Below are 72089 nucleotides of genomic sequence, written 5' to 3'. Positions count from 1 at the left end.
TGTAACAAATACGGAGGGATGTGAGTGATGCAGATGGGATCTATCCCTCCTATATGACGGGAGTGACATCGATATTCTTGATAGAGTGAGACCACGAAGTGCATGGTCATGCCCAAATGAGTCAATATAGGATATTGAGCTCATTTGATTTAGTGAGTCTACTTGGAGTTCAAGATTTAGATTGATTAGAGGATGACACGGTCTATGCCTCACATTGATCAATCTAGATGTCTAGGATAGAAGGACACTTGTCATATATTGTGAGGAGTCACAATTAGTAGTCACAAGGTGATGTTGGATCTCAACATTCTTGTAACTTGGGTAGTAATGATGTATTGCTAGATACCGCTCATTACTTATGGTCCTAAATGGGTTTAGGGGCATTGCCAACGTTACAAGAACCTATTGGGTCACACACAAAGAACAAGTGGATGGAGATTAGGTTCATATGATGAACCAAGAGAATTAGATTCATGTGATGAATCAAATTGGATTAAGAGTAATCCTAATTGGGCTAATTGAGTTGGACTCAAGTTGATTCATATGTTCAATGAGTCTAATTTAGATTATGACTCATTGAATCAATTTAATTAAATGAATTAGATTCATTATATTAAATTGGCTTGAATTAAATGGTTGGATTATATCAACCATGAGAGAAATTAAGTCAAGTTTGACTTGACTTGAGAGGAAGAGGAAGAGTCAAGTTTGACTTGACTATTTGCCACATCATTAGTGATTTGACATTAGGAGGACTAATGATGATGTGCCACATCATTAAAGTGTGCCACCTCATGGGGGTTACAAATCTATTCTCTTTAATGGCCACATTTAATGAGAATGGGGGTTACCTTTTTGGTTTTGAATGAGAATGAATTTTTCATTCACATCATCTTCTTCCTCAAGCTCTCTTTTTGCTCCTTCTCTTCTCTTGGTCGTGGGTTTCAAGCAAGGGAGAAGAAAGGAGAGTGAGTCTAATTCAAGAAGAAAGGTTAGTGAAAGTCACATAGAGATTTTAAGAGGAGTGTGTTCTCTTCTTTTCTTTTCTTCTTCTTCCAATCCCATCCAGAGCATCAAGAAGTGCTAGCACACTTGTGGTGTTCTCTTCTCCATCCTTGCGTGTTAGAGAACACATCTTGTTCGTGTGGATACTTCTAGAGGATTGTCTACGTTGACAATCTTGAGATCCGGCACTTCCTTGGACGAGCGGGATTCGAAAAGGGCACGCATCAAGGGTAATTTTTCTAAACATATAGATCTAAGAGTAGATCTAGTTAGTAAACTCGTACATGTAAAATTTTGTTCTATACTCTTCGTACGGATCCGTTGGCTAGGGAGTTTCGGGGTTTCCGCGACGCGAAAAAGTGATTTTCACGGTCCGAAAAACCCAACATGGGACACCAAGAGTCACAACTCTTGGTAACTCCCATGAGGTGACATCTCACTTAAGTAACCATGATGATGTGGAGCATCATCATTGGCCCACTCAATGCTAACTCACCAATGAGGTGACATCAAGTCAAGTCAAACTTGACTCTTCATCTTCCTCTCAAGTCAAGTCAAACTTGACCACTTCTCTCCCATGGTTGATCAAATCTAACCATTGGTTCAAGTCAATTTTAATTTAATGAATCTCTATTCATTGAATTAAATTGATTCAATGAGTCTAAGTCCAAATTAGACTCACTTAACACATGAACCAAATTGAGTCCAACTCAATTAGTATAATTTGGATTACTCTTAATCCAATTTGGTTCATCACATGAACCTAATCCTTTAGGTTCATCAAATGAACCTAATCTCCATCTAATTGTTCTTTGTGTGTGACCCTATAGGTTCTTATAACGTTGGCAATGCTCCTAAACCCTTTTAGAAGCATAAGTAATGAGCGGTATCTAGCAACACATCATTACTACCCAAGTTATAAGAATGTTGAGATCCAACATCACCTTGTGACTCCTCATAATATATGACAAGTGTCCTTCTATCCTAGACATCTAGATTAATCAATGTGAGGCATAGACCGTGTCATCCTCTGACCAATCTAAATCTTGAACTCCAAGTAGACTCACTAAATCAAATGAGCTCAATATCTCATATTGACTCATTTGGGCATGACCATGCACTTCGTGGTCTCACTCTATCAAGAATATCGATGTCTCTCTCGTCGTATAGGAGGGATAGATCCTATCTACATCACTCACATCCCTCTGCATAATTCGTTATATACCCAGTAATCACCTTTATAGTCCACCCAGTTACGGGTGACGTTTGACGAAACCAAAGTACATAACTCCTTATGTAGGGATCCATGGTGACTTCAGGTCTAAGGACTAGTAGTCATACTAATAGCCACATGAGAAAGTATATGACACTCATATAACGATCCATGATACTTTCTCATGACAGGTCATTCAGTATAAATTCTCCAATACATACTCATGTGTCAACTTGATATCTCTATATCCATGACTTGTGAGATCAAGTCATCGAGTTGACCTACATGCTAGTCTTATTGTATTAACATTGTCCCTGAATATTAATACTCGACTAGGAATGATTAAGAGTAGTGTTCCCTATATCATCTCACTATCGGTTCAACTAACCGATTGATATAGGTGAGAACCTTCTACTCAAGGACGCTATTATACTTAGTTTATTTGGTACCAATACAAGTAAGTATAATAACCAAAACAAATACCTTTATTTATATAAGAATATGATACAATAAGTCCATAATACAATTATCAAATGATTGACTCTAGGGCTCTAACTAACAATAATAGCTATCAAAATATAGTTGTTACAATTACGTAGCAGCTACGAATTCATAGGTAATATACACACATCAATTTTGATGATAAATAAATAAGAGAAAAATAATAATAAAAATAAGTGATTATTGTATAGCAATGATAATGGGATAATTATATATTGGGTGAGATGCTCTTGTCATATAAAAAATTAAAATACGATGTCATCCTGATGATTCTTTTGAGTTTTTTTTGTTTGAATTTTGTCCAAAATTATATTTACGTCAGAAATTTTAAAACAAAAAGCTATACTTTAGGTCTTTTTAAAGGTGGTTACTAGCTAGTAAATTAGGTTCAGACCTTCTATTCAACTAAAATACTAAGGGGGTATTTGGTATGAGCATGAGAATAGGAATTGGAATAGGAATCATTGTATTGTGAAATGGGAATGGGTATAAGCATGGATATCACTCTTAAAAACAATGTTTGGTTAGTTGCATACTTTATATCGGAATAAATCAATATTTCCTTTTTTACCCTTAAAGGAAAATAAGAGGAAAAAAATTAGATGTAAGAGAAAAATATGATGACAGAGAATGATGAGAGAGAAAGTATGATGAGAGAGAAAGTGTGATGAGAAAGAATGAAGAGAGAGAAAGTGTGATGAGAAAGAATGAAGAGAGAGTGTGTGTGATAGAAGAGAGCATGATGAGAGAAGATGAGAGATAAAATATGATGTGAGAGAAATTATGATGGGAGAGGATGAAGAGATAGAAAATGTAATAAAAAAAATGAGGGGAGAGAGAGTGTGTGATGAGTGAGATTGAGGAGAGAGAAAGTATGATAAGAGAGAAAGTGTGATGAGAAAAAAAGAGAATAGTGAGTGTGATGGGAGAGATTGAGAAGAGAGAAAGTATGATGAGAGAGAAAGTGTGTTGAGGGAAAAAAAGGAGGGAGTGTGACAAGAGAGATTGAGGAGAGAGAAAGTGCGATGAGAAAAAAAAAAGAGAAAAGATAGTGTGATGGGAGAGATTGAGGAGAGAGAAAATATGATGAGAGAGAAAGTATGATGAAAAAAAAGGAAGAGAGTGTGATGGAAGAGATTGAGAAGAGAGAAAGTATGATGAGAGAGAAAGTGTGATGAGAGAGAAAGTGTAATGAGAAAAAAGAGAAAAGAGAGTGTAATAGGAGAGAGAAAGTGTGTGATAAAATGATGAGAGAGAAAATATGATGAGAGAGAACAAGGAGAGAGAAGTGATATGAAGAATAAATAAATAAATAAATAAATTTTGATATTTGATATTAAGGAAGAAAATTTTAGTTTTAAGTCAAGGGTATTTTTGGAATAAGAGAATATTTTGATTGATGAAAATAGGGTAATGACTCATTGAAGGGGAGGTACATGAGAATGAGTTATTACTCAATTTCAAGGATTCATTCCCTTATTTGTATTCCTATTCCTATAATCCAAACATTAACAATGGTAAATAATGATTCTCATTCTTATTTCCTACTCCTATTCTCTTAAACCAAACGCCCCCTAAATTTTGAAGTGCATTTTAAATTATAAATCAACTGTAATAAAATTTTACAGTACCTTGACAAAATTTAAAATGACCTTGCTACGATATTTAAAATAGACTCTGAGCACTTGTGACTTTAAAATATTAGAACTTTTTAAATTAATTCCTTAAAATTTGATATTGTGTTGGCATAGAATGATTATACACTGATTTGTGTAAAATTATAAAGGCATCAACTTATAAGGGGGGAATGGAATTTTCCTAAACTTCAAAATTGTATAAAATACTATGTAAAATTATATTTGGAATAATCTTCGATATTGATGATTATATTATTATGTCAAGGATAATTCTTGTTTTTTATTTACTTTTTATTTGTACTTGTTGGTGAAGATCAGGTAAGATTCTCTAGTCCGTATTTTGCGGACAGATGATGAATCATAAAAATATATTAGTTGATTTGAATGGACCTTATATTTTTAATAGATAGGATCTATGCAAATTAATTAATTAGTATAGTGATTTATCCTCTGAATCGTATTTTATGGTCGAGAGGATCTATTCTTGGTGATGATGACATCAACTAATTAAATCAGTATTTTGCTATATGATAAAGGATTTAAAGTTATTATTTTTTTATATAATGTGTCAAACATGTAGGTAAAAAAAAACTTATAAGACATATTAGAAGAGAAATGAGAATGTTCATGAGTTGATATAAATAAAAGGGTCAAATAGATCAAAGTGAATTGAATATTTAACAGGCAGAAATAAAGTTTAAATGGGTCTAGCAGGAAAAGACATTTGGTAGGCAAATATGAAATCCAAAATGGATTATAGTGGACTAGATATTTGTCATGTAATAAACTTTCACTAGGCCCAGGATAATTGGACACTAGATATATAGGTAAAATGTCTAATAGGTTAAGGATGATTGATTACTAAACATAAGTAAAAAGTCAAAGAGAAGAGTGGCGTAGTACTAAATTCGAACCGTCCAACAACCCAAGAACTAGGTATGAAGTGGATGATGCAAAGAAAGAAACAACCTCACACATACAGAGCAACAACTTTTACATAGCAAAGTCAAATTGAAAATTATATTAATTTAAAGGTGACTAAAATACAAAACTATGGACTCCTATTATAGATTCAACTCCACATAAAACATAGAAATAAATATTCTAAGTAAAATAAAATAAAATAGACTAAACCAAAAGGGATTATAATTATTTCCTATTTATTATCAAAATAAAAATAGTAATTATCAAATACTAAAAATAAAATCTCTGATTTATTACAGATGTGACAATCATGAGTTTTTGGTATTTTAATTTTATTTATTGTAAATGCGTCAATCTTGAATATCTTCTATTATTGAAAATTTCATTTTCTTTCCTTTTATTCCGATGAGCCAATTTAAAATTTATCTTCAATTTATTGTCTTTAAAATTATTTTATTTCTTACAATATTCATTTTCTTCATTTCCAAGCATAGAGGACAATCACTTCAGTAACCCTGTTTTGCAATGTTTCTTTATACTCATGCCTTCATTGAAATCGCATGAAGGCAACAATGATGATGATTCCACAAAATCAGTAACAAAATCAGAAATGAAGACAAATGCTTGAACTTCCCTAAGCAAATTAGCATATCTTCTAATTTTAAAATTGAACTTGTGTTTAAATAAATTAGAAAGTTAAATGAAAGCATTGTAATTAATCTTTCTCATAATATAACCAAATAAAAAAGATATGCATGGTATGAATGCATCTAATGTAGATGTGATGAAAGAATTTAAATTAATAAATGCAATAGGAAAACTCACTGTACCATTAAATATTTTACAATAAATATTACATATTATAATTTTCATTATTGTATCCGTAGTTATATTTTTAATATAAAAATTAGAGTTGCTAGTTTGAGATATAGAAGACAAGAAGACATTTAATTCAATTGGTTGACAGACATCAAAGGTACAAGTAAATATGGAATGAATCATATTAAGTTATTTGTAAATTTTTAAACGATCATCTTGCATTACTAAATCATGATGCTTAGTGTGTTTAGTTTCATTTAGCTTCTCTAGATAACATGAATGTATTATGTGTCTTAAAGTCATCATTAGTATCTAGTGGATTGGATTTCAATGAAGTCAAGTTAATAAGGGATTTTTCTAATATTGCATCATTAAAAGGCTTATCCAAAATATCACTAGAGAACTCTTCAGGGATTTTTCTAATATTGCATCATTAAAAGGCTTATCCAAAATATCACTAGAGAACTCTTCTGAAATAGTTTTAGTCGATTTCTCTAAGGTTGGGTTATGGAGAAGTTTATTTGAACATATTTCTTTTATTTTAGCAACAAGACCATGGATTATAAGAAACTAAGGTCTTTGGATGATGTCTTCGAGTTCAATTCACTTGAGGAAGGTTGTTTTATTTTTACATATTTATTAGACAACCGTCTCTTAAAGTTTAGTAAGACATATCATGTTTTTATTTCATGCTAATATATCCATCTTGGTCTATAGTGCTTTGAACACATCCTCATTAAATTTTACATGCTCTACTAAGTGTGAATTTAACAAATCTTACTCGTCCAATAGTGGTAAAATTATGTCCTGGGATGACCAGCTTAGCCCTATAAAATTTTTCATAGTCATCAGAATAAATCGAGAAGTATTTGCGACAGACGACTAAGAAGCCCAATATTCTTTAATTTCTAACCAATCAAGAATTAATACATTAGGGTCTATACTACCATTAAATGCAAGGGCATTTGTCCTAACCCACCCGTGGCTCACAAAATTAATGAGGCTTCTTCTTGAGGCATGAGATGATGTGATTACGGCCATATTTAGTAGTGTGTAAAGAATAATCATTACAATCCTTAAGTTCATCATTTACCTCGGGCATATTCTTAAAATCTAAATCTTGCTAATAGTTTGTGGCAAGTATGTTGTTTTCCCTCATTAGTTAATTCTAATATGTACAAGGAATGATTATTATAAAATAAAATAATATGATTAATTAATTACTTTATATGCAGGAAAAAGGAGAATTTTTTAATATCTCCCTTATATACATGTAATAATTCTCCTCTTTCCTGCATGTAAAGTAATACTTGTTTCTAATTCTCTTCTTTCTTCTGCATACAAAGTAGTGATAATTTCTACAAACTAAACTAACACCAACGTTGGAGCTGATCTTTATAGACCAATTCCAACGTGTTGGTCTTTAAAAACCAACACCAATACATTGGTGTTGGTTTACGCTAGTCTGTACAAACCAACACAAAAGCAACACCAACGTTGGTGTTGGTTTGTACAAACCAGCACTGGTTTGTGTAAACTAGCACCACTGCAAGCCAACACTAACATGCGCAAATCAACACCATGTTGGTGCTAGTTTGCACAAATCAGTACCACGTTGGTGCTGGTCCAATGTGTGCAAACTAGCACCACACTAGTATTGGTTTGCAAACAAGCACCATGTTGGTGCTTTTTTGTGCAAACTAGCACCAATTTGCACAAATTAGTACCACGTAGGTGCTGATTTATGGTATTGATTTGTGTAAATCAAGACCAACATGCATAAATCAATTTTGATTTCTTGCACAAAGCGTAAATCAGCACTAGTGGAAACTAGCACCACGTTGGTGTTGGTTTGTGCAAACCAGGACCATGTTGGTTCTGCTTTGCAAGAATCAACACCACATTGGCGTTGATTTGAACAAAGTAGCACTAACATGATGCTACTTTGTGCATGTTGGTATTGTTTTGCGCAACCAGCACCAACTGGTGCAAAGTGGCACCAGTTTGATGTTGGTTTGCACTGGTGTTGGTTTGTGCAAACTAGCACCTTCGTGGTGCTGGTTTGCACACGTTGGTGTTAGTTTGCACAAACCAACACCAATAGGTGTTGGTTTATACAAACCAGTACCAACATGGTGTTGATTTGCACACATTGGTGCTAATTTATATAAACCAGCACCAACTCTTCTCTCTCCTACATGTATAGTGGTGCTGATTTCTACAAACCAACATAACATTGGAGTTGATCTTTAAAGACTAGCTCCAACGTGCTAGTCTTTAAAGACTAACAGAAGCACGTTAATGTTGTTCTGCGCAAACCAACACCAATGTGCACAAATCAACACTACTGCTTTGCGCAAACAAACACCAATAATTGGTGTTGCTTTGCAAAAATCAACACCAACGTGCATAAATCAGTACCACGTTAGTGTTGCTTTGCATAAACCAACACCAACATGTACAAACTAATACCACGTTGATACTAGTTTGGACAAACCAACACCAGCGCAAATTAGCACCAAACTAGTGTTGGTTTGCACTAGTTGGTGTTGGTTTGCACAAAGCAACACCAATGTGCATAAACTAGCACCACGTTGACGCTGCTTTGTACAAACTAGTGCTAATGTGGTGTGTGTGTGTGTGTGTGTATATATATATATATATATATATATATATATATATACATGTAAGTGTGTATTAACTCTTAAGCATTAGATGTCAATCTAAGCTATTTCTTCATTTTGTTGTGTTCCTAAATTTCCAACATAAAAGACATTACCTCTCACACGCAAGGCTCAACCCCTTAATGTTTTACATTTTCCACATTTTATCTCAAAGGAGCACTTGATGTCAAGGTACGCTAAGTATTTCCCCAATAACTACTTGGTCTGAAAAGTACTCAATTGTTTTTATTCATCATCAAATATATTTTCCTTTTTGCATATTTTTTTCAATCAATTTTTTTATGAGTCCCTCAACTCGAGTGTTTCTCTAGTATATAAAATATGTGGGAATTCCTAGGGGAGCTAAGGTACTATTCTAGTGTAGTGAATATACCTTTCTTAGATACTTCAACCCTCAAAGTCAAGTTTTTCATATAAAGAGATTCTTATCAAGTAGGCAAACAACAAAACTTTTTGTCACAATAACACTCATATCATACTACTACAGTAGAAGAAAATAATTTGCTAAGATATGTGAATAAATCCAAGTAATTCGATATGAAGGACTTGGGAGAATATGCGCATATTCTCGGGATCCAAGTAATAAGAGATCGCAAGAAAAGAATGTTGTGCTTATCTCAAACTTCATATATCAATACAATCCTAACTCGTTTTAGCATGCAAGACTCCAAGAAAGGTTTTCTACCCTTTAGGCATGGAGTATCTTTATCTAAGGAGATGTCTCCGAAGACATCAAAAGAGATAGAAGAGATGAAGGCAGTTCCTTATGCTTCAGCCGTAAAAAACCTAATGTATGTTATGTTATGCACGAGACCTTATATCTGTTTTACCGTGGGCATGGTTAGCAAATATCAAAGTAACCCTGGATAAGGATATTGGACTGCAGTAAAGCATATATTGAAGTACCTGAGAAGGACTACAGATTATATGCTGGTTTACCAAGCAGATGATTTGCTCCCTGTGGGTTACACGGATTCTGACTTTCAATCGGATAGGGACAATAGTAAGTCGACCTTGGGGTTTTATGTTTATTTTAGGAGGTAAAGCTATAACAATGGAGAAGTGATAAGCATAGATGTTTTTCGGACTCCACCATGGAAGCTGAGTATGTGGCAACATCTGAGGCAGCTATAGAAGTTGTATGGCTCAGAGACTTCATAATGGACTTAGATATGATTCCTAGTTTGCCCAAAATTATTACAGTGTATTGTAATAATAAGTGATGCAGTAGCAAACTCGAATGAACCATGAGTCCATAAGGCAAGTAAACACATAGAGCGCAAGTACCACCAATACGAGACATCGTATAACGAGGAGAAGTTGTTGTCGCCTAGATTGCATCAGATGATAACCGGAAGATCCTTTCACTAAGGCCCTTAAGGCAAGAGCTTTTGATGGGCATGATGAAGGAATGAGAATTAGATGTATGGCAACATTTATGGCAGTATAGTCTTTTAGTATAATTGAGAGATTGTTAAGTGTATACTAAAAGCCTAGCTTTTTGTAAATATTTATTTTGAAATAAATAATCACATTGGTCAAATGTCTACATTTATATGCTAAGTGTAGTTGTTCAATTAATTTATATTGTAGATAACATGGTGTGTCGTATCACACACAGAAGATCATGTTATCAATTCCTTATAAATTATAAACAATAGCTCACGACTAAGATGGATAGGAACAAACCATTGGAATAGTCGTAGTGTAATTTAGTATTAGTTTATCTTGACTATAAAATTACACTAGTACACTCTGAGGTATTGAGCAGGATCATTTAAGGTAAGTTCTTTTTATACTGAATGCATAAAAGAACAAGACATTTGTTATTATGAAAGTGTATGCTCTTAATCATGATATAATAACAAGCACATATACTCAATATTCATTTCTTTAATTTATCAAAGGGTGTGATTTAGTTCGATAAATCAATAGGCCCGATAAGTTGGGAAATAATATTATTTATATGGTGTGTTGTTGATTATAGAATGAAACTGTGTCCTAGTAATCTAGGTTGATAATGTCCCCAAGAGGAGCTCATAAGAATTGTCATGTAAACCCTGCAGGTGGACTTAATCCGACATGATAATAAGGTTAAGTGGTACTACTATTGGAGTTAGATATTAATTAAGTGAGTTGTCAGTAACTTATTTAATTAGTGGACATTTGATATCTTAAACACAGGGAGATTAACACACTCATGATAAGAAGGAGCTCATATAGTAATATGAGATTGGTGCGGTAGTTCAATAATAACTCTTTAGTGGTATGAGTTATTATTGATGAACTCGAGTTGGGTGTTCGGGGCGAACACGGGAAGCTCAAGTTCATCGGGAGACCAAAACTAATTCCTCCTCTCGGTCCCTGTCGTAGCCTCTTATTTATAAAGTCTTATACCCATCTATACCCATCTTCTTACCCATCCTTAGGTGGCCGGCCAAGCCAAGCTTGGAGCCTAAGCAAGGGCCGACCAAGATAAGCCTTGGATGGACCAAGTGGTGGTCGGCCCTAGCTTGGAGCCCAAGCTTAGGTGGTCGGCCGCATAAAAAAAATAAAAGGAGTTTATTTTAAAATCTTTCCTTATGTGGAAGCCATAGTTTTAAAAGAGAGTTTAAAATTTAAATCTTTCCTTTTATAGCTTTCTATAAAAGATTAAGAGAAAGGTTTGATATCTTTCCTTATTTGTAGTTAAAAGGAAGATTTTAATTTTTGATAAAATTTCTTTTTTTTAACCATTCTCATGGTTTTAAAAGAGAGTTTTAAAATTTAAATCTTTCCTTTTATAACTTTCTACAAAAGATTAAGAGAAAGATTTGATATCTTTCATTATTTGTAGTTAAAAGGAAGATTTTAATTTTGGAGAAAACTTTCCTTTTTGTAATCATCCACATGTTTTAATAGAAAAATTTTAATTTATAAAAGTTTCCTTTTATAACCAACCATGAAGGGAATTTTTAAAAGATAAATTTTTATTTTAAAAATTTTCGGAAACAAATTAGGAAGTTTTAATTTGTGTTTAAAACTTTCCTTTTTTGGAGGAGATGGTGGTGGCCGGCCATTAATAGAAGAAAAGGAATTTTTTTTATCAATTAAATTTTCCTTTCAATGACAAAGAAAATAAGGAAGTTTTTATTAAAACTTTCCTTATTTGCCAAGACCAAGGAATATAAAAGAGAGGGTAGAGGCGTCTCACCTCATAACAACAATAGATCTTCTATTATTCCTCTCTTCCTTGGTGGTGGTTGGCCCTCTCTTCCTCTTCCTCTCCTATTCTTATTCCTTGTGTGGCCGGCGACATCTTCATCTCAAGGAGCTTGGTGGTGGCCGGATCTTGTTGGAGGAAGAAGGATAGATAAGAGGCATTGTTTCTTAGCATCCCTTGGAGCTTGGTTGGTGGCCGAAAGTTCTTCATCTCTTGAAGATTGGCGGTGGCCGAAACTTTCTTGGAGAAGAAGGAAGCTTGGGTGGATTCTTGTCTCGGTAGATCGTCGCTCACACGACGTCCGAGATAAGAAGAGAAATACGGTAGAAGATTGTGAGGTCTATAAGCTACAAAAGGTATAACTAGTTATTAGTTTCCGCATCATAACTAGTTCATCTTTTTGTTTAGATCTTGAAATACCAAACACAAGAGGCTAGTGATTCTAGGGTTTTGAATTTATGATTCGATTTTGTGTTTCTTTTGTTTTTTTAATCTTGTGATTCGATTATTCTTAATGGTTAAACCTAGGGTTACTATAAGGAGATTAAATATTGAATTTCGTTAAAAGGCTTTGTCTAGGAAGTGGTGGATGCTCCCATAACCAAGAAGGCATAGTGTCTCGCCATGTTTAACCGGGAAGCCGATCTCTGAAATTAATATTTAATAAAATTTGTAACATAGGTGGATTTGGATTAATAATGTTAAACATCATTTGCGATCCAAGTCTAAACCTCTAAGAACAAATAAGTTGAATTTGGAATCAATAATGTTAAGTTCTGTTTGCGATTCCAAATTTAATTTCTAAAGAACACAATAGGTTGTTAGGAATGGTTTAGGACTTGCACAAAATTTTTGTACAGGGGAACCAGTACGATATTCCGGAATAGCAACCAACAGCAAGTTCTAGAGTTTCAATTATCATGAGTACATGTCACACAAAAGGAAGCAATGAAGTATAGGCTAAAGGTGGTCCTTTCTAGGTAATTTTTTTCAATCAAACTCAATTAATCAAAATAGAATTCACCACCACACTAATCAATATCATGTAAGTAAAGCATCCAATCATGTCCAATGACATAAAATTGATGATCAAATTTAAGAAACTTTTACCATCTTAAAAATTTTACTAGAACAATCCCATGGAGACTTTTATTCAAAATGACATGCTAAATATTAAAGAAAATGCAAAATGTGGAAGTAAAATGCAAATGTAAAATATGGAACTAAGTAAAGTTGCACAAAAAGAATTTATTAACAAAGCATGAATTAAAATGCAAAAGAAAGCGAAATTGAAACTAGCTCCCCTTTAATTCTCGATGGTTGAAGAAGATTAAGAAGAAGAATCCACGCTGGTAATGGAGTAATTGCGGTTCCAATCATAATTTTTTTATTCATCCTTTTTCCTTTCAAAGTTCTTTCCGGAGGTCGAAGGCGGTTCAGTTCAAGCATCCACTCCGGAAGCTTATATTCTCCTACAACATCAATAAAAGACAATCTCTCCCACTCACATATGGGATGAGAAAAGAATAGGAGAATATTAGTCTTAGTAGAAAATGTATCAAACAATGAATCACATCTAATAAAGTCAATAATTGATACCTTTATGAAATTTTCTGATGTATCAAAAGAAATACTGACCTTGTCAAGTTGAAAGGTACCTGGAGTGGTGATTATTACCTCCTCATCATCAGGTAATGGCTTAAGCTCTGGTTCGGGTGAATGTACAACTTCATGTAGTGATTCTTGGGTTCTTGCCTCCATAGCACAAGTCCCTACACTTACATCCTCTATTCTTGGTGCTTCTTGAGGTACTGCTTCCAGTAAGTAATCCCCTACACTTAAATCATCTTCTGTATCTGTATCTGCATCATTCACAACATCTAAAGCAACAACATTAGTAGAATCAGAAATTTGAACAACTACATCATCATCACAAATAATACTAGAAAAATCTTGTGAAGAAATGAGAGTAGGGTCAGACCTGACAGAATCTCTACTTTCCATCTCCCCACTAGAGCTTTGTGTTTGTAACTGATTGATGAATAATACAATTTGGTCTAACTGACTCTGTATATTCTGTATCCTTGAGAATTGTTGCTCTTGATGCTCCCTCATTTGTTGCATAATCTCCTTGATTTTCCATGTTGACTCTTCAATTTGAGGTTCGTTCTGTTGAAAAGAATATGACATAAAAGATGTTGAAACCTCTTGAAACCCATATGAATTCTGGTAGGTTGGATATGACTCAATAAATTGTCTTTGTGCACTTTCATACCTGAAACATGAATGATCCACCCAATTAGCATTATAAGCATTAGAAAATGACTCATACCTATTTTGTTGATCCATATTTAGGTAAAATTGATACTCAGGTTGAAAATACTGATTATCCATTCCTCCTCCAAGATTCTGAAAATATGGATCCATGCTACTGAAATCTTCTGTTCTTACACCACAACACTAAACTCAAAATTAGAAGATTCAAGAGCATAAAGTTTCAAACACATGAATTAATGAAAATTAAAGAACTTAAAATTCAGAGAATAGCTAACATAAAAACACAAAAGATAAGCAATCAAATCAAGATAGATGCTAACAAAGAAATCCAATAAAAGCACAATCCAAAGTAAACACACACTACTAGTTACATTCCCCGACAACGGCGTCAAAATTTGACAGTAGCCTTTTTCACATGTCACTAGACACTCCAAATTAATTAAAATTGAAACTCATTAAAATTAAGACAAGTGTTATAGCAACGAGTCCCAAGTCATATTTTTCTAAGGATAGCTAATTAGTGTGTGTGATAATTCTAGAATTGATTCAAATCAAATTATTACATCACCAAGATAAAGAATAGAGTCAAAGAAAGGAAGTTCTTATCTGGACATGATCTACTTCATTTCATCAAATTAACATCAGTAAAGTTTGGATTCCAAAGCATCATTAAATCCAATAATTCAATTAACACATCTTCAATTCCCAATATCAACAAGAAGTAAACTAAAAGACTCACTACACTTGCGGAAACTGAATTTTGCATTTCATTCACCTTCACAATCAAATTCAACACTTAATTCGATTACCAAATCTTCAATTCATTCCACAATCAACTAAGTTAACAAAAGTAGACTGTTATCGCAACTCAAGTAAACCATTCAATGTCTAAAACAGTCCACAATCACTAAGATCTTATATATTGATCAAGAATTCCTTAAGCATTCAAGAAGTAAACTTAACACTAGCTGGACTAAACTGAAATCAGGAAATTAAAAAAAGAAACAAACTGTGAACACATTAAGTAACTTAACAAGGGTTTTGATTACAAAAATCTAAAGGAAATTAAGAGCAAAGTTAAGAAATCAATCAAAATTGCAAAGATAGGAAATCAGATCAAAAGATCTGAGCGGATATATGTAATGTAAAGAAAAGAAAACAAATCAAATACATTCTGTTGGTGCAACCTTAGGTCAAGGTTGACCTGGGTTACCCGACTCGAGTTGACCTGACTCAAGGTATATTTTGATGTTTGACAAGAATGGAGAAGTTATATTTTGATGTTTGACAAGAATAGGAACTTGGGGTATTGTGGGTGCAACCTTTGGTCAAGGTTGACCTGGTTGACCCGACTTGAGTTGACCTGACACGGGAAAAGTCCAAGTATGGAGACTTGGCATGGAAAGGTCCAAGTATGGAGACTTGGCACGGAAAAGTCCAAGCAGGGAGCTTGGCACGGGAAAAGTCCAAGTATGGAGACTTGGCACGGAGAAGTCCAAGCAGGGAGCTTGGCACGGGAAAAGTCCAAATATGGAAGCTTGGCATGGGAGGTCAGAGAGGGCTCGGTAGCTCGTTCTCTGGACTGGATGGAGTCGGAGAGGGCTCGGTAGCTCGTTGTCCGGACTAGGTCAGAGAGGGCTCGGTAGCTCGTTCTCTGGACTGGTTGGAGTTGGAGAGGGCTCGGTAGCTCGTTCTCCGGATTAGGTCAGAGAGGGCTCGGTAGCTCATTCTCTGGACTGGACATGGAAGTCGGAGAGGGCTTGGTAGCTCGTTATCCGGGCTAGGTCAGAGAGGGCTCGGTAGCTCGTTCTCTGGACCGGACGTGGAAGTCGGAGAGGGCTCGGTAGCTCGTTCTCCGGACTAGGTCAGAGAGGGCTCGGTAGCTCGTTCTCTGGACCAGGAAGACGTTAGGGTTTAGGGCTGGGAAGCTCTAAAACCAACAGAGGCATTGGATCGGTCTGTTGACCGATCCAGTGATACTTTGTCGTTCGATCGGCCTCGGACCGATCGGTGATCTATAGTTATCTCGATCGGTCTCGTGACCGATCGGTAACTACACTAGCTCATGGGTTATCCGATGCGGTGACCGATCGATGAAGAAAGAACAATAGGGGATCAATAGGGATCGATCGTGGACCGATCCACCTGCGCTGATCGGTCCTGATCGATCAAGGCTAAGCAACCCCTGCTGGAAGAGTTGGGATCGGTCTGGGGACCGATCAGACTAGGGCCTGATCGGTCAGACCGATCAGGGATTTCCTGGACCGATCAGGCTATGGCCTGATCAGTCCAGGCCTAGCCGTTGAGACACAACGGCTAGATTTCTATCTTCTTCGCAGGTTCAAGTTATATAACGAGGTGGAGGGGCCTCTACAGATCTTCTTCTTCTTCCTCCTTGCGATCTGAGCTTTGTTGAGCTCTCTACTGCTGAAGCTTCGTGTGAGCTTCCCTCGGCTGGGTCTCCAACAACAGTTGTTGCTGTGGTTGGCATCCGTGAAGTTGCTGCTTCATCAACAGTCGACGAGAAGGCAAGCAAACTAGTGTTTTTACATTCATATTGTTCTTGGCTTCTTGCTGTATTTCTTGTACTCTGATCTTGTTGTTGCAAGAGAAATTGTGGCGAGGTTTCTCCACCCAGAAGGAGTTTTTATTAGCTGGTTTTCTGGGGTCTCATCCACCGACGGATTGATAGGATTCGTCCACCTTACGGACACGCCGTGGAGTAGGAGTATCATCTCCGAACCTCGTTATATCGTCGCGTTTGAGGTTTGATATTCTCCCGTTTCGTTTCTATCTTTTATTTCCGCTGCGCTAACTCAAATTGTAGGAAGAAACGAGAATTTGGGGTCGGCTATTCACACCCCCCCTCTCTAGCCGCATCCGAAGATCCTAACAAGTGATATCAGAGCAAGGTCGCTCTTCGTCGGATTAACACCCGGGGGAGCACGAGCTAGAGAATGGATCAACTTGGAGAAGACGTCACGATTCCACCCTTCTACGATCGCGATGACTTCGCGTATTGGAAGGTAAGAATGAAGTATTTTCTTATGACTAACCTAGTAAATTGGAATTGTGTACAAGTAAGTTTTATTCCTCCGGTGGATAAAGAAGAAGAACCTCTTGAGAAGAAGAAGTGGACGAAGGAACAAATCCACCAATCTATAATCAACGACGAAGTAACGAAAATCTTTGAATTTTCATTACCTAATGATATCTTGTGTAAGATAGGTAGATACAACAATGCCAAGGAGTTGTGGAACAACTTGGCTAAGTTCCATGAGGAGAGCTCCAATTCAAGTCATGAAGAGGAGTCAAGTGAGCCAAGTAGCTCACATCATGGAGGTATGGAATTAGAAGTTGAGGGCTACTCAACATCTAAGGAAGAAGAGGAGGAGAGTTCTTCTTCAAGACTGGAGCAAGAAGAAGAAGCCTCTACCTCCGGAAGGGATGAAGGAGAGAGCTTATATCCATCCTCAACCCTAGGTAACTCAAGCAACTTAATTTCAAGTAAATTACATATAATGTGCTTTGAGTGTAGGGAATATGGGCATTACAAAAGTAAATGTCCAAAGAGGATTAGGAAGACTCCACCGGCACCAAAAGTCAAGGAAGCCGGAGTCCCGATACGCAAGGGCAAGGAGCACGTGGTATGCTTCCAATGCAAGCAAAGGAGACATTATAGAAGTCAATGTCCCAGGGGGAGGCAACCTCACAAGGACAAGAGACCAAGCACATCTATAGGGGGAGCTAAGGCAAACCCTAAGGTATCCTTTAAGGCACATTCTTGCAATTCTAATAAGACACATGCTAGTAGTTTTATTGCAATTGTCAATAATGATAAGCATGATAACTATAGAAACCGATACATGTCCTTAGGTGCCAAACATGTTAGCCTAGATAAGGACAATGCCAAAAATGCCAACCTTAGAGTTAACTCATCTAAGGTTAAGGAAAACCTAGATAGGAATCCCAAAACAACTAGACATATGCCTAGGAATACCTCAAAGAAAAATGGAAAATTAAAGCTTGAGGTATTAAAGAAGAAAAATCAAGTCTTAAGGTCAAGACTTGACACTTTAGAAAAGGCTCTTAAGAATTTGGAGAAGTCAACTCTAGGGTCTAAGGGTCAAAAATCAAAGCCTAAGGACATGAGAGGTTTGGGTCACAAACCTAAGTCTCAAGTGGTCAAGCCCACTTATCATAATGTTCCATTCGATTATGGAACAAGACCTAGGGCTAAGAAGACCATCACCAAGGTCACAAGGGGAGTCACCCCTAGAGTTGATCTTGATGAGTCCCAAATGACCAAGGCTTTAAAGCCTAGGAGGGTTGCTAGGGAAGTCATCCCTAGTGAATATTTAGTGAACCCAATGAGCTCAAATAGGTATTGGGTTCCTAGGAGCGTGATCCCTTCACGCTAGATGGTTTAGGGTGTACCAACCTTAATTGGATAGGTAGTTAACCTACTCATGGCAAAAGGTGGCATTTTAGGAATTTTCAAGGTGTAATCAAGCCTTGAAAATGAAATTAAAAATTATTCCTAAGGTGATTAGGATGTGCCAACCACATTTGAGGAGTTTTCTAGGGTCAATCTAATTGGCACATAGTGATATAAAAATCTTTAGTATATGATTTTAGGTCTATTACATTTAGAAATATAGAATTTATGGTAAAATGATCAAAATTATCAAAAATGACAACTAAGGCTAGAATTAGGTATTTTCTATACCTTTATATGTTATTTGCCATACATTGTTTGTCATATGCCATGTCATGACATCATCTTTATTTTATTATCATTTGAAATGTCATGATAATGCTTAGGTTAGTTATATGTCATGCCTTATTTAAGTTTCATACTTTATGCCATGACATCATGACATTGGCACATATTTCCACTTATGATATTATTTTATGCCATGTCATCATCTCTTGCATTTATGATCAATTAATGTGATTTAAGGATAGAAACACAATTTGATATGGAGATCAAATTGTTGTTTAGAAAATGCATGAGAACTTAGCTTAAGATGACCTAAACCCATATCTCACATCAAAATTGACTTGGATGTGTTTGATACACCTTAGATGTGTGTGAGATATTAGGATTATGAGTTAGGATCAAGGTGCATAGTTCTTGTACCTAGATGAGCCTAATTCGAATTTGAGGATCATAGGGAAAACTTGTGTACAAGTCATGTACATTTAGCCCTAAGATTGTGGTCCTAAATTGAATGGTTTAAGATCATTTCAAAATTGATTTGAAAAACCTTGATGAAGCTTTTCTAGTGATAGCATTCATCATTGAGCAAGTTGATACAAAAATGGATTAACCTTGAGCTATTTCAAAGTATTTCGAACTTTGTATCAAGATTAAAAAATGGGAGTTATTTTCATATAAAACTATTTTTCCATGATAATATATGTTATGAGGAATGTATCCTCAAAATTTTACAATTTTTGGAGTTTTTGTAATTTTTTAGGGGTTTCTGAATTTCGGGAGAAAAATCAGAAATCCTTATCAGAGAGTTGTGGACCGATTAGAGAAGATCCTGATCGGTCCAGGGAAGTCTGGATCGGTCACTGGACCGATCCAGGGCAGTGTGGATCGGTCTGGTGACCGATCCAGTGAAGTCCTGATCGGTCTGGTGACCGATCAGAGCGTGCTAAAATGCTGATTTTCGACTGTTGTCTAAAATTTCAGCTGTGGAAGTTGGTGTTTTAGATTTCCAAAGGGTTGAAACTCTCCAAGACATTGTTGGTGCAATGGTCAAGGAGGAGTTGACCTTTAGGGGGAGTTTTACCTATTGGTCAAGGGGGAGTTTTTACTCGTCAAGATTTCTGAGGATGAGTGATATGGGATTATCACTAAGTTGATTGTTGACTTTAGTATCAAGGGGGAAATTGAGGGTTTCAATGAAAGGTATGAGACTTTCATTAGGAAGAAACTCTTGACCTTGATTCACTCCTTTTTGATGTGTGCCAAAAAGGGGGAGAATGTCCAGAGAATGTTCAAGGAAGAACATTGGAGTTTGGGGAGAATGTTCAGAGAATGTTCAAGGAAGAACATTGGAGAACTATTGGAAAACCTAAGTTAGGTTATCGGGTTAACCTAACTTGATTATGGTTTTTGTCAAACATCAAAAAGGGGGAGATTGTTGGTGCAACCTTAGGTCAAGGTTGACCTGGGTGACCCGACTCGAGTTGACCTGACTTGAGGTGTATTTTGATGTTTGACAATAATGGAGAAGTTATATTTTGATGTTTGACAAGAATAGGAACTTGGGGTATTGTGGGTGCAACCTTTGGTCAAGGTTGACTTGGTTGACCCGACTTGAGTTGACCTGACACGGGAAAAGTCCAAGTATGGAGACTTGGCATGGAAAGGTCCAAGTATGGAGACTTGGCACGGAAAAGTCCAAGCAGGGAGCTTGGCACGGGAAAAGTCCAAGTATGGAGACTTGGCACGGAGAAGTCCAAGCAGGGAGCTTGGCACGGGAAAAGTCCAAGTATGGAAGCTTGGTATGGGAGGTCAGAGAGGGCTCGGTAGCTCGTTCTCTGGACTGGATGGAGTCGGAGAGGGCTCGGTAGCTCGTTGTCCGGACTAGGTCAGAGAGGGCTCGGTAGCTTGTTCTCTGGACTGGTTGGAGTTGGAGAGGGCTCGGTAGCTCGTTCTCTGGACTGGTTGGAGTTGGAGAGGGCTCGGTAGCTCGTTCTCCGGATTAGGTCAGAGAGGGCTCGGTAGCTCATTCTCTGGATCGGACGTGGAAGTCGGAGAGGGCTCGGTAGCTCGTTCTCCGGACTAGGTCAGAGAGGGCTCGGTAGCTCGTTCTCTGGACCGGACGTGGAAGTCGGAGAGGGCTCGGTAGCTCGTTCTCCGGACTAGGTCAGAGAGGGCTCGGTAGCTCGTTCTCTGGACCAGGAAGAAGGCGTTTAGGGTTTTGTAAACTCTACAAGAGAGATAATTGGATCTAAATTTTCTTTCATAGATTGTTTCTGTCGACCGATCCAGTGATACCTTAGTTATCTGATCGGTCTCGTGACCGATCAGTAACCACACAGTAGCTCTCTGTGGGTTATCTGATCGGTCTGGTGACCGATCAGTAAGAAGAGAACAATAGGGGATCAATAGGGGGATCGGTCTGTGGACCGATCCACCTATGGCCTGATCGGTCCACAGACCGATCAGGGCTCGGCAACCCCTCACTGTGAAGAGTTGGGATCGGTCTGGGGACCGATCAGACTAGGGACTGATCGGTCCACAGACCGATCAGAGATTTCCTGGACCGATCAGGCCATAGCCTGATCGGTCCAGGCCTAGCCGTTGAGACACAACGGCTAGATTTCTGTCTTCTTCGCAGGTTCAAGTTATATAACGAGGTGGAGGGCTTCTACAGAAAAAAAAATCTTCTGCTTCTTGCTCCTGCGATCTGAGCTTTGCTGAGCTCTCCATTGCTGAAGCTTCGTGTGAGCTTCCCTCGGCTGGGTCACCAACTAAACAGTTGCTGTTGTGGTTGGCATCCGTAAAGTTGCTGCTTCATCAACAGTCGACGAGAAGGCAAGCAAACTAGTGTTTTTACATTCATATTGTTCTTGGCTTCTTGCTGTATTTCTTGTACTCTGATCTTGCTGTTGCAAGAGAAATTGTGGCGAGGTTTCTCCACCCAGAAGGAGTTTTTATTAGCCGGTTTTCCGGGGTCTCATCCACCGACGGATTGATAGGATTCGTCCACCTTACGGACACGCCGAGGAGTAGGAGTATCATCTCCGAACCTCGTTATATCGTCGCGTTTGAGGTTTGATATTCTCCCGTTTCGTTTCTATCTTTTATTTCCGCTGCGCTAACTCAAATTGTAGGAAGAAACGAGAATTTGGGGTCGGTTATTCACACCCCCCCTCTCTAGCCACATCCGAAGATCCTAACACATTCCACAACCCAAATCCCGGAACAAAACCCCTTCCTCTTTGCTGAAACAAAATTTGCCTCTGGGAACGCCCTTCGGGCAATCAACAATGAAAATCTGAACTATTAGCTCATCCAGGATGAAGTCCAAGCCTCTGGGAATGCCCTTCGGGCTTGGAATTACCTGAATTCGCCAGCCACTGGAAACAGAGGAGATCTTGGAATCGTGAGGTGAAAACGATGATGGAGTGAAATCGGAAATGCTGGGGAACGCCCTCTGACACCTTCGTTGGATGATGACAGCACAAGATCGGGGAACACCCTCAAATTGTGGTCGGGATGCACTCACTGGAATCCAGAGCACGAACGGGGAACACTCTCAATTTGCGCTCTACTCTTGGATTGCTGGTCGCTGGATCAATGTAAGCTCGCTGATGAAGAGATCTCGTTCTCAGATCTGAAAGTGGAATGGGAGGCTTCGGCGTCGCTGAAGAAGGAGAATGAGCAGTGTTGAAATCGCGAAAACGCCGAGCTCCAGGAACACTATAGCTTCTCACGCGATTTAAATCAACCTCACATCTGATCGGACGATCCAGATTGCTTCGAGTCATGATCAACGGTGAGAGCTTCTCAGATTTGGATCAAAAGCTTCTGGGTCTTCATCTACGGCTAAGATCTGCTCTTCATTAGGTTGGATGGGCCAGATCTTCAACTGATGGCTCAGATCTCTCCGATCTTCAATGGACAGTCCAAATTGCTCCAAGACTTGATCGACTTGATTAGCCTTATATTTGAGCCCAAATGTGGTCTGATCTGATCGGGTCCATGACCCTTTTGATGTCTACAAAATAATAATAAAATATTAGCTACAAATACCATGATAATAAACTAATTTACAATTAAGTCCAAAATTAAATGTAATTAATGAAACATGATGAAAAATATAAGTTCAATCTATGAGAAGATCATTAAAAATATGCATTATAAATCAAGATAATGTAGTAAAATCATGATTATCACTCGTCGTGGACCGACCTGTTCGGGTCACGGGCCTAGATAGATTGGCCCACGACGGGCTTAGGTTAATAAAATCCCAACCCAACCTACTTAATTAACTTGACAGGACGAGCAAACTCATCGAGTCCAATCCAATTGACGACTCTAATTATTTTCCTTCCATAGTCATTTCTTTCACCTCTTTCCTTTTCCCTTTCTTGTTTTTTTTTTTAAGTTTCCTTTCCTTTTCCTGTTAATGGATTAATTTCCCCTTTCATATTGATTTTCTTTCCTACTAATTATATTCCTTTTCTACTAATTTTTTCCTTTTTTTTCTTTCATTAATTTTTCTCTCTTTTTTTCTTCATTTCCTCTTTCGTGTATTATTTTTTTATTTACTTATGTTCCCTTTTATTTCCAATAATTTACAAGAATCTTTTCTTTTCTTTTTTTTAAACTAATTTTTTTCCATAGAGATAAAATAATAAATAAATTTAATATAGTTAATTTTATAAAATATATTATTATTTTGATTCAATTTTTCACCAAATTTTTCTTAATCTTATAATATAATATAATATTTAATCTTATACTATATTCTATATTTTAATAGTATTAAAATTGTATCGACATGACATGACATGACATGACATGACATGATATGATAAAATATTAAAATATTATCATTCGGATCATAAATTGAAATTTCGATATGACTCAAAATTTAAATCTTGATCAGTTAACTAAATGAATATCAACCAACTAGTTGACTGAATCCAGGGGCGGATCCACCTAGAGTCGTCAATTTGGGTTGGGCCCGTCGGGTTGGCCCATCCCGCTAAATAATTTAAGCAGGTTGGGTTGAAATTTTATCAACCTAAGTCCACCGTGGGCCGACCCGCCTAGGCCCGCGACCCGCGCGGATCGGCCCGCTCGGGCTTGGGTTGGCCCGCGAGTTGAAAAACACATGTAAGCTAAGTTTTAGGCTAATTTATTGTCTTTCTTTGTTATAATTTTGAAATAAAAATAGTACTTTTCATCCAACATAAGTACTCATTTTTGTTCATTTATATTTAAAATACATGTTTATGTATACATTTAATTGTAGAAAACTTTTTCGAAGTAAAATGTTGAATATATGAAATATTTTTTTATTTTTTTAAAAAAAATTTATGGGCCCACGGGTTGGCCCGCCAAACCCGCAACCCGCCTTAGAATGGATTGTGTTGAAAATTTCCCAACCCGCCCCGCCAAATAATTAGCTCGTCATGGGCCGACTCACCTCACCATGGTTTGACCAGTCTGACAGTGCGGTGGAACCGGGTTCCAGGCGAATTGTGAGTGAGGTAATTCCAACGGCGAATGGAAATTTGAGCAACGACAAAAGAGGAGAAAGGACAGCGAAGGTCAAAGACTTGTCGGAGGTCGATTCCCTGTCGGCACGCTTTAACCCAACGAAGGAATACGAGGAAGCCCACCTACCGCCATATCACCCTAAAATGGGGAAAATTTTAAAATAAAAAAAAATGAAAAGCAATTACTAAATTGGTATGAATTTGATTGAGTCAATAATAATTTTCTTAGGTAAAAAATAAATAACTAAAAGATGTCTTATTTTTTAATTATCAATAGTAAAATGGTACTCTATTATTATTCATCCAAAAAATCTTATTCTAGTATTATTATAGCTTTTTCATTAAAATTAATTTATTTGTAATTAAGTTATATTAAATAGTTTGAATTAATGTGAGACTAATTTGACTAATGTTAAAGTAATTTCAATGCCGGAGACCCTCTCACCAGGCCTAATTTTATTAGAGACGTTAATTTTTATATTTTAATATTATTTATATTTATTTTTTAAAAAAAATATTCTATTTTAAAACAAATAAAATATTAAAAAACAAGGTGGATCCGACCCAAAAAGTGGATTCTACAACCACCATTGGGAAAGTCATCACATACGCTTGCGCCGCCGCAACAGGTCAATGGCTTATCGTCGGAGTGAATAATCTCGGTGGTGCTGAGGTGCACTTGGATAATGACTTGTACTTGAGCAACGAGCTCATTACTTTACTTGTCGGTACTGGAAATATCAAGATATCTATATTTTTACTAATCGTGAGAATTTAATTCAAGGTGCTGTTAAGTAATTGAACGAAGTAAATCCATGGCAGTAGGTTGTATGCAAAGTTATTTAAAAAATATTTTTTTAATTACATATAATTAATTGACCGTTTAAAAAAAAATTAATTGTGGTCAGCTCAGATTATGATCACCCTCCCTACTTGAACTTCTGGATCTACCACTGAACCTCAAACAAAAATATTATGATTCTATTTGAGTTAAGGCCAACTTAAGATATAGACCACTAAGATCTATGCCAGGACTCCTATTATATTGGGGTCACCCCTATATATATATATATATATATATATATATATATATATATATATATATATATATATATATATATATATCAAAGTATGCTTTAAATAAATTTTAATCAAATTTATTTTCATGTAATTTTAATTTTTAAATAATCAAATTATATTCAGTCAATAATTTTTTACTTTTCTTAGAGTTCATTAATTTTTTATAAATTAAAGTTAAATGTGGTAGTTTTAAATTTTTTACTCATTAAATTTAGATTTGATTGATCATTTAATTTTTTTTATTTTAAGTTAGATTTTATTGTTAATTTATTTTTATTAAATTTTTATTAATAAAAATTTAATATTAAGTTCAATTAATAAATTAAAAATATGTATTGCTTATACTTGACATACTTTTATAAAAATATTTTGAAAGTCAGAATCATATTTAACATGACACTATTATTCCTCTGTAAATTTTAGTTTTTTCCATTATCATTTTTATATCCTATATGTTTACTAGCTAAATTTTTCGGCTAAATAAATTTAATTGATAATTTATCGAAGTTAGAATTGATAAAAAAAATAACTCTGTACATAAAACTCTCGATAATATAAAATCCTGGGAAAGTATCTATTATACTCTATATTTACTGTGCAAATATATTACCTCTAGATTACACAATAATAATTTTATTATTATGTCAAAATTTTCCTTGATCGAATTAAAAGTGATCATAAAAAAATTAAATAACAATTAAATTGTATATTAATACTATTATTATAATTTATTACTCACTAAATTAATTAGTATTTTTAACATGTTATTAATTAAATTTAACTTTATTTATTTAATAAAAATATTTATTAGATAAATATATTATTTTTAAATAAATTATGTATGAAAGTTTAGTATAAAAGATTTTTTTTTTAAAAAATAATAATAATAAAAATTGAGCTTTGTTAGAGTATAAAGTTATGGATAAGTGCTAGTTGGTCATGGTTATTAATTGCGAATTATCCTTTTAAATTTAATTAATAAAATTAAATGTCTCTAAAAATAATTTATAAAAAAATCTATTTTTTAAATATTATTTATTTTAAAAAAAATATTAAGGGCTTAAAATAAATGTCTGCCTGATTGAGTCAACTGAAAGACTCTTCTAGTATAGCATATTCTAACTCACTACTTTTAAAGTCAGAGTCCTTTCCTATCTAGTTCACTTGTACCCATATGCATGTACACTCGAGTCTCGACTCATCCTCACCAGGATTATTTGCATGCCAAGAATCTCCTCTTTCAAGATTTCATTGTGCGACAAATCTCACTTCTATGTGTTACATGCAAAGAGATCTTGGACTTCGTAATCATCTTTTTTTAGGATTTGATTGTACTTGATTTGCTAGAACTTCAATTCATCAGGCATTGGCTCCTGGACCAACTTAGATTTCCAATTGATAATATTTTGGTCCCAACCTACTTGGATTTTAATTTGTCAAATATTTAATTTTCAACCTATCTGGATTTCCATTATTACACTAATAATATATGTTCAACTATCTCACACTTGCATACTTCATATATATATATATATATATATATATATATATATATATATCAAAGAAATTAAAATATATCTTTCTAATTTCTTTATGCTTACCGGCATAATTGCACCAACACTTGGTATTATTCTTCTCTCCCTTGTTTTAATATATATTTGTATCAATAGAAAATATAGGAAGTTTTCTACAACTCTAACGAATGAGTTTTTTGGATTTCATGAGTAATTCACCTAATGAATAGATAGTTCATAGAGGAGCAAAGTTTTATGCTGGGGCATGGTGTGATGGTACAAAAGTAAGATGAGCTCTCATGCAACAAGAGTTTGAATCTCTTGCGGGACATATCATACGTATGAGATGTTTGAACCATTTATGATATTGGATCGTCTGCTATGATCCATCTATTCTTCCTAAATTCACAATGATGATTAATGAAAATTTTTTATTAGGGTCCAACCAGTCATTTTTAGAATTATCAATTTAAAAGTTTGGATTCTTGGATCATTAAAAAAAAGCGAAGAAAAGCTCTAAACCACTTAAAATGGGAGTGTATTAGCTCCATTGCATTTACAGATAACACAAACTACCACATATATATATATATATATATATATATATATATATATATATATATATATATATATATATATATATATATATATATATAATCTAAGTACTATCCGACTAATTTAGAGAAGTAACTGGATCCTATAAAAATTGATTTGATTGAGGGCACTATCAATCACCCCATGTCTGCTAAAAAAGCACTCCATGTCTACTAAAAAAAGTTGTTTAGTCCTTGCTTTCAAGAGAGAAAAATTTATTCGCAAATTGTCGTTTATTCACCCCTTCAATGATTCTACCAGAAAAAGGGCAACGGTGAGGGAGTTGTAAGACGTTATTTGTCATGTTCAAGGAAAATTATTATTTAATAAATTCCTGTAGATCTCACCAATTTCATTACCATTTATCTCTGATAATTTTTCATTCTTCCTTTTTTCCCCATTCATGTTGATATTATTTTAATACTTCTTATTTTATTACCTTTATTTACCAATATTTTTCCTACTTTCTGCATAATGGGTTCCCATAATATGAAAACTAAAGTCACAAAATAAATACACTATAATAAACAAACGTTCCCATAATATGATCTTACAACTCCACCTTTAAATAGGAGTCAAACCTCACGTCTCAACGCTTTGGTGTTCAATTGAAGCTTTTCAGCACTCAGAAATTTCTTGTACCATTTAGCAGACAGTTTTGCAGTTCTTCTTTGTGTTTGGAAGTCAACATGATAAAGCCCAAAGTTTAGCGTATAACCAAATACCCACTCAAAGTTATCAAGAAGAGTCCAACAGAAGTAGCCTCTTACATCAGCTCCTTGTCTGCATAATGAGGCACATGATTAGCCAAAATTTCCCTTGATGTGAGTAGGCCACGTATATAATTTGTGAATGGATAAATCTTGTTTACATATATGCCATGAAGACATGATAAAACCGAAAACTTATGGCCTAAAATTGATTTACTTGTGGCGATCATTTGAAGTAGCAGCATTTTCTCCAATTGTTTTAGATAATACTTGTTTCCCACTTTGCTGATAGTTATAACTTGAACTCAATGGTTACCTTATGGCAGAGGATAAATAGTCAAGGTAAGAGCTGATATATTTGACCCTCTCTGTGTCATTTAGCAATTCCTCCTTAGATAAACCTTGGCTCTGTTGCGCATAACCTGGCAAGAGCAAAAGCACATATAAATCCATTGTGATCATATGCTGATGCAATAGTAGTAGTTCTAAATTTATTACCATTCTCAGTGATGTATGTAGGTACGTTTTTATATCTTTCCATGATATACAGCACCATTTTTTCAATTCCATAAGGTACTGAATTAAATGTTGCCAAGCCAGTCTGCAAGATCAAATGAAGTAGGGCATGCCCATTTTGGAAGTTTTATTTAGTAATTTCCACAAGCGGGAAAAAAAGATTGTCATTGAACACCCAAAGTTTCCGCATATAACTTTTATTAGATTTATTCTGTTCGTATTTGATTGAGAAATCCAAGCTGAATCGATATAAGTTCATACCTCATCACCGATTAGCTTACCATCTTTACTCTCAGTTGTAATTACCAATGCATCCCTGCCATACCCATCCAAGTTGCATGAAGAGAGCATGCAATCCTTGACATAGTTGCTTGCATAGTGGTTGATCCCAATAAAGTCCAGTTTGTTCTGCAATAGAAATTTCTTTTCTTCCAAGGTGAAAGGGGGTAATCTTGAACCAAGGATTTCAAGCATTTGCTGGGGATAAGCACCGCGCAATATTGGGTCTAGAATCCTGCAAACACAATTAACAGTGACAGAACTATCACTACTAAAATGGCAATGTAGTTTTTAAATCGTGACAGAGTTTTCTATACATGTTAGGTGCATACGATCTGTAAAAGAGAAAGATTAGTTAATTTTACCACAAACTTTGTCACAGATTCAAGTTCCAACTTTTTTTCAAGTTTCAAAGTTATTGATTATGCCAAGGCTCTCCTTGATAGAGCGTGAAAACTCATTTATTCATTCTAAATGCAATGCCTACGTGTTTTGAAGAAGAAACAAATACCATGGAGCTTCAAATGCTAATGCCCGTTCAGCTGCTAAACAATCAGCTGTTGAATTTGTCAATGGCTCAAACCACTTTGAAGTGACAACAATTCCAATAGAACCACCTTGTTTAACCTTCAAAAGATTTCAAAAAAAAAAAATCGTGAAAAAGAAAAAAACATCTCAGAACATGAAGATAGCAATACTAACTCCTGATTGTTTAAGAAATGTTGATGATTAAATTTGTCACCTGATATTTTTTCCTATAAATATCAACTGCAATTGCGTGAGATAAGATTACATTGCGGGCTGCTATATATGGTTCTCTTTCAGAATCTCCGCTTTGGCAATTTCCATATGGCTCTGAACAACGACTTGGGGGATACCTTCCAATTTGGTAAGCGAATTTCAAAAAAAGGTTTGGTTCATTGAATGTGATCCAAAACTTCACTCTATCTCCAAATTCCCTGAAACATACTTCTGCAAAATATCTAAAATCTTCCCTGAAAAAATGTCAAGAGTAAAACAAGTGAAGGACAAGGCTAATCCAAGATGAGTTTGCAGCATGCGAGGGTGTTGTAAGATAAAACATACTGTATATGTGAACTCAACCATGAGCCATATCGATCTTCAAGTTCTTGAGGTATATCAAAATGGTTGAGTGTCACAAATGGTTGTATTCCTGTTCATTGATCAGATAGGCATTCAGTCTTTGTTTGATAATCAAAGGTATTCAGTTTCTAATTTAAAAGAATCATGCAATATTTAGTCATGTGAGAACACATAAGTTTACCTTTCAGCAAAACAGCATCAATAAGCCTATTGTAGAATTCTATTCCAACAGGATTGACATCCCCAAATTGACCTCCTATCAGAAAGGGAAAAATTCATAAATCATATTTAAGTCTTCAATAGAAGCACCGAATTTCTAAGCTCACTTGGAAGAACTCTTGACCATGATATTGAGAATCTATATGAGTTAATCCCGAGTTCGTGCATTAATTCGATATCTTCCTGCTCAATAAAATCAAACATTTGGAAGTGAAGAACAAGTCTTAGTTAAAGAGTAATTATGTCCCACTAATGATACCATACAAGGTGCAATGGATTACCATGTAGCGATGATAGTGGTCATCAGCAATATCACCATTTCTCCCATCTTTAATTTTTCCTGTTAAAGAAGTCGATAATTTTCAGTAGAAGTTTATGATAACAACCATATACTTAACAAACTAACAGGTTTTGGAAAGTTCATACACATGAAGAGCAAGGATTTTTGAGCTGAAATCTAGCTGACATTGTATGGTTACCTGGTATGTGACTTAAGACATCCCAATTGTTCAGACTTTTATTACCTTCTAAATATGCACCTTCAATCTGAAAACACTATGAAAGAACAGTTAAGTAACTGAGAATCATAATTTGATCGCCTTTAGAATAAATCTTAAGAGGTTTAGAATCTCATGTGGAATTGGAGTTTCAAATTTCAACCAAAACTATAGCATTTTGGTATCATGTTGTGTTGACACTTGACACTCGAGGGAACTCTCCCAAGAGTGTGTCAAGATAAATACAAATAAGTCTTATTTTTATAATCATTATCCACTTTAGCTAAATTTGCTTCTAAATATATGTCTATAGCAATTTAAAAATATTTAAATTTCCATAGCAATAAGTTACAAAAAATTATAAATATTTCAACTACTAATTCCACCTTGCTAATTCTAAAATGAGAGTCGTGCATAGGAGCAAGGTTTAAAATATCATTCATGTTGGAGTTTTGGTCTTCGTCAAAAACAATATAGTTTTGACACTATATTGAATATACCAAGCATGCTGAGAAGAACTTAAATAGATTCTACTCCTTTAATATCTTGCACTTAGTTTATTTATTTTTTAAATAAACTATAGCAATTAGATTAGCAATTGAATTAAAATTGTATTCATTGTAACCTTGGCACACCTCAACATGAGTTAAAGTGTATAGAGATGAAGAAGTTAAATGGGTTTTACACATAATTTTGTGCTTTTAACAACACTATATCAATTAGGTAAGGGCAACTTAGTGCACGAAGCTCTCGCCAATACGTGGTCTCAAGGAAAGGTCTATTGTATACAACTTAGAGGCTATTTCCGTGACTCGAACCCGTAACCTCCAAGGTCACACACTGTTCCAAGACTCCCCTCCTTCACTATATCAATTAAATAGTTGAATTAAAAATACTTTGTACTCACTTTTACTTCATTGCATGTCAGAACCAATTTATATAAAATTTAGTCCAATGTTCTTCCACTTAATTTGTTTACTATCATAAAAATAAAAATACAGCAATTAGAAATTAGTAAATTAATTGAATTAGAATTTTAGCGAAATAAGTTACTAAAATCTGCTGAAACTTGCAAAGGGTGCCTGAGTGTAACTATTTTCAATGTTCAAGAGCATATTGGCCTGAACTCCGCATGAAAGATCACTCGAATCACTTAGTAATATATTTTAATAATTTAGCAGAACATTATAATTGGATCATGTCACTCAGCATGACATAAGATTTCAAAGCATGACCTTAATTATTCTAGCATAAACTTGTAGAAGATGAAATTGACATTGAGTACATATTTTCCTAATTGATTCAAAAGAAACTTTCCTTAATACAATTAGTGTGTGTTATATATTTTAAGCCTTTGTTGCACCATTTGATCATGTGAAATGCCACAAAACTATAAGAATTTTAGAGGACTAAGTGAACTAGATGGATGGATGGATGGTTGTTCCAATTATTGAGATGACTAGTATTTTTGATACTACTAGTGTTATATTTAAGAAAAAAATTCCATCTAAAATTAAGTAATTAACCAAATTAATTTATTATTTAATAGGATGATCAAATTGATTAATGGGACCAAATCAATTTGATATATGATTTAAAATTTTCGTTTACAATAAATTTATTAACCAAATTAATAAATTATTTGGTAGGATGATCAAATTGTTTAATAGGGACCAAATTAATTTGATATAATTATAATTATAATTATGAAATAAATAAATAAATTTATTTATGAATTTTTTAAATAATTTTTATTAAGAAATTTTTTAGGTTAATGGATAATTCTATTATGCTTGACTAAGTCAACCTTAAATTTTAATTAAAGGTCATTGTTCCTCCTCTTACCGTGGTGCGCAACACACACATGCCGCATCTGTTGAACCGACCGCCTACCTTCCTCCTGTGCACCACTGCCAGCCTTCCCACTGCTCCGATAGTACCTCTTCTCCCTGACGCTTCCATCGGTCATCATCCTATCCAAACAACCCGCACACCACCGGCCGAGAAGTCCAGCCACACCACCAAGCACTACTCTAAAGTAGCACCACCAGTCAATCGCTCCCTATCGTGTCCTCATCACTATGCCTTTCTTACTGCCACCCATCCTATCTGTCTACGCAACCTCACTACTGCATCGCATTCGCGAGTCTGCATCCCCGCTGTCATCAATATCGTCCCATCCCAAATGCGACCCTCACTACTGCTTGGCCTCAACCCGTTCCACACCCGAGATCTCTCCAGAGGTTGGCCTTTCACATCCCACCACCGTGAGTTGCCACAACCAATCAAGGAACCACCCATAAAGATCTTTAAGTTACATATAAGAACTTGGGAATTATTTTACAACTTTTATTTTAGTGAAACAGATAGCGAACCAAAATTCAATATTTTACGATAGCGATAGCAGAAAACCCAAAGTTTTTACATCCTATCTATCATAGCAAAAAGATTTTAGCTTGTCTGATGTCAACTATTGCTATATAACAATCATTTAGTTCAGGAGGTAATATCTCGGATGAAAGATAATCTAATTTGTCTCAGGACTCTTTAGAAACACCATATATGACAAGATAGAAGATTTTGATACTGACAAAACTATCACTATATGAAAGTGAGTAAACAATGTCACTTTCTAAAGTAAAAAGAGTAAAAAGATAAGTGGGCTACTTATGATTCCCCTATACCATAAATGGATCTGAAGATTTGAGGTATGTGTTAACTGGTGATGGAATCTAATTAATTCTATTGACCGGTGGCTGAGTCAACTGATGAAATATGTAGTTAACCAAAATCCCAAAGTAATGGTAAATTGAGGTTTGTGGTTGACTAGTGTTGAATCCTAATCAATTAATGAATCAGTCAACTAGGGTAGTCAATTGGGTCTGTCGAGCCAACGAACAAAATGGTTAATGGTTGAGTCAATTGGAAAGTCGACTATTGGGAAGTTGACTAATGGCATTAGTTGACTGTTAGTAAGTTTTCAATCGATTGATAGCTCACATGGAAAGTAGAAAAGAATCATTATTGCATGATAATAGTTAGATCGCAAGGACCAATCGATTAATGTGATAGACTAATCGACTGCTAGATGGCAGACAATCTTAAAAGAAAGTATTGGAAGGCTACAAAAGGAGGCTCAATGGAGGCTTTGACGGCGGGAGAAATAAAGTTAGTTAAACTCTATTAGAAACATTGTATTCTTTGAGCTTTTCCTCCTTTGTAATCTTTGTTTTTGTGCATACAAGTTTCTCCACCTCTGATAGCTAATCGAGAAGAAGAAAGTATAGTAGCTTTCCAAGTTTGATGCACCGACAGATCATAGGCCGTGGAATAGAGGCCTAGGGGATATCGAACCACATTAAACAAATGTGTTAGTGGTTGTAGCAAGCTTGCATGTATGTTTTGTTTATTTCCATTGTGCTAATTGTGTAACCTTGCTAGCTCGATAGATTAAATTATACTTTTAAGTAATGATACCAATTCAACCCCTCTAGTTAGGCAATCCAATCCCCAACAACTCATGGTGAAGTCATCATCGATGTTGATGCAGGAAGTGTGCAATCCATTGACATCTCAGAATCAGCTTGAAGTGGGCTAACATCACCTATGTTCCTCAACATGCCTCCCACAATTGAAAGTCAAACCTCTAGCTCTCTGACGCACCAACACACAAGATGATGAGAAGTCTGAAGGACTGCAAGCCATAGCACAGGATCAACACTGACTTTATCATGTCGTAGAGTGTCAATTTCTCCCCAAACATCTCCTTCACGGCACTCTCCATGGCAATCATAGTAGAGGATATCCCTTCCGTTGCAGCTACAATCGCAATTATAGAAGACACTACAATGGAAATTAGGAGAGAACAAGGATGATATAAAAGACAGGGACAAAGAGGTTAGCTGTATGGGGGGTGTTCAAGCATCAATGAGACAAGGGAGGCATTGGCTAGCAGTGGCATAGGTAAGGGGGTGTGAGGGTGTGCGGAAGCACCCCCTTGCTCCTAGAAATGCGCTCCACCTGTAGGCTACAATTCGAGGGGCGAGGTCACGAGGAAGAAGAGGAGCTTGAGCTGCACCGTCCGTCATCCGACATCGGCGCGCCTCAAACTCGTAGTGCTGTAGCCAAAAGCAACAAAAGAGTCTATCGATCTCGTCTCGTAGAAGAAGATGACGCTTCTGATTTTTTTTTTTTTTATTATATAAAATGGCACGCGTGTTTAAGACTTTAAGTTAGGGAGGAAATAAAAAATAATTAATAACCTAATTCAGATTTCAGATATCAACATTTGCTCGTCGACTACCGCCTGCCGCAGTGTTCTCTACTGGAGTGTTGTCCATCTCTGCCTACCTGCCTTCCTACCTAGTGCCCACTCGCCTACGATCCGCTTGGCAGTGGTCGACGCCCACCCCAAGCGACCAAGCCTGAAGCGCAGAAGCAGTGAAGCCCCCAACCACGCCCCGTAGCCCGCCCCCAAGATGTTGTGCAATTGCTAGCGGCCAACCTGTGCTCTATAGCATCTACTGACCGGTAACTGCCGACTGCTATTGTAGCCTATGTTGCAGCTACCAGCCACCTTGCTGCCACAGCACATCAGCACGCTGCCACCGCCCGCCGACCTTGCCCCTTCCTTGGAGTTGGAAGATATTGATTTGTTATTAATTTTATTTTATTGTTTGTTTGTGACTTTTTTACACATAATACATATTATGTTTATTTATTTTACACATTATTCTTGTTAGAATAGTGTAACATGATAACTAGGGGCATTATTATAATTATGCTGTATATTCTTCTCTATATAAGTCAATAACTCCGTGGTGTCTAATACACGATTTTCTCTTAACATAGTATCAGAGCCAGGTTAAAAGAAAACCCTAATTTCCTGTGCTGCCGCTCTGTTACGTTTTCTCTTCTCCACCTCCTCCCTGACAGCACCCTCTTCGTATTCGCTAACGATTGCGCGATCGTCCTCAACGTGACCAGCAAGCGCGTGATCCGCAGGCTGACTCCCATCCCTGACGGCCAACGAAGCTATCCCGCCTCAAGCTCCTCTGTTATCCGACGATGGCGACATCTCCGACGACTCTAAGGAAGGTGACGACCTCATCTTAGGGTTCTTCTGACTGAGGTGACAACGTCTCCTCAGTGTTCCCTTCCGGCAAAGTAGTTCTGCTCTGGCGTGGTGGATTTCCCTTATCTCCTGATCCTTGTTGAAGAGTGTCGGCTTCAATCTAGGGTTTCGTTGCGGCAATGGTTCTGCTCTCTGAAGGCTTCCCGCGAACGTGGTTACTAACAAAGGAATCCGGCTGTTCTTCCCTCTTCTCTGGCTGTTCTTTCTTCCTCTCCGTCCCTACATTCGCAGATTTCCTTGCCGACGTGGTTGCTAACGCAGGGTGAGGAGGCCGACAGAGCAGTGAGCATCTTCTTCTCAATTTCATTCGGTCGTTTCATCTTCATCTCCAACAAGCTCTTCTCTGAGTGCATCACTGACGCTGTTGTGGACTTTCTGCCAACGTGTTTGCGGAAGCAGGGAGTTTTCACCAGAGAAGGGGACAATCGACTACCTCTTCATCTTCTCCTTCGACGTTCTTCACAGTTCTTTCCAAACTAATCAATGGCTACATCCGACCTCCCAAAGCCAGATACCTCAATCTTTACCAACCACATCACTGCACCCCTCTCTTCCGAGCAATTGGATGATAAAAATTATCTCTTGGGCATCTAACATTGAGCTTTGGCTTGTTGAACAGGGTTATGAGACACATCTCACTCAAACTGAAGAAGATGTTCAAATCACGATCGTCCTCTATAAAAGAAGGTTGACGCTCAGTTGTGTTGTATTATCCGAGCCACTATCCATCCATCCATCTCTTAGGAATGTCGTCCGTACTCACAAAACCTGCAAAGCCGTTTTGGACACAAGCTTAACAACTTTTTACAAACACCTCTCGGCGACTCTATCAAGTTCGTGAAGATCTCATGGCCATCCTCAGTGCCCATCAAATTAAGGATTCAATGTCAACTTATCTCCGTTCGGTCTCTAGCCTTCTTTGTGACTTCAATGAACTATTACCACCTGCGGCCAGTCCTGTTGAAGAGCTTGAAAATCGGAAGAAATTTTTTATGTCCCTGACTTTATATAGTCTACCCACAGATTATTCTCATGTTCGTGATCAAATCCTGGGCAACCCCACAGAAGCTACCTGGATAATACCTGGGCAACTCTCCTCCGTGTCCCAGCCAAGATCTTGATGATGCCTCCTTCCGTTCCTGTTGACTCATTAGCTTTGGTCTCTCGACACAACAACAGACCTCCGTCTCGCAGGGTGGCAAAGGTCGTCCTTGGTGTGATCATTGCCACGGCTGGGGCCACACGATTGATAAGTACTGGGGTTTGCATGGTCGACCTCCTCGCGTTGCTCAAATCGTTCAGAATTCTATTGCTTCTTCAGCTTCCACTTCATAGTTAACACCGGATCCGACCCTACAACCTTCCTATAATAACTTTCTGAAATGGTTTGAGGATCGTCAGACTTTTGATTCCACTGCTACTGTTGCACATGCTAGTAAATCCTTTGCTGGCATATCTTGCTCTTCAGGTCATTGGGTTTTTTATTCTGGGGCTACTGATCATATCACTAATAATAAATCTCTATTTTCTTCTCTCACTACTTCTGGTTATTTACCAATTATCACCATAGCCAATGGTTCCCAAACTAAGTCTAAGGGTATTGGTATTGCTCATCCTTCTCCGTCTCTTTCCATTCATAATGTGCTTTATGTTCACAGAGCTCCCTTTAATTTATTGTCAATAAGTCAACTTACTCGATCTCTTGATTGTGTTATTTCTTTTACTAAAATGTCTATTTCCTTACAAGACCGGAGTACGGGGAGGATGATTAGCTTCGGATGTGAGTCTCATGGACTTTATCGGCTTCAACAACCCTCTCTTGTTGGTTCGGCGGCAGCATCTCCACTTCTTATTCATGCTCAGTTAGGACAACCAGGTCTTGATAAGTTGAAACAATTACATCCTAGTCTTTCTCACTTAGAGTCTTTGTCTTGTGAGTCATGTCAATTAGGTAAGCATGTTCGTAGTTCTTTTTCTCCTCGCATTGTGAGTCGGGCTACGTCCCCTTTGCTTTGGTTCATTCTGATGTTTGGGGTCTAAGTCGTGTTTCTTCTACATTGGGATCACGATATTTTGTTACTTTTATAGACGATTTTTCCCATTATACATGGTTCTATCTGATGAAGGAACGTTCAGAATTGTTTTCTATTTTCAATCTTTTTTTCATGAAATCAAAACTCAGTTTGGTATTTCTCTTCAAACTTTGCAAAGTGATAATGCACGCAAGTATCTTTCTATTCAGTTTCGTTCCTTCTTGGCATCTCATGGTGTACTACATCGCACGTCTTGCCCTCATACCTCTCAACAGAATGGGGTTGCAGAACACAAGAATCGTCATCTTCTTGAGACCACTCGGACTCTTCTTCTCTATTCTCATGTTCCTCATCAGTTTTAGAGTGATGTTGTACTTACTGCGTATTATCTCATCAATCGCATGCTTTCATCCACTCTCTATGGTAAAATACCTCATCATATCCTCTACCCTCATCATCTTGTTCATCCTTTACCACCTCGGGTCTTTGGTTCTATATGTTTTGCTCATGATCTTGATCCTAGCATTGATAAACTCTCTCCTTGGTCTCATAAGTGTGTTTTCCTTGGGTACCCACGGTCTCAGAAAGGGTACAAGTGTTGTTCCTGTTGGAGTGTATACTGAAAGCCTAAGCTTTGTAAACATTCATTATGAATAAAGAATCACATATGGTCAAATTGTCTACATTTAGTCGTAATTGTTCAATTAATTTATACTGTAGATAACATAGTATGTGGTGCCACATGCAGAAGATGATGTTATCAGTACCTTATAAATTATAAACAGTAGCTCACGACCAAAATGGAAAGGAACAAATCATTAGAAGGTCGTAGTGTAATTAGGTATCAGTTTATCTTGACTGTATAATTACACTAGTACACTTAGAGTGTAATGAGTAGGACCATTTGAGGTCGTTTCTTTTATACTGACTTTATAAAGAAATAAAGATCTCGGTTATTATGGAAGTGTGTGCTCTTAATCCTAATATAATAACAAGCACATATATTTGATATTTATTTCTTTAATTTATCAATGGGTGAGATTTAGTTCGATGAATCAATAAACCCGATAAGTTGGGAAATGGTATCACTTATAGTGTGTGTTGTTGATTAAAGAAGGAAACTGTGTCCTAGAGATACTAGGTTGATAATGTCCTCAAGAGGAGCTCATAAGGATTGTCATGTTAAACCCTACAGGTGGACTTAGTCCGACAAGATGATAAGGTTGAGTGGTACCACTACTCTTGGACTAAGATATTAATTAAATGAGTTGTCAGTAACTCACTTAATTAGTGGACATTCGATATCTTAAACACAGGGAGACTAACACACTCATAATAAGAAGGAACCCAAAAATGTAATTTGGGATTGGTGCGGTAGTTCAATAATAGTTCTCTAGTGGAATGAATTATTATTGATAAAATTAAGTTGTGTGTTCGGGGCGAACACGGGATGCTTAATTTTATCGGGAGACCAAAACCAATTCCTCCTCTCGGTCCCTATCGTAGCCTCTTATTTATAGAGTTCTATACCCACCTATACCCACTTTCTATACCCACCTAATAGGGGGCGGCTAAGCTAGCTTGGGAACCAAGCTAGGGCCGGCCTAAGCATAAATTGGTGTGGCCGGCCCTAGCTTGAACCCAAGCTAGAGGGGCTGGCCATATTAAATTAAAAAGGATTTTAATTTTAATTTTTATTATGTGGAAGATATAATTTATTAAAAAGAATTAAAATTAAAATATCTCTCTGGTAAAAGATCTACAAAAGATTAAAGAAAGAGATTAGATCTCTTTCCTTATTTGTAGATTGGTGAGATATTCTATTTTCTCTTTAAAAATTATTCAATGTTGTTAAATTAAAATTATAGAAATTTCTTTTTATCAACTATGAAGAGATTTTTGAAGAGAAATTTTATTTTTAAAATTTCCGGAAACAAATTAGGAAGTTTTAATTTGTTGATTAAAACTTGTCTAATTTATTTCTTTTGATATGACCGGCCAATATTGTTTTAATTGAAAATTTTATTTTATTTTTCTCAATTAAATTATGTTAAGGAAATTAAGAAAATTTTATTGTAATTAAATTTCCTAATTTGCCTAGGCCAAGGAATATAAAAGAAGGGGTGGGGGTGCCTTCATGAGATACAACCTTTATTATTTCTCTCCCTCTTTTGTTCCTTGGTGTGGCCGACCATCATCATCCTCTTCCTCTCTTCCTCTTGTGGTGGTCGAACCTCTCTCTCCCCTTGGAGCTCTTGTGGTGGCCGGATACTACTTGGAGAAGAAGAAGAAGAAGGAGAGAAAGCTAGCATCTCTTGGAGCTTGGTTGGTGTTTTGATCTTCTTCCTTGGTGAAGCTTCCTTATTGTGGCCGAACCTAGCTTGGAGGAGAAGAAGGTGGTTGGTGGTTTCTCATCTCGGAAGATCGTTGCCTACACAACGTCCGAGGTTAGAAGAGGAATACGGTAGAAGATCAAGAGGTCTTTCTAGAAGGTATAACTAGTAGTTTTTCCTTTTCCGCATCATACTAGTTATTTATGGAAATAATACCAAATACAAGAGGCTTACGTTCTAGTATTTCGAATATGTTTTTCGGAGTTGTGTTCTTTTGTTTTATTTTTCCTTGTGATTTGATTGTTTTTTTCGGTTAACCTAAAGTTATTTTAGGAAATTAAATATTAGATTTCTATAAAAGGTTTTGTCTAGTCGGTGGTGGTTGCTCCCATATCCAAGAAGATTATGTGCCTCGCCACGTCAGTAATGGGAACCAATTATAGAAATTAATATTTAATGGAATTAATAACTTAAGGTGATTTGGGTCGAACGTGTTAAGTTCCGCAGGAGATCCAAGTCAAAACCTAAAAGAACAAATAGATTAAGTTTTGGATCAAACGTGTTAAGTTCCGCAGGCGATCCAAAATTTAATTTAAAAGAACACATGGTAGCTAGGAAAAGGTTCAGACCTTTGTACAAAATTTTTGTACAGTGGAACCTCTAGGCTTTCCGAGTAGCAACCAACAATTGGTATCAGAGCTAGGGTTTTGCCTCTGTGTATTTGGTATTAGTTTAATTATGCACATGTCATACATAATTTAGGCAGGTTAATAGTAGGATGTGCTAACTTTGTGGATGCAGGATCCAACTATTATGACTTTTAGTTATTATGTGTGATTGGACCCTTGGACATGTCAAGGGCATTTATATGTGTGTGCATGATTGTATTAAAATATAGCAGGAGCTGTATTTAGTTTTATTAGGATTTTATTTTTGATCTAGATACATGTACATTCCTTTTATGGAATATAGGATCAAAAATGTAAAATTCTATTTATGTCGCGGATCGAATCTTGCAAAGCGTGGAACCTTCTAAGGACCAGAGGCGCAGCAGAACTAGGAGCAAGATGGATGCGACAGCTAGACCCGGTGGCCAAATATGGCGGCAGCTTGGGATGACAACACACGGAGGATAACTATAGATAAAAGCCATAATAGTTGAAAATTAGATTTTCTATTTATTGCTTTTATATTGTGCTGTGTGTGCATGTTAGTATACATGACTAGTAGGCTAGCATAGTTAAAATTCCTCGTTTATAAATAACTAAGTGGGAGAGGGATTTTTAAATAAATCCCATGGTCTCCATTACTGGTTTGTAAGTGATGCAAACAAGCTTGCGCGTTGGCTCTGAGTGCTTTCCTCCATAACGGATGAGCTTGTTTGTGGATCACTAGAACAGACTTCCATTTTTGGATGACTATAGGAAGTTAATTAAGAGCGTGTGATCTTCCCCAACGGAAGGGGCATAATCTTATTAATGGACTTAGTGTCAAGTAATGGTATACACTTAGACACATCTAATAGTATCCTCCCCATCGGAGTCACTGCTATTATTTGTGTGACCAAAAGACACCAACTATTAATTTTATTTGTCAAAAAGTTAGGTTGACAAGATAATAAAATTAATGGGTTAAAACCCTCCTTTTACAAATGTTGAATTTGTATACGTCCACACTAACGTGACATACAAAATTCACGGTGTTTTAAGATGTTGGTTAATTTAAAATAGTATTGTTTGAGGAATCAATATTATTCTAAATTTAGAGTTTTGACCAAAAGTTATTTGTGATTCTTAGTATGACTTTCAACCCACTGTCCATCATACTTCAACAGAATAGACTTACTGGACCTAATTACATAGATTGGAAAAGGAACCTGGACATTGTTCTTACTGCTGAAAGCTATAAATTTATACTGACTGAGCCTTGCCCTGAAGCACCTACTGGTGAATCTACCCAAGAGGAGATTGAATATCATAGGAAATGGGTAAAAGCAGATGAGATGGCGCGGTGTTACATTTTGGCTTCAATGTCAAATGTATTGCAACATCAGCATCAAGATTTACCAACGACTTATGATATTATGAACAATCTCAAGGAACTCTTTGGTCATCGAGGATAGGGCTTCTAGACAAGAAGTCATGAGAAAGATAATGACAGCCACCATGCAAGGGTACTCCTGTGAGGATCATATCCTAAAGATGATGGCTTATCCGAACGAGATACAGATCCTTGGAGGAGAAATTGATAGGAAACCCAGATCGATATGATCCTCCAAACACTACCTAGAAGTTTTGAGCAATTTCCTTGAATTACAATATGAATAAAGGGTATATTTATTGGTGGAACTCTTGTGCGGAACTTTAGGCGAGAAGGATTGTTTCACAACTCTCATATTCACTATGTTGAAAATGGTTCTACTTCTAAGCGAAGGAAAAGAAGAAGAAACAAGTTGGTTCAACAAAGAAAGTAAATAAAACTCAGGGATTTGGTCGGAGTGAAGAAGCCGAAAGGCAAGTGCTTCATCTACAAGCGATCAGAATTGGAAGGCAGATTGTCCTCGTAGGAATCAGAACAACAAAGGTATATCTCATGCTCTAGTTGTTGAAACATGTTTAGCGGTGTTATCTACCAGTGTGTGAACGGGAGCCAATGATCATGTCTGCAATTCCTTGCAGGGGTTCCAACGACGACTAATGAAGGAGATTACCGTCTACATGGGCAATGCTATTAAGGTGGCGGCTATTGCGGTGGGAGGCGTCTACTTATCTTTTAGTAGTAATAGAAATTTGGTTTAAGAAATTGTCTTTATGTACCAGTTTTAGAAAGAATTTAATTTCAGTTTCTAAACTGTTTTTAGATGGATATTCAGTTTCTTTCAGTAACGATGTAGTTATTAAGAGAAATAAAGTGATTATCTGTTCTGGTACATTAGTTGGCAATTTGTATACTTTAAATCCGATTTCTTCCACAAAGCAAAACATGAAAATTTATAACTTATCTTCTAAAAGAAAAGAACCTTCGGTAATCTAAGGCTTGGTCATATTAACTTAAGTAGGATTCAGAGGCTAATAGCCGATGGACTTTTGGGTTCATTAGAGTTGGAAAATTTTTCAACTTGTGAATCTTGCTTGGAAGGTAAAATAACCAAGAGGTCATTCAAGGCCAAGGGGTATAGAGCCAAAGAAGTGTTGGAATTGGTTCATTCTGATTTGTGTGGATATGACATCCGTGCAAGAGGTGGTTTTGAATATTACATCTCTTTTATAGATGATTATTCAAGATACGGATATATTTACCTAATGCGCTGCGTGCTTTGATAAGTTCAAAGAATACAAGGCGATGTGGAGAAACGATTAGATAAAGTATCAAGACACTACGATCCGATCGTGGTGGCGAATACCTCTTAGGAGAGTTTAGGATTAGAAGTCGGGATTCAATCCCAATTGTTTGCACCTGGAACACCCCAACAGAATGGTGTAGCAGAACGAAGGAATAGGACTCTTATGGAGATGGTTAGATCGATGATGAGTTATTCAGAATTACCAAATTCGTTTTGGGGATATGCTCTGGAAACAACAGTGTATGTTCTGAACTTAGTACCTTCTAAATCAGTTTATTCTACTCCCATAGAATTGTGGAATGGGTGAAAACCCAGTCTAAGACATATTCGGATTTGAGGTAGTCCAGCACATGTGCTGAAACCAGATGCTGATAAGTTAGAATCCCGTACAGAAGTTCGTGTGTTTGTAGGATATCTCAAAGGAACGAAAGGTGGTTTATTTTATAGTCCTAAAGATCAGAAGGTCATTGTTAGCACCAATGCCCAGTTTTTAGAAGAAGACTATATAATGGATCACAAGCCCAGTAGTAAAGTTGTTTTAGAAGAACTAAGAGAGGACACGTCTACTTTAGTACCAAGGACAAGATGAAGTACCACAAGAGACTGCAATACGTGTCACACATGATACACGATCACAGACGATGCCTCGTCGTAGTGGGAGGGTTGTGAGGCGACTGAGAGATTCATGTTTTGGGAGAGTCTTGGGACTTGATCCGGGTAAATATGAACTGATCCCGGACATATGACGAAGCACTCCAAAATATAGATGCAGCATCTTGGCAAAAGGCGATGAATTCTGAAATAGAGTCTATGTACTCTAATAAGGTCTGGGAGCTTGTAGAACCACCTGATGGTGTAAAAGCCGTTGGATGTAAGTGGATCTACAAAAGGAAAAGAGGGACAGACGGGAAGGTAGAAACCTTCAAAGCTAGGCTTGTTGCGAAAGGGTACACTCAGAAAGAGGGAATCGATTATGAGGAAACCTTTTCACTGGTAGCCATGCTTAAGTCTATCCGGATACTCTTATCCATTGCTGCTCATATGGATTATGAGATTTGACAAATGGATGTCAAGACAGCTTTTCTTAATGGAAGTCTTGAGGAAAACATCCATATGAGGCAACCAGAAGGGTTCATTGAAAAAGGCAAATAACATCTAGTGTGCAAGCTCAATCGGTCCATTTATGGACTGAAGCAAGCTTCAAGATCTTGGAACATCCGGTTTAATGAAGTAATCCAGTTATATGGATTTATTCAAAGTCCGGATGAGTCTTGTGTATATAAGAAGTGTAACAAAAACGTGGTGGTATTTCTTGTACAATACGTAGATGATATTTTGTTAATTGGCAACAATGTCAAGGTATTATCAGACGTAAGGGTATGGTTGTCCAAACAATTTGATATGAAGGATTTAGGAGAGTGTGCACACATTCTTGGGATCAAAGTAATAAGGGATCGCAAGAAAAGAATGTTGTGTCTGTCCCAAGCTTCATACATAGATACAATCCTTGCTCGTTTTAGTATGCAGGATTCCAAGAAAGGTTTCTTACCTTTTAGGCATGGAATAGCTCTATCTAAAGAGATGTCTCCAAAGACATCAAAGGAGATAGAAGACATGAAAGTGGTTCCTTATGCTTCGGCTGTAGGAAGCCTTATGTATGCAATGCTATGTACGAGACCTGATATCTGCTTTGTCGTGGGCATGGTCAGTAGATATCAGAGTAACCCTGGACAAGGACATTGGACTGCGGTAAAGCATATATTAAAGTACCTGAGAAGGACTAGAGATTATATGCTAGTTTACCAAGCAGACGATTTGCTCCCTGTGGGTTACACGGATTCAGATTTCCAATCAGATAGGGACAGTAGTAAGTCTACATCAGACTATGTGTTTACTTTAGGAGGTTGAGCCATTTCATGGAAGAGTGTTAAGCAGAAATGCGTTTCGGACTCAACATGGAAGCTGAGTATGTAGCAGCCTCGGAGGCAGCTAAAGAAGCAGTATGGCTCAGGAACTTTCTAATGGACTTAGATGTGATTCCTGGTTTGCCCAAAATCATCACAATTTATTGTGATAATAGCGGTGCAGTCGCAAACTCGAAGGAACCACGAGCTCATAAGGCAAGTAAACATATAGAACGCAAGTACCACCTGATACGAGATATCGTGAAGCGAGGAGAAGTTCTCATCGCCAAGATTGCATCAGCGGATAACCTGGCAGATCCTTTCACTAAGGCCCTTCCGGACAAAGCTTTCGATCGGCATGTAGAGGGAATGAGAATCAGATGTATGGTAGAAGATATGGCAGATTAGTCATTAGTATAAATAGGAGATTGTTGGAGTATATACTGAAAGCCTAAGCTTTGTAAACATTCATTATGAATAAAGAATCACATATGGTCAAATTCTCTACATTTAGTTGTAGTTGTTCAATTAATTTATACTGTAGATAACATAGTATGTGGTGTCACATGCAGAAGATGATGTTATCAGTACCTTATAAATTATAAACAGTAGCTCACGACCAAAATGGAAAGGAACAAATCATTAGAAGGTCGTAGTGTAATTAGGTATCAGTTTATCTTGACTGTATAATTACACTAGTACACTTAGAGTGTAATGAGTAGGACCATTTGAGGTCGTTTCTTTTATACTGACTTTATAAAGAAATAAAGATTTCGGTTATTATGGAAGTGTGTGCTCTTAATCCTAATATAATAACAAGCACATATATTTGATATTTATTTATTTAATTTATTAATGGGTGAGATTTAGTTCGATGAATCAATAAACCCGATAAGTTGGGAAATGGTATCACTTATAGTGTGTGTTGTTGATTATAGAAGGAAACTGTGTCCTAAAGATACTAGGTTGATAATGTCCTCAAGAGGAGCTCATTAGGATTGTCATGTTAAACCTTGCAGGTGGACTTAGTCCGACAAGATGATAAGGTTGAGTGGTACTACTCTTGGACTAAGATATTAATTAAATGAGTTGTCAGTAACTCACTTAATTAGTGGACATTCGATATCTTAAACACAGGGAGACTAACACACTCATAATAAGAAGGAGCCCAAAAATGTAATTTGGGATTGGTGCGGTAGTTCAATAATAGTTCCCTAGTGGAATGAATTATTATTGATAAAATTAAGTTGTGTGTTCGGGGCGAACACGGGATGCTTAATTTTATCGGGAGACCAAAATCAATTCCTCCTCTCGGTCCCTATCGTAGCCACTTATTTATAGAGTTCTATACCCACCTATACCTACTTTCTATACCCACCTAATAGGGGCCGGCCAAGCTAGCTTGGAAACCAAGCTAGGGTCGGCCTAAGCATAAATTGGTGTGGCCGGCCCTAGCTTGAACCCAAGCTAGAGGGGCCGGCCATATTAAATTAAAAAGGATTTTAATTTTAATTTTTATTATGTGGAAGATATAATTTATTAAAAAGAATTAAAATTAAAATATCTCTCTTGTAAAAGATCTACAAAAGATTAAAGAAAGAGATTAGATCTCTTTCCTTATTTGTAGATTGGTGAGATATTTTATTTTCTCTTTAAAAATTATTCACATGTTGTTAAATTAAAATTATAGAAATTTCTTTTTATCAACCATGAAGAGATTTTTGAAGAGAAATTTTATTTTTAAAATTTCCGAAAACAAATTAGGAAGTTTTAATTTGTTGATTAAAACTTGTCTAATTTATTTCTTTTGATATGACCGGCCAATATTGTTTTAATTGAAAATTTTATTTTATTTTTCTCAATTAAATCATGTCAAGAAATTAAGGAAATTTTATTGTAATTAAATTTCCTAATTTGCCTAGGCCAAGGAATATAAAAGAAGGGGTGGGGGTGCCTTCATGAGATACAACCTTTATTATTTCTCTCCCTCTTTTGTTCCTTGGTGTGGCCGACCATCATCATCCTCTCCCTCTCTTCCTCTTGTAGTGGTCGAACCTCTCTCTCCCCTTGGAGCTCTTGTGGTGGCCGGATACTACTTGGAGAAGAAGAAGAAGAAGGAGAGAAAGCTAGCATCTCTTGGAGCTTGGTTGGTGTTTTGATCTTCTTCCTTGGTGAAGCTTCCTTATTGTGGCCGAACCTAGCTTGGAGGAGAAGAAGGTGGTTGGTGGTTTCTCATCTCGGAAGATCGTTGCTCACACAACGTCCGAGGTTAGAAGAGGAATACGGTAGAAAATCAAGAGGTTTTTCTAGAAGGTATAACTAGTAGTTTTTCCTTTTCCGCATCATACTAGTTATTTATGGAAATAATACCAAATACAAGAGGCTTACGTTCTAGTATTTCGAATATGTTTTTCGGAGTTGTGTTCTTTTGTTTTATTTTTCCTTGTGATTTGATTGTTCTTTTTAGTTAACCTAAAGTTATTTTAGGAAATTAAATATTAGATTTCTATAAAAGGTTTTGTCTAGTCGGTGGTGGTTGCTCCCATATCTAAGAAGGCCATGTGCCTCGCCACGTCAGTACTGAGAACCAATTATAGAAATTACTATTTAATGGAATTAATAACTTAAGGTGATTTGGGTCGAACGTGTTAAGTTCCGCAGGAGATCCAAGTCAAAACCTAAAAGAACAAATAGATTAAGTTTTGGATCAAACGTGTTAAGTTCCGCAGGCGATCCAAAATTTAATTTAAAAGAACACATGGTAGCTAGGAAAAGGTTCAGACCTTTGTACAAAATTTTTGTACAGTGGAACCTCTAGGCTTTCCGAGTAGCAACCAACAGTTCCCCTATTCTTCGTCGGTACTTCATCTCTGCTGATGTCATATTCTTTGATTCGATTTTATTGTTTTGGCCTCCCGCTTCCTAGTCCAAGGTTTCTCCCTCTCCACCTGCATCGGTGACTATCTTTTGTCCTCCGGAGGTGCCTCTATCATCCTCAGCCTCGTCTCCTTTGCAGGTTTATTAATGTCGTCCTCGTCCTGCTTTGCCGCCGACCGACACTGACACTGTCATGGACACATCTTTGGAACCAAGTCCTTTGCCATTTCCTCCAATCCCATCTCCTGACTCTAATATTCCTATTGCACTTCGAAAGGGTATGCATTCCACTCGTAATCTTTCTCCTCACTATGTTTCTTTGAGTTATTATCGTCTTTCTCCTTCCTATTATTATTGTCTTTCTTCCTTGTCATCTGTTTCTCTTCCTAAGACTACAGGTGATGTCTTTGCCCATCCAGGATGGAAACAGGCTATGCTCGATGAAATTTATGCTTTACAAAGTAGTGGGACCGTTCCTCTACCACCTGGGAAGTCAGTTGTTGGTTGTTGATGGGTGTATACGGTGAAGGTTGGTCCAGACGGTATGGTTGACAAACTTAAGGTGCATCTTGTCGCTAAAGGCTATACTCAGATCTTCAGATTGGATTATGGGGATACTTTTTTTCCTGTTGCCAAGATACCTTTTGTACACCTATTCCTGTCAATTGCTGTGATTCACCATTGGCCTCTTTATCAGTTGGACATCAAAAATGTATTTTTACATGGTGATTTGCTTGAGGAAGTTTACATGGAGCAACCTCTGTGTTTTGTTACTCAGGGGGAGTCTTCTGGTCTTGTATGTCGCATGCGGAAATCTTTATATGGCCTCAAGCAATCACCCAGAGCATGGTTCGGTAGATTTAGTACTATAATTCAACAGTTTGGCATGACTTGGAGCGAGGCTGACCATTCTGTCTTTTATCGCTACTCATCTACTGGTTGCATCTATATAGTGATTTATGTTGATGATATTGTCATCACAGGTAGTGATCATCTTGGGATTTCACAAGTGAAACATCTTTTTAAACATTTTCATACAAAGGACCTCGGCAAACTTAAATATTTCTTGGGGATAGAAATAGCACAGTCTAAACAGGGGATCGTCATTATCCCAAAGGAAGTATGCAATCGATATTCTGGAAGAAACAAAAATGTTAAACTCAAAGACAGTCGACAGCCCTATGGATCCTAATGTCAAGCTCCTGCCAAATCAGGGGGATCCTTTTCCAGATCCTGAACCGTACAGGCAATTAGTAGGGAAACTAAACTACCTTACTGTTACTCATCCTGATATCTGATTTGCGATAAGTGTAGTAAGTTAGTTTCTCAACTCTCCATGCAAAGAACATTAGAATGATATGACTCGCATTATTCGATATATCAGAGGCGCACCAGGAAAGGGTCTTTTGTATGCAGACAAAGGATATATTCGAGTCATAGGGTACTCTGATGCAGATTGGACAGGATCTCCCACTGATAGAAAGTCCACTTCTGGGTTTTATATATTTGTTGAAGGTAACCTTATTTCTTAGAAAAGTAAAAAGCAGAATGTTGTGGCAAGATCCAGTGCAGAGGTAGAGTATCGGGCTATTATCATAACTAGTCAAGAGCTTATATGGCTAAAACGGTTGCTTCAGGAACTCAGGTTTGGGGAGGTCAAATATCACTTATATGTGACAACCAGGCTGCCATGCATATTGCCTCGAACCCAGTTTTTCATGAGAGGACAAAGCATATTGAAGTTGACTGTCACTTTGTTAGAGAGAAAATCATATCAGGAGAAATATCTACTAGTTTTGTCAACTCACATAATCAACTAGCATATATATTCACTAAGTCACTGAGAGGTTCCTGAATTGACTACATATGTAACAAGCTGGATACATATGATCTATATTCTCCAGCTTAAGGGGGAGTGTTAGAATATTGTAACATAATAACTAGGGGTATTATTGTAATTATGCTATATATCCTTCTCTATATAAGTCAATAACTCCGTGGTGTCTAATATACGATTTTCTCTTAACAATTCTTATTTAATAATTCAATAATTTTAATGAATTAACATAGATTATGGAGAAATTTTTAAAACGAAATGTTCAGTCTTCTAAGGAAGAAAATAGTAAGAAACAACATTCTCGCGTTAAATTCAACTCGGATGATGTTGTCAGTGACCAGGGCTACGTAAACCAATTAATAAATTTGATATTTCAATCAGAGATCAGATTCGAAAAGAATATTTGATTAGAGGACCTTGTCAACCATTTAGCCATAATTATCCCCTAAGACAATTTGATAAAAAGCATAGAAGTTTCCAAATTACTTGGTTTAAAACATTTTCATGGTTAGAGTACAACAATCAAAAGATGCAGCTTTTTATTTTTGGTGCTATCTCTTTAAAAATTCTCATAGAGGATGTCGAGCTGGAGATTAAGCATTTACTAATTTAGGGATGAATAATTGGAGAAAAGCAATAGAAGTATTTAATACGCATGTTGGTGGTGTAGCTAGTGCTCACAATGATGTAAGAACACAACTTGAGGCTTTTTAAAATCAACGACAAAGTGTCACATTTGCTACAAGCACATGGGCATGGAATGGAGGTTGTATATCACACTCAATTAACGACAACTTTGGATGTTACACGCTTTCTTTTGAAACAAGTTTGCCTTTCTGTGGACATGATGAGTCATCGAGTTCCTCAAATAAAGATAACTTTCTTGAATTGATTGAGTGGTATACCCGAAGAAATGATGAGGTTGTCAAGACAATGAATGAGAATGCCCCTGGAAACAATCAAATTAAATCTCTTCAAAAGGATTTAACACGGGCTTGTGCTGCTGAAGTCACAAATGTCATTCTTAATGATATAAAAGACAATATATTTTCTCTTATGGTTGATGAGTGTCAAGATATTTCGGTCAAAGAGCAAATGGGAGTTGTTTTAAGATACGTGAACAAACATGGATGTGTTATTGAAAGATTTCTTGTGATTGTACATGTGTCTAACACTTTTGCTATTTCTTTGAAGAAGACTATTGATGAATTGTTTGCAAAACATAAGTTGTCATTATTAATATTGAGAGGTCAAGGATATGGTGGGGCTTCAAATATGCGAGGTGAGTATAATGGATTGAAGGCTCTCATATTAAAGGAAAATTCATCTGCAATGTATGTCCATTGTTTTGCTCACCAACTTCAACTAGTTGTTGTTGCAGTTGCTAAGAACAGTCGAATTGGGAGTGATTTCTTCCCATATGTTACTATTGTAGGATCGATGCGTGCTAGTGGGAGGTAAATAACACTCGTGGCTTTTTCATTCATTTCGAAAAACTCGATCGCGTAAGAGTTCGTGCAGTGGAAATTAAAGAGCGAAAAGTAAAAGAACAAAAAAACCAAGTAGACACCTTTGGTTTTACTTGGTTCGAAGTCTGTAACGACTCCTACTCCAAAGCCCGCAATCGTTGATCGTTTGCGTTGGGAACCCACTATCAATTCGTAAAAGCTTTATGGATATACAAGTACAAGTATTAAAACTCAAGTATACCGACAACAGAGGATTAGTAGTTGTTCGTTGATTATCGAAGCTGCAGTTAGGGGTGAGCATTCGGTTAATTCGGTTAATTTGATATTAATTTTGTATAAATTCTTTTTATTATTATTTAAACAAATTTAGTTAATTCGGTGTTAACTGAAATAATTAATTCAGTTAATTCAATTTTAAAAAAACTTTGATTTGATTCGGTTAGCCAACACTAAATCGATTTTCGGTTAATTCGGTTAATTTATGGACCGAATTAACCGAATGCTCATCCCTAGCTGCAGTTAAGCATGATTGAGTTGTTCCGGTGCAGCGCACACGTAAGGTCGTTCTAAATGTGTTATTTCGAAGATGTTGGTCTACCCTCCTTTTATAGCTGAGCCAGACCTGATCCAGATCCACTGATCTTGGATCAGTCTTTGGCTCGACACTGATCGGTCGACCGATCCAGGTGTTCGGTCGGCCGAAAATTTCGCGTCCAGATTCTGCAGCTTGGATAAGAGTCTTCGTTTGATCGACCGATCTTACTGTTCAATCGACCAATCCTGCTGACCTTGCTGGCCTATCTGACCCGATCCACCTGGCCTGACCACGTCAACTCCTATTGACCGTTCGGTCGAACCCGATCAACTGGCTAGGAATTTCCTTTGCTTGCTTGGAGGTTCAGTCGACCGATCCCCGATTCGGTCGATCGATCAAGGCCGAAACTTCAACCCGCAAAATGTTGGTTTCCCTGCAAAACAGAGTTAGACAAATAGCAAAAAATAGTAAAACATATATAACTTTTGACAGTCTCCAGACTGTCCGGTTCTAACTTTTAGATTTCCTCCGGAAACCCTAGGTTGAACCGACGTCCACTGTTCCCTCTTCGAGGAACGCGTCCTCACTTACTCCTCTCAATAGAGTTACCTTTTGTCAAACCAATCCTCCAAACCGACTGGACTTTTGCTCAACGCCCAAGACTTCAGGTCTTCATGCTGAATGTCCGCTCTACAATCCGTCCAGACTTTCACCTAGTCCGCGACCACCAGGATTTTCACCTAGAGTCCCTGACTCTAGGATTTCGCCCAAAGTGCTCGATCCACCAAGACTTTCCACCTAAGGTTACTACCCCCTAGACCTAGGGTTACCTCCTCCTAGGGTTTTCCATAGCCTAGGGTTACCTCCTCTTAAGACCTAGGGTTACCTCCCCTAGGGTTTTCCATAATCTAGGGTTACCACCCTTTATGACTTAGGATTACCTCCCCTAAGGGTTTCCACCTGCTTAGAATCCACTAGGACATTTGCCTAAGTACACTTAGGACTTTCCTACAAGTTCATTCACACTTGTTAAACAACAAGCCATCTTAACTTTGAACTATTTGCCATAATCAAAACTTAGGTTCGATCGTCTGGTGCTCCTTGCACCAACAATCTCTTTTTTTTTTATTATGACAACCTAGTTCAAAGTTAAGTAAAACATAACAATATTTACTATAATATAATGAAAAGGAATTTAAGCATGAGCATAATTAAAATACAATAATTTTGACATATTAAAAAAACTCCCCCTTTTATGCTTAACTCTTAACTTTAACCTTTCTTTACCCCTTGCCATATATCAAAAAAGAGTACTAAGAGAGAAAAAAATGAATCTTTAAATCTGAAAGGCGAGTTTTTAATCTTTTAAACTCTCCCTGAAGGGTAGTACTTACTTGGCCTAAAAATCATTTACCTTTTAAATAAAATAGCTAAATAGGTAACTTTGAAAAGGATTTTCTTTAAAAAAAAAAACTTTAGTTCAATACTTAGCTTTTAAAAAGTTTTTAGTAAAAACTTAGTTAAATATTTAACTTTAAAAAGATTTTGATAAAATGCATAGTTACGTACTTAGCTTTAAAAAGATTTTTAAAACTTAATTAAGTACTTAGCTTTGAAAATGACTTAGCCTTTATAAAAAAACTTAGCTAATCTTAAACTTTGAAAGTATTTTAGCTTTTCCAAAAAAAAAAAACTTAACTAAATTTAAGATTTGAAAATGACCTAGTTTTTCCAAAAAGACTTAGCTAAATTTAAGCTTTGAAAATAACCTAGTTTTTCCAAAAACAAACTTAGCTAAATTTATGTTTTGAAAATGACTTAGCTTTTTCCAAAAAAAAAAAAACTTAGCTAAATTTATGTTTTGAAAATGACTTAGCTTTTTCCAAAAAAAAAAAAACTTAGCTAAATTTATGTTTTGAAAATAAAAAGCTTAGTTAAGTACATAAAAACTTAGTTAAAAATACTTTTTCAAAAACTTATTATTTATTTTTGGATTTGAATTTCCTTTTTGAAAAATTGTCTTTTCAAAAAGAGTTAAATTTTCTTTTCAAAAATAGTTAAACCAAAAATAAAACTTTTTAAAGATCAGCAAATTAACTTTGAAATTTTGAAAACAATGCTTTAACTTTAACACCTTAAACTTCCTTTCACTCTCCCTTAATTAATGTAAAAAAAAAAAACTGTTTTAAGTTTTTGGGTCCTAGAGTCCAAGCATGAGAGTTCAAAGTTAAAACATAAGTTTAAAGTAAAAGTAATTATTTATTTTCCTAATTTTCCATCTCACCCTTTCTAAGTTATCAAACATGTTAAGCTTATAAGTTTGTGTGAGATGGAATTTGCTTAATTATGATGTTAATTTTAAGTTTGAGAATTTTGAAAAATATTTAAGTTTTAGATTTTGAAAGATTAATTAAATTTGAACATTTAAAGATAATTAAAATTTTGAATATTAATTAACATTTAAAAAAATTAAGATTTTAAAAATTAATTGTGATTTAAAATAATTAATTAAGATTTTGAAAATAAATTATCATTAATATTTGAAAATCTTTAATATTTTGAAAATTAATTATACTTTTGAAATTAACTATACATTTGAAATTAATTATACTGACTTAGATTAATTAATTTTAGTTGAATTTTAATTTAGTTAACTTAATTGAATTGAGCTTAATTGAAGGGGAGCCTTGGCGCGATAATAAAGTTGTTGCTATGTGATCAAAAGGTCACGGGTTTGAATTCTGGAAATAGCCTCTTGCAAAAAACAGGATAAAACTGCGTACAATGGATCCTTCCCCGGGACCCCGCATGGTGGGAGCTTCGTGCACACGGCTGCCCTTTTTTTTTAATTGAATTGAGCTTAATTAATTTGAATTTGGTTAACTACTTTTTTATTTTTATATCTAGATCCATCTCACCCTTTTTTAAATTTTCGATCAAGGAACCTTAATAGTTTTATGAGATGGTTAATTTAATCTTTACTTTAGATTAAAATCTAAGGATTAATTTACATTTGAGTTAGATTAAGGTTTAACAGTTAATTAATTAAATATTCATTTCAATAATTGGCTTCTAGGCTGTGGCGAGACACTAGACCTTTTTGGGTATTCGATCATCAACCACTTATAGATAAATCTTTTTAAAGAAATTAAATATTTAGTTTCCTTTCTGAAAATCCTAGGTATAACTAGTCAAGTGTGAATCAGGCCTAAGTCCTTATCTATCATAATCTAAGCATGAATAATAAAAAATAGTGCTTGGACTATTTTTTTCTATTTGTTCAATTAACAAGTGATAAATAAGATCTAAACTTGTGGTTAACCTTATATCCAAGTCCGGATCGATTGTATACAGCCCTTCGTTTTCCAAGAATCAAATCAAAATTCTTGGAACCTAAAGTGAACCATTCTAATGAGTCCTTGAATTCTTTAACTTCAGTTTTTAAATTGAAATTTTCTTCCTCAAATTGTTGGACTTGGGTTGAGGTTCCTTCTTGAACTTGCTCAGTCAAAGAACTCGAGTTAGTTACTTCCTTAAGGGTTGTTACCTCCTTTTGGAGTGACTTGACCGGAGATTGGATTTGGCCAATTTTCTTAATAAGTATTCAATTAAATTTTGCAATTCATCTATTTGAATACCAGCAAACAAAGAACTTACAATGTTGTTTGGCCCTTCAGAAATGGATGCGGATCCGTGACTTCTTTTGGACGCGGTTTCGACAAGGTACGCTTGTGCTGGTAGAGCAACAAAGCTTGCTTGCTCGTGTTCTTCTTCGTCCGTCTCTTCTGATGACTCCTCCAGTTGTGTCATCCGAATCTTACGAGTAGGGCACTAGTTTATGTGGTGTCCTCTCTTCATGCACTGAAAACAAGTTATGTGAAATTTGAAATTTTTATTTACAATTTTACCTTTTAGATCCATGATAGGATTCTCCTTGACTGTTGTCATCTCGATTTCGGACTCAGATTCAGCTATCTCTTCCTTGGCCATCAATGCTATGAAATTGGTCTGATCCAATTCTTCTGAGTCTGGTTTGAAAGTTGACTCTGGGGATTCAAACTCAGATTCGAACTCAGGTTCTACTTGGTCTTCTGGCTCTAACGGAATCTCATGAAGCTCAATTAATTTTTCCCAAAGTTCATTAGTGTTATTGAACTTTCCAACTCGATCAAGCTTTTTATTTGTTAGTCCGCATAGGAGTGTATATGTTGCTTTTGCATTGGCTTCAATCTTTCTCCTTGTTTGTGCATCCCACTTGTCACAGGCGATGGGCACACCTTCTTCGGTGGAGAGTATAAATCCGGTCTAGATCATGAGTCTTCAGTTGGTTCTCTATCTGGTCTTTCTAGTATTCGAAATTCTCGCTGGACAAGAGTGGTGGGCGTGCGGTGTTGTACCCATCTTGGTATGCCATTTATTGAACAAATCTAGCACATAACAAAAACAAGTAGACTTGTCCCAAGACTTGGTCTTAGATTAGCAATGATGGAGAAAAATAAAATAGTATTTCACTAATTTCGAAAAAAAATAATAATAAATAATAATAATAATATAAATTTTGATAAATAAGATATTTCGTCAACACTGACCGATAATGAAAAAATAAAAATGAATTTTTCAAAAAATAAATTTGGAGGGAAAACGTGTAAGAATATTTTTTAAACAAACAAGATATATAATTTTCTTTGAGAAAAAAAGGCCCCTCTGCTCGTTTGGTGGTTTCACCAATTCAAAGCGGCCTCGCTTGATACCAATTGTAAGATCGATGCATGCTAGAGGGAGTGAATAGCACTCGTGACTTTTTCACTCATTTCGGAAAACTCGATCGTGTAAGAGTTCGTGCGGTGAAAATTAAAGAGCGAAAAGTAAGAGAACAAAAAACCAAGTTGACACCTTTGGTTTTACTTGGTTCGGAACCTGTGACAACTCCTACTCAAGGCCTGTGATTGTTGATCGCTTAGGTTGGGCAATTCACTATCAATTAGTAAAAACTTTACAAATATACAAGTACAAGTATTAAAACTAAAGTATACAGACAACAGAGAATTAGTAGTTGTTCATTGATTGTCGGAGCAGCAGTTAAGCATGGTTGAGTTGTTTCGGAGTAGCGCACACGTAAGAAGGTCATTCTAAATGTGTTATTTCGAAGCTGCTGGTCGACCCTCCTTTTATAGCCGAGCCAGACTTGATCCAAATCCACTTATCTCGGGATCAGTCTTTGACTCGACGTTGATCGATCGACGGATACAAATGTTCGGTCGGCTTTACCCTCTGAACTTGGCCAACTTCACGTCCAGATTCTGCCGCTTGGATAAGAGTCTTCATTCGATCGACCGATCCTGTCGTTCGATCTACTGATCCCGTTGACCTCACTGGCCTATCTAAGCCAAACCACCCGACCCGACCACGTCGACGCCTATCCACCGTTCGGTCGACTGAACCCAGGTTCGGTCGACCGATCCTTCGGTCAAACCCGATCAGCTGGCTGGAAATCTACTCTGCTGGAGGTTCGGTCGACCGATCCCCGGTTCGATCGACCGATCAAGGCTGAAACTTCAACCTGCAGAATGTTAGTTTCCCTGCAAACAGAGTTAGACAAATAGCAAATAATAGTAAAGCAATATATAACTTTTAACAATCTCCGGACTGTCTGGTTCTGACTTTCGAATTCCCTCTAGAAACCCTAAGTCGAACCGACGCCTACTGTTCCCTCTTCGGGGAATGCGTCCTCACCTACTACTCTCAATTACCTTTTACCAAACCGGTCCTCTAGACCGACTGGACTTTTGCTCAGCGCTCGAGACTTCAGGTCTTCATGCTGGACATTCGCTCCACGACCCGTCCAGACATTCATCTGGTCTGCGACCACCAGGATTTTCACTAGTCCCCGACTCTAGGATTTTGCCCAAAGTGTTCGACCCGCCAAGACTTTCCACCTAGGGTTACCACACCCTAAGACCTAGGGTTACCTCCCCCTAGAGTTTTTCATAACCTAGGGTTACCACCTCTAGGACCTAGGGTTACCTCCCCTAGGGTTCTCCACCTGCTTAGAATCTACTAAAACTTTTGCCTGAGTATACTTATGACTTTCCTGCAAGCTCATTCACACTTTTTAGACAACAAGACATCTTAACTTTGGACCTTTGTCATAATCAAAACTTAAGTTCGATTGTCTGGTACTCCTTGCACCAACAACTATGATTGTAAATATTACTAGTGCTTCATGTAAAAGAAAAGACAAGTTTAGATGATTGAGAAAGATATTTTTACCACAATTGAAAATGAACAAATTTTACAAGATTTTCAACAGATGAACACTCGTAGGATACAGTTGCCTCTGTTTGTTTGTACGTCCAGACCTTGTACTAGTAGTTCAAATGTCAAAAAATAATTACTTTATTGGTATGCATATATTTTTATTTCTGTATCATTATCATTATCAATTTAGTACGTTTATCTTTTAATATATTTATTTGATAGCAAAACCATTTTTTTTAGTTCTTTCTTTGAGCACCCCATTAAATTTTTGTCAGGATCAACCACCGTTGGCTAGAGGAGGAGGATGATGGGAGTAATTTTGGAAAGGATGCTCTTTTGTTAAAAAAACTAAGAAGGAAGGATTATGAAAGTTTGGAGCCTCCTTTAATTTTCGCTCAAGAAAAATCTTATTTTCTATGAACAATATGAACTATTAAAGACTCCAAACCCCGAAGCACCCCAAAACTATGGAACTGTCCACAGGGAGAAAATTAGTAGCTGTCAAATAGTCATGGAGAACCATTCTAAAACTAAAATCACTGCAAAAATGCTCTATAACACTCTTTTATGCGAAGACACCTCTCCACTCATGTAGATCATTATGATCATTTTTGAGAATAGGAGATCCAGTTTCTACGCCCCACCCTCCTCCTTCCCTCCCTCCCCTAAAACTGGCATATTCGACCAGAAATCATGCGTATTTCGTTATTGGAGTTTGATCCCAAAAACACTTGTATTTTTTTTCTTTTTCCGTTATCTACGATCTTGGATCTTGTGGAAAACATCATTAGATTACCTGGTAAGAAGAAGTTGCAGTCCCCATGAGGAACGATGGAGGGAAATCGCTACGACTGATGCATCGAGCAGAGGAAAGGAGTTGAAGAAAGAGTGTGATTGCCAAGATACTCTTCTTCCTCCCCATCCCTCCTCTCTGCTTGCTGAACAGGGTGGCATGAGCTGCCACCGCAACCTTCTAATAGTTGACCTTGGCGACGGCGAACGTTATTTGTGTATACAAATTCTTTGTCGGTCATTGTCATATTTATTTTAATTAAGAAGTGTGTTGGGCTTTTAGCTTCTGTTTGGGAGGAGGTGAGTAAAGGGGAGGGAAAGATAAATATGAGTAAAATAAATTTTTATCTTTTTTGGAAAAGAGTGAGCTATGAAGGAGAAGGGAAGAGAAGGGTAAAGCTTCCCCTTGTATGCTCGGAAATAAGCGAAATTCCTTACACCCCAAATTGGGGTATAAGAAAGGATAAGGAGAAATTATTACAATTATATCTTTATTTATTTTTTCACATACAGATTTATTAAAAAAATAAGAGGATATTTTTATAAATTTGTATATTTAACCTTCATTCTATCTCTTTCCTCTCACATAAATTTTCCCTCCCTTCCAAACAAAGGCAAGATAAATATATTACTTTCCCTTCCTTTCCCTCCCTTCCCTTTTCATCCCCTTTCATTAATGAATCTTATCTCACCCCATTCAAACAGAGGCTTAAAAACATCTCCAACAGTGAACCCGCACCGTTACCTTATCTATTATATTTCTCTTATATTCATTTTAATTTTATATTAATTATTTGTACCTATATTTATTCATTTTTATTTTTTTATATCTAAAATTTATTTTTTTTTAATTCTTAAATTTTTAGATAAAATCCACTCGTTAACTGCGTTCAAAAAATTAAACACTATTAATATATAAATAGTTATAACACTCATCTATAGCAATTTATAATATTATTTAAATATTATAATACCTATATATTAACCTGAATTTGGATGCTCAACTTGCAGACCCTGCATCACTAGAGCACTCACACCACAACATCACCATTGTTTAACTATTTTATTTTTTTTTTTAACAAAAACTAAGTTAAAAACAAAGAGAGAGAGCACTCCTTATATAAGGAGCCACTCTATGGAAAAGTAACTATAGGAGGGAGCTCCCTCACCATTGTTACATTGCAGCTCCTAGCGGATGCGCTAAAAGCCCAAAATAGTAATATTTTTAAAAAATTATATTTATTAAAATTGTATTTATGACAAACGGGAAGTTATAATCAAGAACTTGCTTTAAAAGAATTTTTCCCTAGAAAGCAATCGATTAAAGATTGCTCGTATTTGATTGACACGAGGCATGACCATGCCAAGAGGCAGGTCATGTCAGCTGCTGAGGGTACAAACATGGCCATGTCAGTCCCTGAGGCGTGTCAACAGTTGAGGCCACAAACGTGGTCATGTTAGCCGCCGAGAGCATGAACACGATCTTGTTAGCCGCTAAGGGTATGGACACGATCGTGCCAAGAGGCACAGACACAATCGTGCCAAGAGGCACGACCTAGTTATGCCAGTCGCTGAGGGCACAAATACTATTGTGCCACCGGACACGACCTAGTCGTGTCAATCGTTTAGTGAACAGATACGACCATGCCACTAGACACAGTTAGTTAGAGCCCTAGAACCAATCATTTGATGATTGTATTATGGACTTGTTGTATCATATTCTTATATAAATAAAAATATTTGTTTTTGGTTATTATACTTACTTGTATTGGTGCCAAATAAACTAAGTATAATAGCGTCCTTGAGTAGAAGGTTCTCACCTATATCAATCGGTTAGTTGAACCGATAGTGAGATGATATAGGGAACACTACTCTTAATCATTCCTACTCGAGTATTAACATTCAGGGACAATGTTAATGCAATAAGACTAGCATGTAGGTCAACTCGATGACTTGATCTCACAAGTCATGGATATAGAGATATCAAGTTGACACATGGGTATGCATTGGAGAATGTATACTGAATGACCCGCCATGAGAAAGTATCATGGATCGTTATATGAGTGTCATATACTTTCTCATGTGGCTATTAGTATAACTACTAGTCCTTAGACCTGAAGTCACCATGGATCCCTACATAAAGAGTTATGTACTTTTGTTTCGTCAAACATCACCCGTAACTGGGTGGACTATAAAGGCGATTACTGGGTATGTAACGAATTATGCAGAGGGATGTGAGTGATGTAGATGGGATATATCCCTCCTATATGACGGGAGTGACATCGATATTCTTGATAGAGTGAGACCACGAAGTGCATGGTCATGCCCAAATGGGACAATATGAGATATTGATCTCATTTGATTTAGTGAGTCTACTTGGAGTTCAAGATTTAGATTGATTAGAGGATGACACGGTCTATGCCTCATATTGATCAATCTAGATGTCTATGATAGAAGGACACTTGTCATATATTGTGAGGAGCCACAATTAGTAGTCACAAGGTGATGTTGGATCTCAACATTCTTGTAACTTGGGTAGTAATGATGTGTTGCTAAATACCGCTCATTACTTATTCTCCTAAATGGGTTTAGGGGCATTGCCAACGTTACAAGAACCTATAGGGTCACACACCAAAGACAATTAGATAGAGATTAGGTTCATATGATGAACCAAGAGGATTAGATTCATGTGATGAATCAAATTGGATTAAGAGTAATCATAATTGGGCTAATTGAGTTGGACTCAAGTTGATTCATGTGTTCAATGAGTCTAATTTAGATTATGACTCATTGAATCAATTTAATTAAATGAATTAGATTCATTATATTAAATTAGCTTGAATTAAATGGTTGGATTAGATCAACCATGAGAGAGATTAAGTCAAGTTTGATTTGACTTGAGAGGAAGATGAAGAGTCAAGTTTGACTTGACTTTATGCCACCTCATTGGTGAGTTGGCATTGAGTGGGCCAATGATGATACTCCACATCATCATGATTGCTTAAATGGGACCATACTGTAATGTCCGCCCTTCCAGGTAGCACTAAGGCCACCCCGGAGGGACGGACGTCACTGAAACATAGACATCAATTACTAATGCATATGGATTCATGGCAGCGGAAGACTTATTTAAATTTTTTTTCTTTTATCATATGCATTTAGTTTACTTATCATGGCATGTGAATCAAAACATACTGAACATTTCATCATATCATCATCATTCTAACATGAGTAAAATATCATAAGTGTATGAAATACTAGCTGAAATCATCATCATAAGCATAGGGTCCAACTTAGTTCACATGCACAGCTTAACTAATTATAAGTTCCAAAACTTAAGTAGATCTATCCACCGAGCACTTTCACACACATCCATCACCTTTCCTGCTACTCCCCTTAATTGATCCATTCCTTGCCTTTATCTGCAGTACAAGGAAAACGTGTAGCTATAAGCCAAAGGCTTAGTGAGGTCCTTGCCTACCCATAAATCCGAAAAACACATAACATAACATAACATGTAGAAACCATAGCATAGCATAACATAGCATGGAGAATCATAACATGGAACATATCTTATCATGTAAAAATCATAACATCTCATAACATAACATGAGAGAAAGCAGAACATAATATATCATATCACATAAGGAGCATAACATATCAAAGTATATCATGTGAGTGCATATCATGATTCATATCACATTCTGTAAGCACATATCATGAAGTCTATCATATCATGTAAACATGTATCATAACTCATACCTGTTCATAAGGGTGCATAAACATAATTTCATAAATATGTGCATGTAGATGCAATATGTATATTTTTAAAACATGTATCATGGAATGCACATATACATCATGCTTCTTTCAAAACATATAGTATACATACTTGAATATCATATCATCATCATGAGAAGGGCCCTGGCTTGTACCACATGTAAACATAAATGCACGCAATCCCTAGGACAGGGTAGCTAGCCCCGAACCTACTAGTGATCTAGGTCCGTTCATAGTCCGTCGACCTAGGGGCGTACTGAGGAGCCCATCCCTTAACGAGGTCCGTTCATAGTCCGTCGACCCCGAGGCGCTTATGGAGCCCACCCTTGATACAAGCCATACAAAGTAAAATATCATGCATATCATATCTCATCATATCATACATGTCATAATTCTTGTCATATCATTAAGAGAGCTCTTGATCCCAACTTAAGGGAAGCATCTCTTTACCATAGCATGAAGAGTGCAGTTGATCCCAACTTAAGGGAAGCAACTCTTTTCCATAACATGAAGAGTGCTCTTGGTCCCAGCTTAAGGGAAGCAACTCTTTAGGCTTTTCTTCTTACATAAGCCATTCATACATGCATTATGAAACATAACATGTTCTTATCATAACATAAAGTATAACATGTCATTTTCATATCATCAAACATGGCATATCATCTCATGAACTTAGCATACATATCATGAACATGGCATATCATATCATGAGTCTAGCATATCATATCATTAACATGGCATATCATGTCACAAGTCTATCATATCATATCATGAACATGGCATATCATATCATAAGACATAGCAATGCAACATATCATAAGGCATATTTTCATCATATCATGAAGCATGAAAGCTTAATCTACTCATATATCAAAGGCTACATATCATGAGAATACATAAACATGTTTAGTTAGGTTTAAACTCTTTCCTAACTCAATTAATCCATCTTGGCGAACCACATCAGTAGGTTTCATCCTCATTTCATTCCATATTAAGCATAGAACTTACCCACATAACATGTAAACTTGATCTAAACACATACAAGGCATTATACTTCATGAATAAGCATGTTTGAGTTCAAAACTCTAGCCTTAATCCATTTATCTCGATTTGGCCGAAACACATCAGTAGGGTTCTTATATCATTTGGTTCCATATGAAGCATAAAACTTATCCACATAACATGTAAACTTGACCTAAGCACATACAAGACATTATACTTCATGAATAAGCATGTTTGAGTTCAAAACTCTAACCCTAACCCATTTATTTCAATTTGGCCGAAACATATCAGTAGGGTTTCATATCATTTTATTCCATATGAAGCATAAAACTTAAACATATGACATGCAAATTGGATCTAAGTATATACAAGGCACTATACAAGCATATACAAGGCATTATACTTCATGAATAAGCCTATTAGAGTTCAAAACTTTAACCTTAACCTATTTATCTCAATTTGGCCGAAACATATCAGTAGGGTTTCATATCATTTTATTCCATATGAAGCATACAACTTAAACATATAACATGCAAATTTGATCTAAGCATATATAAGACACTATACAAGCATATACAAGGCACTATACTTCATGAATAAGCCTATTTGAGTTCAAAACTTTAACCTTAACCTATTTATCTCAATTTGGCCGAAACATATCAGTAGGGTTTCATATCATTTTATTCCATATGAAGCATACAACTTAAACATATAACATGTAAATTTGATCTAAGCATATACAAGACACTATACAAGCATATACAAGGCACTATATTTCATGAATAAGCCTATTTGAGTTCAAAACTTTAACCTTAACCTATTTATCTCAATTTGGCCGAAACATATCAGTAGGATTTCATATCATTTTATTCCATATGAAGCATACAACTTAAACATATAACATGCAAATTTGATCTAAGCATATACAAGGCACTATACAAGCATATACAAGGCATTATACTTCATGAATAAGCCTATTTGAGTTCAAAACTTTAACCCTAACATATTTATCTCAACTTGACCGAAACATATCAGTATGGTTTCATATCATTTTATTCCATATGAAGCATAGAACTTAACCATATAACATGCAAACTTAATCTAAGTATATACAAGGCATTGTACAAGCACATACAAGTCACCATACTTCATGAATGAGACTATTTGAGTTCAAAATTCTAACCCTAACTTATTTATCTAAATTTGGCCGAAACATATCAGTAGGGTTTCATGATTTTTCATTCCATATCAAGCATAAAAATTAAGTTATCCACATGTAAAAATTCATACATCATAAAAGAGTACAACTACTATGGTTTTTATGCAAAATTCTTGACCTAAGGCCTATAAGTCATGTTGGCCGAAACATATATATAGAAATCTCCTTGTTTTTGTCACAACATGAAGAATGAGAACTTAACTATCAACACATAAAATTCACATATCAGATAAGTATGAAATCAAGCATGTTCTCACAAGAAAAGAACCTAGCCTTAACCCTCTTTTGTCTCTTGGCCGAAATATTCATAGTGAGGGTTTAGATTTCTTTTTTTTTTTATATATAAAACATAACTTGAAACTTGTTGACCCTAAAAGATCATCCATCAAAACCCACAAGAAAATTTTACGGTTTTGAAAACTCTTGAAAAAAAACTTAACGATCGATTCGACAACAACTTGTACTGCAGTGAGGGGAATACTCACATCCTTCGCTAAATTCTCTAAGGAGGGAACCTTGCTTGTGAATCCTTCCTAGAGGAGAGCTTCCTTGCTCCTTGGTCTCGGCAAGAGGATGAGAGGGAGAGAGAGGTCACAGTGAGGGAGAGTAGGAGGAGAATGAGAGCAAATGACAACTCATCTTTAATTTCCTCCTTTTATTCATTATGAGAGGAGGAAGGAAAATATATTTTTCTTCCTCTTTTCTTTTTACTCTCTTCATAATTAAGAGAAAAGTCTAGATACATCCCTTCTTGGTGAGTAATAAAGGAATATTCTAGAGCATCTCTTCATTAGAGAGGGAGAAGACAACTCTTACTTCTCCTTCTAAGAGAAGAGTCTTTTCTTCTTACATTTAATTATGGTTTCCCTCTATTTCCTAACAATAATTTCTCTTGGTCTAGTGGTTATCTTATTCAGGCATCTAATGAGAGATCTAGAGTTCAAGTCCTATACCTTATGTATTTTTTTTATTTCTATTTTATTTGTTTAAGTGTTCGGCTAGGAGCAAAATTCAACTAAAGCATATATATTTTTCTTGCTATGATAGAATATTCTAGAATTTTGCTAAGGACCCTATGGGTGTTACAACCACCTCATGGGAGTTACCAAGAGTTGTGACTCTTGGCATTCCATGGAGGTTACAACTCCTCTTAATGTGGCCGGCCACATCAATTGGATGGTGAGTTTTCATTTGTGTAGTAACTCTCATCTTCTTCCTCCTAGAGCTCTCTCTTCTTGCTCTCCCTCTCCTCATCTTGCCGAGACCTTCTTGGAGTGCTAGCACACTCTAAGGTTCTCCTTCCACCTAATTTTGTTCGTGTGGATACTTCTAGAGGGTTGTCTACTTTGAAAATCTTGAGATCCGACAAACCGTTGGACTAGCGGGATAGCGAAGGACATCGCATCGAGGGTAACGCTCTTATCTAGTGTAGATCTAGACTTTAGAAACTCGTACTCATATTTTTGTATTTATTTTTCTTCACACGGATCTGGTGGCGGGGGTTTCGAGGTTTCCGTGACGCGAAACAACGGTTTTCGCGGCCCGAAAAATCTAACAGTGATATCAGAGCCACGTGCGAAGACTTGTACGAGTTTAATTTGATTTTTTATGAAAAATATAGCTTCTGTGATTTTCTGTAAATTTAAGTTTTTATGGATTTTTATGAGTAATTTTCTCGTAGAAGCGAAGCACAAGTGTTTATACACTTGTAGGCTTCGACTACCGAGAAGATTTTTCTGAAACGGCAATGTTTCGCCCCAAAACTTTTTGGGACAGCGGACAAAGGCACTGTAGGATCGTTTAGGGACACTCGCGATGGTTAGATCGCGGGTAGGGGCGCTGCCCCTGGCCCCGCAAGGGGATTCGTTCCGCGATTGCGTCCGAAAATCGCTAAACGGGACCGCCAGGAAATTTTACTCGTAAAAATTGTAAAAATTAGTATTAAAATTATAAAAAATTATGGAAATTACATAATTTAGAATTATGTATAATTTGTGATAGGCATGGCCCAAAAAGACCCAATCTGATTGGATTTGTGTTGTAATTCATATTACGGCCTGCGCGCCGTCATTTGTGTTGTGCGTGTTGTAAATTTGATCTGTGACCTGCACGTCGTGCCTTTCTCTATTTTGTATTCTTGTTGTAAATTAGTTTAGACTCGAATGTAACTCGAGTTTCAAAATTGTAATGTACAAAATTAGAGTCGTGGATGGTCCACTCGAGACGAAGTTACGAGGAAGGCGCGAGCAACACAAGGTGGTCAAAGGGAGGAGCTTGAGAAGCTGTTGACCTTAAGTTGACCATCCGATCTTCTCATTGGCTTGAGAAGATCGTAGTAGGGCCATGACTAATCACAAATAAATTTAATTAATTGCTTGTGTATATGTGATGCATGATTAAGTAATTAATTAGTGCATAACGATTAGATTAGATCTAAGTCGTGCACATGATGCACCCCTCGATTAGATTAGATCTATCGCGTATTTGATACACATCAACGATTAGATTAGATCTAAATCACGTCAACTCTAATGCCTACTGTGCCGTGATACCTATCACTATCTCGATCACATGTGTTGTTGAATCTGCCAAAACAGAGCAACACATATTATCTTGGTAGGGTACGGAGGGACAATCTTGGTCTCGCTTATCAACGCATGGGCGAGTACAAACTCAATTAGATTGAGTATTCCTTGTTAACTCGGTTGGATCGAGTATAACTATAGGCATTCTTCCAATGGTTGGAAAGATAGGACATAAATAATATTTATATTAATTCTTGGGCGTATTAGCCAAAGCTAACTCAAGTTTTAATATAACTGCGGATAATGATCCTATAAACAAGAGTTGCATAGAGATGTAATGGTAAATCGTTACCTACCGATCATACTAAATCTTGGGCGTATTAGCCAAAGCTAACTCAAGGGTTAGTATGATGTGGATCTTGTCCCACATGAATTATAGAATTCAGTGGGAGCATCATTTAGTTAAAGACCTAATTAAATGATTTAAAAGAATATGATATTTATTTTCTGCATTTTTCTATTGTAGATAACAATGATGTCGAATATGAACACCTTCTCTTTGTGTTCTGTCCTTGAGAAGGACAAGCTCAACGGAGCAAATTTCCTAGACTGGTACATGAACTTGAGAATAGTTCTCACCCAGGAACGTAAACTGTACGTTCTGGAGCAGCCCATTCTGGAGGCTCCTCCTGCCAATGCCCCGCGAGCTGACAAAGATGCTTATAAGAAGCATCAAGATGACGCATTAGATGTGTCCTGTCTAATGCTCACGACCATGAACTCTGAGCTTCAGAAGCAACACAAGTTGATGGGCACTTACGATATGGTTGAACATCTTTGTCAACTGTATCAAGGACAAGCGCGACATGAGAGATTTAAGATCTCAAGGGCACTGTTTCAGTGCAAGATGTCAGATGGGGCTCCCGTAGGCCCATATGTACTCAAAATGATTGGGTACATAGAAAACCTACAGAGGTTGGGGTTCCCGCTTGGCCAAGAGCTGGCCACTGACCTGATCTTGCAATCCTTACCGGATAGCTATAGTCAATTCGTTCTAAACTACAACATGAACGAAATTGACAAGCCACTGCCCGAGCTGCTTAGCATGTTAAGAACTGCTGAGCTGAACCTTAAGAAGGCTAAGCCCCACTCTGTTATGATGGTTCAGAAACATAAGGGCAAGGGCAAGCCTAAAGGCAAAGGAAAGTCCCAAGCCAAGGGCAAAGGTAAGGCACTGAAGCGTAAAGGAGGGGTCGTCAAGGATGCTACCTGCTTCCACTGCGGTCAGACCGGACACTGGAAGAGGAACTGCAAGGTGTACCTGGAAGATCTTAAGAAGAAGCGAAGTGAGAGTTCCACTTCAGGTATATATGTTATAGAAGTCAATCTATCTATTTCTTCATCATGGGTATTAGATACCGGATGTGCTTCTCATATTTGTACTAATGTGCAAGCGTTGAGAAATAGCAGGGCATTGGCGAAGGGCGAGGTGGACCTACGAGAGGCAATGGAGCATGGGTTGCTGTTGTTGTTGTAGGAACTTATCATCTATCTCTACCCTCTGGGCTTGTATTAGAATTAGATGAATGTTGTTATGTGCCTGCATTAACAAAGAACATAATTTCAGTTTCTTGTTTGGACAAGAAAGGTTTCTCTTTTATAATTAAGGACAAATGTTGTTCTGTTTATTTAAAAGATATGTTCTATTGTAGTGCACCTCTGATGAATGGACTCTACATTCTAGACCTTGAAAGCCTTATCTATAACATAAATACCAAGAGGTTCAAGTCAAATGACATGAACCAAACCTATCTCTGGCACTGTCGCTTAGGTCATATAAATGACAAGCGCTTATCCCAGCTCCATAAGGATGATTTGCTGGACTCATTTGATTTTGAATCTTATGAGACGCGCGAGTCATGCCTACTGGGCAAGATGACCAAGACTCCCTTTAGTGGGCATAGTGAGAGAGCGACTGACTTGTTAGGTCTTATACATAGTGATGTATGTGGCCCTTTCAATGTCGCTGCTAGAGGCGGTTATAGGTACTTCATCACATTTACTGATGACTTCAGTAGATATGGTTATGTGTACTTGATGACACATAAGTCAGAATCCTTTGAAAAATTCAAAGAATTCAAGAATGAAGTACAGAACCAGCTTGGCAAGAGTATTAAGATACTTCGATCAGATCGAGGTGTAGAATACCTTAGCCTTGAGTTTCGTGACTACCTAGCAGAGTGTGAGATTCTATCCCAACTCACTCCTCCTGGAACACCACAGTGGAATGGTGTATCCGAAAGGAGGAATCGTATCCTATTAGATATGGTACGATCTATGATGGGTCACACAGATCTTCCGACATTCCTTTGGGGTTATGCTCTAGACACGACAGCTTTTATACTCAACCGAGTTCCATCCAAGGCCATGATAAAGACACCATATAGGATATGGACTGGGAGAGATGCCCAGGTGTCTTTCATGAGGATTTGAGGTTGTGAGGCTTACATTCGACGTCAAGTGTCAGACAAGTTAGGACCCAAATTTGACAAGTGCTATTTTATTGGATATCCCAATGAAACTAAGGGATATTACTTCTACATTCCCAGTCAGCACAAGGTAGTTGTGGCAAAGACTGGGGTCTTTCTAGAAAGGGACTTTGTTTCTAGAAAGACTAGTGGGAGTACGTTCAATCTTGAAGAAGTTCAAGATGCGGACCATAGCACTGAAGCCTCGATGGAAATTGAACTGGAACCACAAAGTGTTGTGGATGATGTTGTTCCACAAAGAGTTGAGGAACAACAACCAGTTCAAGTAGACATACCTCTTCGCAGGTCTGATAGGGTACGTCGTCAGCCTGAGAGATACTCATTTCTCTTGTCTGACCATGATGACATTGTGTTCATAGAGGATGAGCCTACCACCTATCAGGAATTTGTGATGAGACCAGATTTCGAGAAATGGCTAGAGGCCATGAGATCCGAGATGGAATCCATGTACACCAACCAAGTATGGACTTTCGTTGATCCACCTGAAGGGGTAAAACCCATTGGGTGTAAGTGGGTCTTTAAGAGAAAATTTGACATGGATGGACTTATCTATAAGGGTCGCTTGGTAGCTAAAGGTTTCAAGCAGATTCATGGTATTGACTATGATGAAACCTTTTCTCTAGTAGTGATGTTTAAGTTCATTCGGATCATGCTTGCTATTGCAGCTTACCATGACTATGAGATATGACAGATGGATGTCAAAACTGCGTTTCTGAATGGAAATCTGCTCGAGGATGTGTACATAACACAACCTGAGGGTTTTGTAGATCCACAGCATACTAGCAGAGTATGCAAGCTGCATAGGTCCATTTATGAACTAAAGCAAGCTTCTCGGAGCTGGAATCTTCGATTCGATGATACAATCAAATAGTTTGGTTTCATCAAGAACGAAGATGAGCCTTGTGTCTACAAGAAGGTTGTAGGGGATATAGTTGTCTTCCTCATATTGTATGTGGATGACATACTACTCATTGGGAAGGACATTCCTTTACTTCAGTCTGTCAAGGCCTGGCTAGGGAGTTGCTTCTCAATGAAGGATTTAGGTGAGGCATCCCACATTCTAGGGATACAGATCTATAGAGATAGATCTAAGAAATTGCTTGGCCTAAGTCAGAGTACATACATTGACAAGGTACTCCTTCGATTTGCCATGCAGAACTCCAAGAAGGGATTTCTGTCGATGTCACATGGCGTGAGCCTTTCGAAGACTCAAGGTCCCTCTTCTAGAGAGGAGAGAGACCGCATGAATCAGATCCCTTATGCCTCAGCCATAGGATCTATCATGTACGTCATGCTATGTACTCGACCTGATGTCTCGTATGCTTTGAGCATGACGAGCAGATACCAATCAGATCCAGGTGAAAGTCACTGGATAGCGGTCAAGAATATTCTTAAGTACTTAAGAAGGACTAAAGAATATTTCTTGATATATGGAGGCAATGACGAGCTAGCTGTAAAGGGTTACAGTGA

The 72089-nt window shown here is 36.8% G+C and overlaps 1 protein-coding gene across 2 annotated transcripts; it reads right to left on the bottom strand.

Annotated features, from left to right (window-relative positions):
* Nucleotides 1-28168: 28168 nt before the first annotated feature.
* On the bottom strand, nucleotides 28169-59768 carry LOC121969960 (beta-glucosidase 16-like). Of its 2 annotated transcripts, none has more exons than XM_042520297.1 (12): nucleotides 59549-59768; nucleotides 31012-31087; nucleotides 30814-30872; nucleotides 30640-30715; nucleotides 30495-30569; nucleotides 30296-30383; nucleotides 29952-30204; nucleotides 29721-29836; nucleotides 29192-29444; nucleotides 28913-29015; nucleotides 28731-28836; nucleotides 28169-28487 (listed from the first exon to the last, which is right to left on the bottom strand). In XM_042520297.1, the coding sequence occupies exons 1-12, from the start codon at nucleotides 59672-59674 to the stop codon at nucleotides 28280-28282; spliced, it is 1539 nt and encodes a 512-aa protein (XP_042376231.1). In that variant the 5' UTR covers nucleotides 59675-59768; the 3' UTR covers nucleotides 28169-28279. The 2 variants fall into 2 exon arrangements, with proteins under 2 accessions (XP_042376231.1, XP_042376232.1); XM_042520298.1 differs by having other exon boundaries at nucleotides 28171-28487; nucleotides 31012-31078.
* Between the last annotated feature and the right edge of the window lie 12321 nt (nucleotides 59769-72089).

Source organism: Zingiber officinale, chromosome 4A (genome assembly GCF_018446385.1).
Source record: "Zingiber officinale cultivar Zhangliang chromosome 4A, Zo_v1.1, whole genome shotgun sequence".
Classification (NCBI taxonomy): domain Eukaryota; kingdom Viridiplantae; phylum Streptophyta; class Magnoliopsida; order Zingiberales; family Zingiberaceae; genus Zingiber; species Zingiber officinale.
Note: the sequence above shows the minus strand (reverse complement) of the source record. Positions and strands in the feature narration are given on the sequence as shown.

Excerpts from the sequence above, each read along its gene's own strand:
- LOC121969960 (XM_042520297.1), bottom strand. The coding sequence starts at position 59,674 with ATGGGGAGGAAGAAGAGTATCTTGGCAATCACACTCTTTCTTCAACTC. Across the intron at positions 30,873-31,011 it reads TGTCTTAAGTCACATACCAG|GAAAAATTAAAGATGGGAGA; the intron begins GTAACCATACAA and ends CTTCTTTAACAG. Across the intron at positions 30,570-30,639 it reads ATGGTCAAGAGTTCTTCCAA|GAGGTCAATTTGGGGATGTC; the intron begins GTGAGCTTAGAA and ends CCTTTCTGATAG.